The following is a 72089-nucleotide window of genomic DNA, read 5'->3' as shown; positions in this document are numbered from 1 at the left end:
TCTAATGAAGTTTTTACTGTCTTTCTTTATGTTCTTGGCCAGCTTCCCCTCGTACTTCATCTTTTCATCCCGTATTGCCCGTTTTGTTACCTTCTGTTGTCCTAAGAAAGTGTCCCAATCCTCTGGCTTCTGGCGACTCTTTGCTGTGTTATACACCTTTTCTTTTAGTTTTATTCCATCCCTAACTTCCCTTGTCAGCCACGGTTGCCTCCTACTCCCCTTAGACTCTTTCTTCCTTTTTGGAATGAAATTATCCTGCGTCTTCCGGATTATGTTCAGAAATTCCTGCCATTGCTGTTCCACCGTCATTCCTGCTAGGATCCCTTTCCAGTCGACCTTGGCCAACTCCTCTCTCATGCCTTCATAGTCCCCTTTGTTCAACTGCAACACTGACACTTCCGATTTAACCTTTTCCTTCTCAATTAAAAGATTGATACTAATCATATTATGATCACTATCTCCAAGCGTTTCCTTTACCTCGAGTTCTCTTATCAAATCTGGTTCATTGGACAGCACTAAATCCAGAATTGCCTTTTCTCTGGTAGGCTTCACTGCAAGCTGCTCTCAGAATCCACCTCGGAGGCACTCTTCAAACTCTCTTTCTTGGAGTCCAGAACCAACCTGATTTTCCCAGGCTACCTGCATATTGAAATCGCCCATCAGCACAGTGGCATTACCTTTCTTACACGCCCTACATCCAGGCTACTATTTGGGGGTCTGTAGATAACACCAATTCGTGTCTTCTTGCCTTTACAATTCCTCAACTCAATCCACAGGGACTCTCCCTCGTCTGGTCGAAACTCTTCTTCAAACTGATGTCCGGGAGGGGGCGGGGCAAAGAAAGGATGTAGTTGGAGACAGGAAGACAGTGGGAAAACTGTGAAGGGGAGGGGAAAGAGAGGGACAGAGGAGCCATCTAAAGTTAGACAAATCAATGTTCATACCGCTAGGGTGTAAGCTGCCAAAGTGAAATATGAGGTGCTGTTCTTCCAATTTGCGGATACAATAGATAAGGTTGGAGGAGGTGCAGGTGAACTTCTGCCTCACCTGGAAAGACTGTTTGGGTCTTCGATGGAGTCGAGGGGGAGGTAAAGGGAAAGGTGTTGCACCTCCTGCGGTTGCAGGGGAAAGTACCTGGGGAGGGGGTGGTTTGGGTGGGAAGGGACGAGTGGACCAGTGAGTTACGGAGGCAACGGTCTCTGCGGATTGCAGAAAGGGGAGGAGATGGGAAGATGTTGCCAGTAGTGGGGCCCGTTGGAGGTGACGGAAATGTTGGAGGATAATTTGTTGTATAAGCTGGCTGATGAGGGGGACTCTATCCTTGTTATGAACTGGGGGCGGGGGAACAACAGCAGAGATGCGGGATATCGAGGAGGCCCTATCCCAAACATTGTTTCCAGGTGCGGCAGAGGTTCACCTGCACCTCCTTCAACCTCATCTATTGTATCCGCTGTTCCAGGTGTCAGCTTCTCCACATCGGCGAGACCAAATTCAGGCTCGGCAATCGTTTCGCTCAACACCTTCGCTCAGTCCGCCTTAACCAACCTGATCTCCCGGTGGCTCAGCACTTCAACTCCCCCTCCCACTTCCAATCTGACCTTTCTGTCATGGGCCTCCTCCATTGTCATAGTGAGGCCCACCGTAAGTTGGAGGGACAGCACCTCATATTTCGTTTGGGCAGCTTTCATCCCAGCGGTATGAACATTGACTTCTCTAACTTTAGATAGCTCCTCTGTCCCTCTCTTTCCCCTCCCCTTCCCAGTTCTCCCACTGTCTTCCTGTCTCCAACTACATCCTTTCCTTGTCCCGCCCCTCCCCTGACAACCCTTGCATTCCATCTCTCTTCGTCCCTCCGCACCCTAGCCATTGTACTAGGTTCAAAATCGTCTTGTTGAGTCTCGCTGTCTGTAACTCGTTTTCACCTAGTCCACGGCTGACAATGGCCCATTTCGTTTATCATGTTTACTTTTTTACATATATTTCATTCATTTATATATCTCTACAACACCGTCTATGTCCCTCATTTCCCTTTCCCCTGACTCTCAGTCTGGAGCAGGGTCTCGACTCGAAAAGTCATCTATTACTTCTCTCCAGAGATACTGTCTGACCCGCTGAGTTACTCGAGATTTTTGTTATCTATCTTCCGCTTAAACCAGCATTGCAGTTCCTTCCTACGCAAACAGATCGTGGCTGTTTCAACAGAAGAGATTGAGAGATCTTAAATGTTATTTTTCACCTTTAGTTTAGTATATTATTGCACGTGTACTGAGGTACAGTCCAGAGATTTTGTTTTGCTTGCAATCCACTCAAAGGAAAGACTACATGAACACAATCAAACCGCCCACAGCGCATTGATAACGGTAAAGGATAAATGATACAATATCTAGTGCAAAGATATAACACTAGATATTGTATCATTTATCCTTTACCGTTATCAATGCGCTGTGGGCGGTTTGATTGTGTTCATGTAGAGTCTTTCCTTTGAGTGGATTGCAAGCAAAACAAAATCTATGGACTGTACCTCAGTACACGTGCAATAATATACTAAACTAAAGGTGAAAAATAACATAAATTCTGACCAAATTTGAGGTGGTTGCTTTCCGACATACCGCCCGATCAGAGGAAAGAGGCAGATATTTCCGCAACATTTAAGAGATGATTACTTGAATCGCTCAGATATAGATGCTTACGGAGGAATTGCCAGACATTGAGGTAAGTATAGATAACCTAATGGTCGCCATGACAATGGTGAGCCGAAAGGCCGGTTTCGGTGCAGTCCTTCACTAAGCTCTTTCATCTTCAATGTAAAATCTTATTATTGTCCCACTTACACTGACAAATGGTGCGCCAGTGTTAGCGTCTGTAAATACAAACTAAAAATAAAGAAATTACAGTTATTGAGAATCCCAACTTATATTGGAAGGTTTGTCTATTTTCCCACATTCCCGCTGATTTTTACTGACATTTTCTGCAGGGAGTTAGCGCCGAATAATGTTTCTCCTCCACAGGTTTCATAATCCATAGAACGTCAATTAAGTGTCTAATTTAAATTTACCCTCTTCCCGTCCGTCCGTTTCTCTCTTCTACCGATTCAACTGGGTCATCTCATATATCTCATTCTTCCCAATCCTCTACACTCTATCACCCAGCTCGTTCTTCTCCACCAACTAACCGACCTGCCCATCACCCTTACAACTCCCGCCCCACTGTTGCCACGCATCCCATCAGTACATTTGTTCACCTTCCCTCCCTAACATTGTATCTCTCTCCCCAGATTGAATCATCTGACGATGTGTTAGTCTTCACTCATCATATCCTAGCCGCAAGCATTCTTTTCGGCCTTCCCTCCCCCATCACACACCATCCGCCAATCTACCACCCATCCTCTGCCCCTACCTCTCCCTCGCCTTTGTATACTGGCTGTCTCCTCTCTACCCTTTCAATCCAAGTGATTTCGAAGCGTCGAATGACAATTCCTCCACGGACGCTGCCTGGCCCAGTGAGTTCCTCCGGCACGTCGGACGTTTTCATTATTTTTGCATCATTGGTAAAAGATTGGGATAAGGATCATCGCTACTTCGGAGTTCTTGCCGTTCGGTCTCGGGTACATTTTTTTTATATCCTTCAGTTATTCCTCCATTTACACTTGTCTCCACAACATCCACAGCCGGAATTCACAGAGATCTCTCTTTCGGACCAGTGAACACGGACGCTGCCTGACCCGTCAACAAATCCTTTTGTATTCATCCAACAATACCAACATTTTTTTCTCCTCCATTCGCATCATGTCCGCGGTTGTTTTGACAATTTTCCCCATACGATGTGCAACTGGCAGTTATTGTGCCACAGACCACGGAAACTATGCACTCGGCACAACTCGTTTATACCGACCAAGATCCCCCAGCTGAGCTACTCTCATTTATATGTCATACAGTCGTAGAATTATTGAGTCATACAGCGTGGAAACAGGCCCTTTGGCCCAACTTGCCCACACCGCCCAACATGTTCAAGCTACACTAGTCCCACCTGCCTGCGTTTGGTCCATACCCCTTCAAACCTGTCCTATCCATATACCTGTCTAACTGTTTCTGGAACTTAAAGATAATCCCAGACTCAACTATGGCAGCTTATTTGTGTGAAAAAGTTATCCCTCGTATCCCAATTAAATCTTTTCCCCTTTACCTTAAACCTATGTCCTCCAGTCCTTGACTCACCTACATTGGGCAAGAGACTCTATGGACCTACCTGATCCATTGCTCTCATGATTTGATACACCTCTATTAGATCACCCTCAACCTCCTGCGTTCCCAGGAATTGAGTCCCCATCTACTCAACCTCTCCCTGTAGCTCAGACCCCTTAGTCCAAGCAACATCCTCGTGAATGGGTATGAACCATATCTGTCTCAACAATTTAAATCCGTGTATCTCTTCCCATGTCTTTTGTTCGGTGCCATTGTACTTGCCTCTACAATTTCCCCCGGCAGCTCGTTCCATATACCCACATCGTCGATATGAAACAGTTCATGTGTAGGATCCTTTGCCCTCGAGTTCTTGACTCCCCCCGCCCCGCCACTGCCCTGGGGAAAATACACTGTGTATTCACTTTATCCATTTCACCTCATGATTCTGTACACCTCTATAAGGTCACCCCTCAGCTTCCTGCGCTCCAAGGAATGAAATCATAGCTTGCCGAATTTCTATCTGTGCTCCAGTTCTGGGGCAACATTTTCGTACAGTTTTTCTGGGCCGTTTGCAGGTTAATGACAGAGACCAAATGATCAATGAAAGAGCTTGTGATTATGATCATTTATCACCTTCACCGACGGAAGCAAACACGTGCAAAGCCTTTCCTCCCCAGTCCTTTCCTTCCTCTGCACTGAAGCATAATGTCCTCTTGGGCTTATTTTGCAGATGTTCGCAATCCCCACCCCTCCCACTCACACTGACAAAGATTAAACCTCCTACATGGATTTAATATCACCATTAGTGCTCTCACTCTGTCACAGTTTTGTGTTCTTTTTTTAATGACGCATTGTTGCTTTAAATGCATAGAAACTTAAAAACATAGAAAATTGGTGCAGGAGTATTCGGTCCTTCGAGCCAGCACCGCCATTCAATATGATCATGGCTGACATTCTTAAACCAGTACCCCGTTCTTGCTTTTTCCCCATATCCCTTCATTTAGTGCCAAGCGCGAAATCTAACTCTCTTGAAAACATCCAGTGAATTGCCTCCAACTGTCTTCTGTGGCAGGGAATGCCACAGACTCTCAACTCTGGGTGAAACCGTTTTACATCATCTCATTCCGAAATGGCCTACCACTTATTCAGAAACTGTGACCTCTGGTTCTGGACCAGACATCCAACATCGGGGGAAAAACCCCTGCCCAAATCCCTTAAGAATTTTATATGTTTTTTTATATGTATTTTATATGAATTTTATATGTTTCTATGAGATCCCCTCTCATCCTTCTAAATTCCAGTGAACACGTCTCTCACAATATCTCAGTCCCGGCATCATGGGATTTGAAATAATTTGTATATTTATCGCTTCCAAAACTTTACTTTCCCTTCATTTTTCTTCCCCCAGTTAACTTGATAGCAGTTGTGATTTTGTCTCGGGGAAAGTGTGGTCTCTCCCCCTGCACCACTCGTTACCTCGTGGCCATGGCGTTCGCGGATCTGCTCTCTGTCATCACGGAGGCCATATTCGGACGCATCAGTTATTATTATTTTCCTGGATCGTATTTGGAAGTGACCCCTGTCTGCAGTGTTATAGCCGTGTCGCTCTTTGCCGCAACAGACTGCTCCGTGTGGTTCACCGTCGTGTTCACCTTTGATAGATTCGTCGCCATCTGTTGCCAGAAACTGAAAACAAAGTACTGCACGGCGAAAACTGCGACTGCGATTCTTACAACGACCAGCATCGTGCTTTGTATAAAGAACGCGCCATTCTTCTTTACCTATGAACCTGCAGTGATCATCGATAACGTGCAGTGGGATTGCAAAACCAAACCAAGCTATTACACCGAGGCGGGATGGGTGGTGTTGGACTGCATTGATAAAGTATTTACTCCATTGGTCCCATTCGCATTTATTTTGCTGCTCAATGCTCTTACAGTCAGACACATACTGGTAGCGAGTCGGGTACGTAGGCGCCTGAGGGGTCAGAACAAAGGAGAGAATCAGAATGACCCAGAGATGGAGAGTAGACGGAAATCTGCGATATTGGTCTTCACCATTTCCGGCAGCTTCATTCTACTGTGGTTGGTGTACGTCTTGGATTTCATGTACTATAACATCGTCGGAATAAATCCCACACATTACACTGGTTCACTGTTTATATTTAAACATGTTGGATATTTGCTGTCAAGTTTAAGCTCCTGCACAAATACATTTATTTATGGGGTCACGCAATCCAAGTTCCGGGAGCAATTTAAGAGCGTTGTGAAATATCCCGCGATATTAGTTTTGACCTTAATCAATAAAACGCGTCGATGAATGTGTAGGAAGAAACTACAGATGCTGGTTTAAACCAAAGATAGACACAAAAAGCTGGGTAACTCAGCAGGACAGGCATCATCTCTGGAGAAAATGAATAGGTGACGTTTTGGAATCGAGACCCTTCTGAGCACAGTTCAGAGGAGGATCACGGATTTACATTGAATGTGTGTCATGTTTAGCCGTGGAAGGCGGGGAACTGAACTATTGTAACATTTGTAACGCTGTTCTCGTTTCGGAACGTTTAAGAATTCTGTACAAGCGGAACTACACAGACAAACATTCATAAAATAAAATTGGTTCACTCTCAGTCTCTTATAGTTTCAAATAAGGACTGCACACTCCCGCACACAAGCAGCGCCCAGTCGGCAGCAGCGAACGACGCCCCAGGAAGTGCGATTTTGCGGGAACAGTCCGAAGGAAGCCCAGTCGCACCGAGCTCGTTTGTTGTCTTGAATAAATGATGATTTATAGCGTTCAATACTCTGCATTTTGTGGGAAATGGCTGTTTATCGTGGTTGTTTTAAGCGTGGAGCCATGCAGCGCGGACACATGTCCATCGGCCCAACTCGCCTTAATGACCAAGGTGTGAAGTGTGAAAACGCACACCTCCAGATTCAGGGACAGTTTCTTCCCAGCTGTTATCGGGCAACTGAATCATCGTACCACAACCAGAGAGCAATGCTGAACTCCTATCTGCCTCTTTGGTGACCCTCGGACTATGCGTGATCGGACTTTGTTGGCTTTACCTCGTACTAAATGTTACTTCCTCATCATGCCTTGTAAAGGGTTCAATTTTAATCATGTGTTGCGTTTCTGCTGACTGGTTAACACACAACAAAAGCTTTTGACTGTACGTCGGTACACGTGATAATGAACTAAAACTAACGTAATTGCGCTAGGTAAGGTTATCCCATGTACCGCCACCCTCAGTGTGAAAACGTTTCCTCTCGGGTTTCAATTAAAGCTTCCCCCTCCCCCCTCAATCGCATGGCAATGGCACTTACTTATTGACTCCCCTGCCCATGGAAAATGATTATGCATTCAACCTATTTATTCCCCGAATGATTTTATACACCACTTTAACACCACCCCTCAGCCTTTTACGTTTGAAAGAGTAAAGTCATAACCAACCCACTTTGTTCAAGACCTCGAGTCCATGCAACCTTTTCTGTACTCATTCCAGGTTAACATGCAATAAATCCCGAAAATATAACTGGTTGATTGGTGCGTTACTGTTGCATCAGACCCAGCAAGCGTAGATGTGCAGACTCTTGGGTCTCTCATGCTCCTGTTCTCGACCGCACAGCACGTCTATGGTTGGAAACGTGGTTGCAGAATTATGCTCTAAAGATTTCACCAAAACTGGACACGCAGAGCGTTACAGTTTAATGGGATGTCCTCGGTACAATGTTGCAGTTCAGACTTCATTTTATGCCAGCACATCCATTTAACGTTCAGGCAGAGGGCGATGTCCATATGTGCACACGAGTGGATATCAGCATCCAGTCCAACTGTGTCCCAGCATGCCAAGTCCACATGCGATCTAGTGATATTCAGCCAAAACAAAACGGTCGCTTGTCACATTTGCAGAAATGATAGCTAATGGATCTAGTTGAACAACTGTCCCTTTTAATCACCATCCACTATTAACTCTTATATGCAGAACTCCGTTTGGAAATGGATTGATAAATTGACGGACCAGTACAAACCATGTTGCCGCTGGAGGAATACGAGGCGCCTTGACGTGATTGTTACTGATATCCAGATGAACCTGTTCAACATCGGAATCCAGGCTGGCCCAGATCCTGTCTATAATCGAAGGCATTTCATTACGTGGAATAGAAGAGAGCGCTCTGAAGTCCAATACAGTTGGGGTATTTCCACCGCAGAGTAGGTGGGGAGATGCAGAGAATCCAGAGATGGAATTGTGTTGCATATTACGAACGACAAGTATCAATTTTCAGCAAAGATAGACATAAAATACTGGAATAATTCAGCTAGACAGGGAGCTTCTCTGGATAGAAGGAATGGGGAACATTTCGGGTGGAGACCCTTCTTCAGACTGAGAGTCAGAGAAGAGAGTGACATCGAGATATGGAAGGGTAAGGTATGAAAACGGGACATCAAAGCGGGTGGGGGTCAAGGAAAATGTAGCTAGGGGAAGGTGACAGTGAAGCTTATAAAGATAAAATATTCAACCTCTCCTTGGCAAAGTCCGTGGTCCCTGCATGCTTCAAAAGATCCATCAGGTGCCAAAGAATGCCTCTCCAGCGTGTTTAAATGACTACCGACCGGTGGCCCTCACCTCGGTTGTCATGAAATGCTTCGAGAGGCTAATCAAGAAGCACATCTGTGCCCTCCTTCATCGCAACATGGACCCACTACAGTTCGCATACCGTCCGAACAGGTCCACGGATGATGCGGTCTCCCAGGCTCTGCACACCGCTCTCTCTCAGCTGGACAGCCAGGGGGGCTATGTGAGGATGCTGTTCATTGACTTTAGTTCAGCTTTCAACACAATAGTCCCCAGCAGACTGGTTGAGAAGCTGCTGGAACTGGGGCTTAGCACCCCTGTGTGACTGGGTCCTGGACTTTCTAACCGCCAGGCCCCAAGTTGTCAGGATGGGGGAACACACATCTAGCTCCCTCACCCTGAACATACGATCCCCCAGGGTTGCGTCCTTAGCCCCCTACTGTACTCCCTATACACACATGACTGTGGGGCCAGGTTCAGCTCAAACTCCATCATCAAGTTTGCTGATGACACTGTGGTGGTGGGCCGGATCTCCGACAACGATGAGAAGGCCCACCGGGAGGAGGTGGCTGATCTGGCACTCTGGTGTCAGGGCAATAGCCTCCTCTTGAATGTCACTAAAACTAAGGAGCTGATTTTGGACTTTAGAAGGGCTAAACATCCAAGGACGTACATGCCACTGGAGATAAATGGGTCTACTGTGGATAGGGTGAGCAGTTTTAAATACTTGGGAGTCCACATCACAGAGGATCTGACATGGGAAACGCACATTGCCGCACTGGTGGGTAAGGCAAAGCAGCGCCTTTACCACCTTAGACAGCTGAGGAAATTCAGAGTGTCTCTGAGGATCTTTCATTACTTCTACTCTGGGGCTGTAGAGAGCATCCTGTCCGGCAACATTACAGTCTGGTTTGGGAACAGCTCTTCCCAGGACAGGATGGCCCTGCAGAGAGTAGTGCGTACGGCAGAACACACCATGGGAACTACACTCGTCCCCCTGCAGGACCTATACATCAGGAGGTGCAGATCCAGAGCAAGCAAGATTATGAGTGATCCGTGCCACCCCAGCAACGGACTGTTCCAGATGCTACGGGCAGGCAAGCACCTCCGCTGTCACGCTGTGAAAATGGAGAGGATGAGACGGAGTTTCTTCCCACAGGCCATCAGGACAGTCAACTTTTATAACTCCAGGGACTAAATTTTGTCTTCTGTATATTAACTTTATTAACTTTATTTATATGCTGTAACTGTAATTCTTTTTTGTGCACAATCCGCAGGCATTGGCACTTTCATTTCACTGCACATCGTGTATGTGTATGTGACAAATAAACTTGACTTGACTTGACATAGCCCAACTTGACAATTCTGCACTAGACCCACTCTCCTGTATTTGGCCCAGAATATCCCAAGTATCATTGAAACAATAAAGTATATTTGAGTACTCCAAAACATATGCATATTCTATCTTTAAACCACGATTTCAACCAAGTCCCAAAAAGATGAGGCGACGAGCCGTTACATTATCCTGAGCTCCTTGCCACCAAATCAGTTTGTTCAGCCATTCCAGGACCATGGACATCCACAAGCATCGCCAAAGCCATCTACGCTTTTACCTACACCCACCCAAATAATTGCAGTTGAGCACTCTCGCCGACAATGTAATATTCTCTGCTATAATAACCAAATGACCTGGTCGACATACCCAAGTGGGAGCATTTGAGGAAACGACAGAGCTAACATTGAGATCAATTGCACCATCAAACTTGCAGCAATTGTGATAACAGTCAGTGACCTGCAAACATAAACCTGTTTCGCACTTTATGCAAATGTTCTGCTTCTTGAACATATCTTCTGCATTTGAAATACTTTTAAAAAATCTTTAATTACTTCAGATCTAAACAGAATCTGACGCCGTTTCCTTATCCTTCCCGATGTCTGACATTTTTCAGTTTCCACATATTTCCCTGGCTCCTCCCGAACAACCCAGGCGTAAAATAACTTTCTCTGGATGAGACGTCGGGAGGTCAGAATTTATCAGGATGCATCACAGCTTGGTTTGGAAACAGCACCATTCAAGACCACAAGGAATTGCAGTGAATTGTGGACGCAGCCCAGACCATCACACAAACCAACTTCCCTTCCAATGGAACAATTGCTCATGCGGCCTCGGCAAGGCCAGCAGCATGATCAAGGATGACTCGCACCCTGGCCACTCCCCCTTCTCCCCTCTCCCATCAGTCACAGGGCATAGAAGTGTGAAAACTACACCTTCAGATTCAGGGACAGAATCTTCCCACCTGTCAGAATTATCCTACCACAATCAGAAATTAGTCCTGAATTACTATCTACCTGATTGGTGACCCTCGGACTATCCTTGATCAGAGTTTGCTAGCTTTACCTTGCACAAAACTATTCCCTTATACATTGGAAGTGGCTCGATTGTAATCATGAATTGTCTTTCCGCTGACTAGAAAGAACGCAACAAAAGATTTTTCACTGTACCTCGGTACACGTGTCAATAAACACAACTGCAACTGAAACTTTCAAACCCTATTCCTGTGACATTTTGATATCACCAGAACCATTCAGTTTGTTTCCTTTGAAGAACAAATGCATTGGTAATAAGCTATGTTGTTTGCTTACGTAAACACAAGAAAAGCAAAGGAAACGTTCAAAGGATTTTTTTTTTGCAATGTTGCAGAGATAAAACAATGTTTCACGATGAAACTAATTGATTTGAGCATTCTAAAATTAAAAAAGTAATTGAAAAACAAAAACAAGATGCTTAAATAAAAACACATTTAAGGACATTCTGGCCAAGAATCTTGTTAAGCTGCAGGAAAGGTGGGGAAGATGGATGTCTCTGAATGGGTAAAGCTGGGTGATTTAGAAAATTCAGAAAGTTATAACAAAATTGGGCAGTTTATAATATGTTTAACCCGAGAGCCTACGTGATGAGAAGCATGATGAGAAACGAGGCTTACATTGTGAAGGTATCTTAAAAATTATGTCAGGAGAGATATTAAATAATTTAGGAAGCGTTTAGATTGCAAGAAAGCTGGCTGGAGTGAAGATGAACATGGAATGATATTGACATAGATACATAGAAAATAGGTGCAGGAGGAGGCCATTCGGTCCTTCATTGCGACCATGGCTGATCGTCCCCAATCAATAACCCGTGCCTGCCTTCTCCCCATATCCATTGATTCCACTAGCCCCCCAGAGCTCTATCTAACTCTCTCTTAAATCGATCCAGTGATTTGGCTTCCACTGCCCTCTGTGGCAGAGAATTCCACAAATTCACAACTCTCTGGGTGAAAAAGTTTTTTCTCACCTCAGTTTTAAATGACCTCCCCTTTATTCTAAGACTGTGGCCCCTGGTTCTGGACTCGCCCAACAGTGGGACCATTTTTCCTTCATCTAGCTTGTCCATCACGTGAACCTTCGCTGCACCGCCTCAATTACAAGGATGTCCTTCCTCAAATTAGGAGACCAAAACTGTATACAATACTCCAGATGTGGTCTTACCAGGGCCCTATACAACTGCAGAGGAACCTCTTTACTCCTATACTGAAATCCTCTTGTTATGAACGCCAACATGCCATTAGCTTTCTTCACTGCCTGCTGTACCTGCACGCCAACTTTCAGTGACTGATGTACAAGGACACCGAGGTCTCGCTGCACCTCCCCCTTACCTAACCTAACCCCATTGAGATAATAAACTGCCTCCTTGCTTCTGCCGCCAAAGTGGATAACCTCACATTTATCTATATTATACTGCATCTACCACGCATCTGCCCACTCACTCAACCTGTCCAGGTCACCCTGCAACCTCCTAACATCCTCTTCACAGTTTACACTGCCACCCAGCTTTGTGTCATCTGCAAACTTGCTAGTGTTGCTTCTAATTCCCTCTTCCAAATCATTAATATATATGGTAAACAGTTGCGGCCCCAACACCGACCCTTGCGGCACTTCACTCGTCACTGCCTGCCATTCTGAAAAGGACCCGTTTACTCCTACTCTTTGCTTCCTGTCTGCCAAACAATTTTCTATCCATGTCAACACCCTACCCCCAATACCATGTGCTCTAATTTTAGTCACCAATCTCTCGGGCGGGACCTTATCAAAGGCTTTCTGAAAGTCTAGATACACTACATCCACTGGCTCCCCTTCATCCATATTACTTGTCACGTCCTCAATAAATTCCAGAAGATTAGTCAAGCATGATTTCCCCTTTCATAAATCCATGCTGACTTGGACTTATCCTTTTACTGCTATGCAAATACACCGTTATTACCTCTTTAATAATTGACTCCAGCATCTTACCCACCACCGAAGTCAGGCTAACTGGTCTGTAATTCCCCGTTTTCTCTCTCGCTCCTTTCTTGAAAAATGGGATAACATTAGCTATCCTCCAATCCACAGGAACTGATCCTGAATCTATTGAACTTTGGAAAATGATCACCAATACGTCCACTATTTCTAGAGCCACCTCCCTGAGGACCCAGGGATGCGGACCATCAGGCCCAGGGGATTTATCATCCATCAGTCCCTTTAGTCTACCCAATACTATTTCTTGCCAAATGAAAATTTATTTCAGTTCCTCTACCCCCCCAGATCCTCTGTACTCCAGTACACCTGGGAGATTGTTTGTGTCTTCCTTTGTGATGACAGACCGGAAGTACCTGTTCAACTCTTCTGCCATTTCCTTGTAACCCATAATAATTTCACCCGTGTCTGCCTTCAAGGGACCCACATTTGACTTTGCTACTCTTTTTCTCTTAACATATCTACAGAAGCTTTTACTGTCTTTCTTTATATTCTTGGCCAGCTTCCCCTCATACTTCATCTTTTCAGCCCGTATTGCCTGTTTTGTTACCTTCTGTTGTCCTATGAAAGTTTCCCAATCCTCTGGCTTCCGGCTACTCTTTGCTACATCTTTTCTTTTTATTTTATTCCATCCCTAACTTCCCTTGTCAGCCATGGTTGCCTCCTACTCTCCTTAGAATCTTTCTCCCTTTTTGGAATGAAATGATCCTGCATCTTCCGGATTATGCCCAGAAATTCCTGCCATTGCTGTTCCACCGTCAATCCTGCTAGGATCCCTTTCCAGTCTACCTTGGCCAGCTCCTCTCTCATGCCTTCATAGTCCCCTTTGTTCAACTGCAACACTGCCACTTCTGATTTCTCCTTCTCAAATTGCAGATTAAAACTAATCATATTATGATCACTACCTCCAAGTGGTTCCTTTACCTCGAGTTCTCTTATCAAATCTGGTGCATTGGACAATACCGTAGGACAGAACTGTAGATGTTGCTTTAAACCAAAGATAGACACTAAAAGCTGGAGTAACTCAGCTGATCAGACAGCATCTCCGGAGAAAAGGAATAGATGACATTTGGGGTTGAGACCCAGTCTGAAGAAGGTTCTCTAGCCGAAACATTACCTAATCCTTTAGAGATGCTCTCTGACCCAATCAATTTCCTTCACACATGGAGTTAAGCTATGAACAATACCATCTGCTCTGAATATACTGGGAAAGTATGTGTGTGAGATAAAGACAAGGCACAAAAATGAGGGAACAGGGAAATGCAAAAGGAAAAAATGTGTGGCACATTGGGCAGAACAAGCCCTTTATTCCAGCAGGGTTGAAAATAGTGATCAAAAAACAAGAAAAACGGAACAGAAGACAACCATGATGACCTTATTTCGACTGACATTTCAACTAATCCTCTTCCCACCCTGCCTCCTGTAAAGACTCTATTCCCTCCTCTCAATTCCACCGTCTACGCCACATCTGCGCCTAAGGACTTCCGAGATGTCCTCATTCTTTAGGCAACGGGATTTCCCCTCTCCCATCATAGATTATGCCCTCACTCGTGTCTCCTTGGCACCCCGCAGCTCTGCCCTTGATCCCCTCCCCCTAGTCACAACAGAGACAGAGTTCTCCTAGTCCTCAACTTTCACCCCATCAGCCATCGCACACAGCACAGAATCCTCCAACATTCTCGCCACCTCCAACGGGATCCCAACACTAGCCACATTTTCCAATCTGCACCCCTTTCCGTAGGACCCGTTCCCTCCACAAGTCCATGCTTAATTCATCCCTTCCCACCCAAACCACCCCCTTACAAATGTAAGTTCCCCTGCAACGTACTTTCCCCTGCAACCGCAGGTGATGCAGCACTTGTCCCAGTGCCTCTTCCAGCAACTCTGTCCATGGACCCCAACAGTCCTTTCAGGTGAGGCAGAGGTTCAATTGCATCTCCTCTAACCTCATCTAATGTATCAGTTGTTTCAGGTGTGGATTCCTATATATCGGCAAGACCAAGCACGGACTCGCCAATCATTTTACTGAACACTTCCATTCTGTCTGCCTAGACCTATGTGATCACCTGGTTGCTAAACACTTTAGCTCCCCCTTCCATTCCCATACTGACCAATCTGTCCTGGGCCTCCTCCACTATCAGCGTGAGCCTCAATGCAAATTCGTAAATTCGAATGCACCTCATATTTCGCTTGGGCAGCTTGCAAACTAGCGATATGAACATTGATTTTTCTAACTTCAAGGAACTCTTACTTTCCCTCTCCCTCCGTCCCTCCCCATCCATCCTAGTTCAACTTGGGTGGTGACGGTGGAGTTGCTGCCTTACAGTGAATGCAGCGCCGGAGACCGGGGTTCGATCCCAACTACGGGCGCTGTCTGTACAGAGTTTGTACGTTCTCCCCGTGACCTGCATGGGTTTTCTCCAAGATCTTCAGTTACCTCCCACACTCCAAAGACGTACAGGTTTGTAGGTTAATTGGCTTGGTAAATGTAAAAATTGTCCCTAGTGGGTGCAGGATAGTGTTAATGTGTGGGGATCAATGGTCGGCACGGACCCGGTTGGGCGAAGTGCCTGTTTCCGCGCTGTATCCCTAAACTAACCAGTTTCACCATCATCCTGATTAAATCTTACTAATTGTATGCCTCGTTGTCACCTTCCCCTGAGCTAATAATGAACTATGTTTTCCTTGTACATTTTCCCCTTTGATCTGTTGTATTCACACCTTACCCTTCCATAACTCTCTGCTTCTCTCTCCCCAACTCTCAGTCTCAAGAAGGGTCTCAAGCCCAAACGTCATCTTTTCTTCTCTCTAGTGATGTCCCACTGATTTATCTATCCATCTAAACTTTTCCTATCCATGTAGCCGTCCAAACGTCTTTTCAATGTTATTACAGTACCTGCCTCAACTGCCTCACTGGCAGCTCATTCCATACACCAACCACCCTCTGTAGGATATACTTATATAATTGCCCCTCGGATTCCTATTAAATACTCTCCCCTCTCACCTTAACCCTGCGGCATAATCCGGAAGGTGCAGGATCATTTCATTCCAAAAAGGAAGAAAGATTCTCAGGAGAGTAGGAGGCAACCATGGCTGACAAGGGAAGTTAGGGACTAGGCTTGTATACACTGGAATTTAGAAGGATGAGAGGGGATCTTATTGAAACATAAGATTATTAAGGGATTGGACACATTAGAGGCAGGATACATGTTCCCAATGTTGGGGGAGTCCAGAACCAGGGGCCCCAGTTTTTAGAATAAGGGGTAGGCCATTTAGGACGGAGATGAGGGAAAACCTTTTCAGTCAGAGAGATGTAAATCCCAGGGATCAATCTGGTGAACCTACGCTGCACTGCCTCAATTACAAGGATGTCCTTCCTCAAATTAGGAGACCAAAACTGTACACAATAATCCAGATGTGGTCTTACCAGGTGTAGATCAGTGCATGTTCCTTTAACATAGTGACCTCACCACTACTAACCACTCCCCATGGTCTCTTGTATAACTGTAACTTCCCCACCTCCAGCTCGCTCTCTAGTGCCAGTGATGACCACGGACAGCTAGGGCATAATGTGTGTAGTGTTATTAATAAACTTATTTAGTAAAAGACTCTGCGTACGAGTGACATCCTTTTACATGGTGTCAGATCGGTAGACTTGCGTCTCCTGTTTACCGGTTTTTATTTTATTATTTGTTTCTCCCAATTGTGTCCCCTCCTTCCACTTTGCTATGGCTTCCTCGTGTCGTCGTCCGGACACGCTCGTTTTCGATGGGGACATAGTGCACCGCTGGACGGTCTTCCAGCGGGACTACGAACACTATATCGCGATTGCCCATCCTGATGCAACTGCTGCAGTACGAGCTCACCTGCTCCTCAACCTGGCTGGTCCGGAGGCAATGGAACGATATGCTTCGTTCGATTTCGCCCCTCCGGAGGACCGCGACGACCCGGTATGTCTCATGGCTAAGTTCACTGCCCTGTGTGATATACCCACCAATAACATTATCGAGCGTTTTAACTTTTTCACGCGTCGTCAGGCTCCTGGGGAGCACGTTGACACCTTCATTGCTTCTTTGAGGCATATGGCTCGGAGGTGCCGCCTTGAAAAGATCACACCCGACGAGATGATCAGGGACGTCCTGGTCAACGGTCTCCTAAACTGCAAGCTACGTGACGAGCTCCTGATGAAGCCTGACCTGTCGCTAAAGGACGCCGTGCATGCTGCACGCATGGCTTCTGCTGTTGCCTCAGTATCTCGGCCGGCGTCCCATGACATAAATTTCACCGGACGCCGGCGGCTAAATGCCCCGCCGGTCAGGGTCGACCCCTCCGCGCCCACTACGGTCACCCCTCGCCGATGCCCAAACTGCAACTTCTCGTCACACCAGTTTAACGTTTGCCCAGCGCAGGGCAAAACCTGTAATTCCTGCGGGAAAATGAACCACTTTTCTGCAGCCTGTCGTTCTCGTGGGAGACCTGTCCCTGCTCCTAGAAGGAGTCTAAACAACCTTGCGAACAGTGATAGCGCAACCGGTTCCCAGCACCAACACGAGGAACTCCCCGATCCAGATACAGTGTTTTCGCTTTTGGGTGCACCTGCGTTGATAACGGATCCTTCCGTGCATGTTACTGTCAATGGACACTCCTTCCCTGCCAAGGTCGATACTGGTGCTTTTGCAAATGTTATGTCTGTTGGCCTCTTCGAGCAGATAAGCTCGGGGGAGAGGGTTACTCCTGACGACTCCCGCCTTCATGCCTATGGGGGAGGTGTTCTGGTTGCCGTGGGGAAGGCAACGGTTATCTGTACTGTTCTGAAGACCTCTCGGCCCCTCACGTTCCTCCTGCTAGCATCTGACAACGTCACCCTGCTGGGCGCCCGTGCATGCCAGGACTTTGGCTTGGTTTCATTCCACCGCGACATCCACCTGGTGGAGGCCCCCATGGACCCCCTGATCGAGTATCCCGACCGATTTGATGACGTCCTGGGGAAGCTGCCCTGTGCCTACAAGATCGTTGTTGACCCGGGGGTCAACCCGGTGGTTAGACCGGCCCACCGTGTGTCTTTTGCCATGAAGGGCCGCGTGGAGTCCACACTACGTGGCATGGTGGACATGGGCATCCTCAAGGAGGTGAGTGCCCCCACCCAGTGGGTCTCCACCATGGTGGTCGCTGCCAAGAAGGATGCGAGCGAGATCAGGATCTGCATCAACCCGAAAGACCTGAACCTGGCTATCAAACGCCCGCACTACCCCATGCGGACGGTGGAGGACGTCGCGGCACAGGTCGGTCCAGCCACAGTTTTCTCGGTCCTAGATGCCAAGAGCTCCTTTTGGCAGATCCCTTTGGATGCACGTTCCTCCTTCCTGACCACCTTCAGCACACCTTTTGGCAGGTTCCGTTTCCTCCGCATGCCTTTTGGGATCAACTCAGCAAGCGAGGTTTTCCAGCGTACAATGGAACAGCTGTTTGCCGGGTTGCCGTGCGCCATCATTGTGGATGACATCCTGGTGTACGGGAGGGACGTCGCCGAGCACGACCGACACCTCCGCCAAGTCCTGGACAGGGCTCGTGAGATCAATCTCAAACTCAATCAACGGAAGTGTCGATTCCGCGTTGAGGAAGTCACCTACGTTGGCCATGTTTTCACGGCGGGGGGCCTGAAGCCAGACCCCGAGAAGACGGCGGCGATCACCGATATGCCCGCTCCCACTGACGTGCCCGGCCTGCAGCGCTTTCTGGGCATGGTCAACTACTTAGGCAAGTTCATACCCGACCTCAGCGAACTGAGTGCCCCCCTGAGGGAGCTGACCAAGAAGGAATATGCCTGGGCCTGGCTCCCGCACCACCAGTCGGCCTTCGTGGCCCTGAAGTCCAGACTCGCACGGACCCCCACTTTGCAGTTTTTCGACCTGAACAGGCCAATCGTCCTCACCTGCGATGCATCTCGATTCGGCCTTGGTGCTGCCTGCCTGCAGCTCTATGACGACCGGCAGCTGCCCGTCTCCTATGCCTCTCGCACAATGACCCCTGCTGAACAGCGATACGCGCAGATTGAAAAAGAGCTCCTTGCCGTGGTGTTCGCGTGCTCCAAATTCAAAGACTACGTTCTGGGCAACACCTTCACCATCGAAACTGACCACCAACCGCTGGTCTCTATTCTGAACAAGCCCATCCACGCAGCCTCGTCCCGTTTGCAGCGGATGATGCTGCAGCTTCAGCGCTTTACCTTCGATATCGTGTACCGCAAGGGCAAGGAGATGTTCGTGGCAGACACTTTGTCCCGTGCCCCACTACCTTCCATTTCCCGCCATCCGTACGAATCGGCTGACCTGATGGTGTTGAACGTCAACATCGTTCCATCTTGGCAGATGCAGTCCCTGGTCACACACACTGCCGCTGATCCTGCCCTGCAACAGCTTGAGAGCGTCATCCGCCGTGGCTGGCCTGACCGACGGTCTTCCCTGCCGGCTGGTGCCGTGCCCTACTTCCTGGTTCGGGATGAACTGGTGCTGCACGCGGGCGTGGTGGTGAAGGGTCACAAGGTCGTGGTGCCGGCCGCGCTGCGAGATCACTACTTCAAGACTGCCCACAACGGACACCCCGGGGTGGAGGCCACTTTATCCCAGGCCCAAGCACAATTTTACTGGCCTGGCATGGTTCGGGACATCCAGGACAGGGTCTCCGCCTGCGCTGCCTGCAACCGCCTACTACCTCATCAGCAGCGCCAGCCTCTCCTGCAGCAGCCGGCTCCCGAGTTGCCGTGGATGGCTGTTGCCGCCGACATTTTCGAGTGGCGTGGCAAACACTACCTGGTCCTGGTGGACTCCTACTCCAGCTGGTTCGAGGTGGACCTGCTGCCGTCCCTCACGTCTGCTGCCGTCATCGGGAAGCTTCGCCGCCACTTCTCTACCTTTGGTTCCCCGGCATCCCTCCAGTCCGACAACGGGAGCCAGTTTACCAGCGCGGAGTTTGCCGCTTTCGCCACCCTGTGGAACTTTCGCCACATCACCAGCAGCCCCGAGTACCCGCAAAGCAATGGACTTGCAGAGCGCGCTGATGGAACGTTGTCGGTTTACCAGTTCTGACTTGTACCTTGCCCTCCTCAACCTCCGCAACATCACCCGGGACCCCGCGCTCGGCTCCCCGGCCCAGCGCCTCATGTCCCGCACCACTAGACCCCCCATCCCCGTCTCCCAGCAATCCCTGAAACCAACGGCTCGCAGCCCTGCAGCTGTCAAGGAGCGCATCATCGAAAAGCAAGTGATTCAGAAACGCTCCTTTGACAAATCGTCCCGTCCCCTTCCCCCTCTGTTCGCTGGCCAGGTTGTCCGGATGGAGTCCGCCTCGGGTCACAACCGGCTGGCCGTGGTCGTCGGCAATGCTGACTCTCCACGGTCGTACCTGGTTAATTACGAGGGCACCGTGTACCGTCGTACCCGACAGCACCTGATGCTGGTCAACGAGCCTGCACCGCCTCCAGCGGACCCGTATTCACCTCCCGTCCAGTCACCGGTGCCTGATGTGCCTCCTGCTCCCGTCCATCCTCGCGTGCCCCAACCTGCGCCGTCTCGACTGTCTGTGCCCGGCTCGCCCCAGCCCCCTTCCCCTCCTTCGCCTGCGCGTTTGCGGGTATCGCCGCCCGGTTCTCCTCCTTCCCCTGGTTCCCCTGCCTCGGTACCCGCACCCGTCCCTGCTCTTCCTTCGGCCGAAGGGGATGGGGGGTTGCGCACCCGCTCTGGGCGAGTGGTCAGGCCGCCTGTCCGGTACGGTGGGTACGAGTAGTCTGTGTGGTGCTGCATTCTATCTGCTCCCTGCTTATAGTTTAAGTCTAGCGTATGAGCCGTGGTCGCTTTTGTTTCCAAGAGGAAGGATGTAGATCAGTGCATGTTCCTTTAACATAGTGACCTCACCACTACTAACCACTCCCCATGGTCTCTTGTATAACTGTAGCTTCCCCACCTCCAGCTCGCTCTCTAGTGCCAGTGATGACCACGGACAGCTAGGGCATAATGTGTGTAGTGTTATTAATAAACTTATTTAGTAAAAGACTCTGCGTACGAGTGACATCCTTTTACACCAGGGCCCTACACAACTGCAGAAGAACCTTTTTACTCCTATATTGAAATCCTCTCGTTATGAAAGCCAACATACCATTAGCTTTCTTCACTGCCTGCTGTACCTGCACGCCAACTTTCAGTGACTGGTGTACAAGGACACCCAGGTCTCCCTGCACTTCCCCCTTATCTAACCTGACACCATTGAGATAATAATCTGCCTCCTTGTTTTTGCATCCAAAGTGAATAACCTCACATTTATCTATATTATACTGCATCTGCCATGCACTGCCCACTCACTCAACCTGTCCAGGTCACCCTGCATCCTCCTAACATCCTCTTCGCAGTTCTCACTGTCACCCAGCTTTGTGTCATTCGTAAACTTGCTAGTGTTACTTTTAATTCCTTCATCCAAACCATTAATATATATGGTAAACAGTTGCGACCCCAACACCGAGCCTTGCGGCACTCCACTCGCCAATCCCTGCCATTCTGAAAAGGACCCTTTTACTCCTACTCTTTGCTTCCTGTCTGCCAACCAATTCTCTATCTATGTCAACACCCTAACCTCAATACCATGTGCACTAATTTTGCTCAACAATTTACCATGCAGGACCTTATCAAAGGCTTTCTGAAAGTCTAGATACACTACATCCACTGGCTCCCCTTCATCCATTTTACTTGTCACATCCTCAAAAAATTCCAGAAGATTAGTCAAGCACGATTTCCCTTTCATAAATCCATGCTGAGTTGGACTTATCCTTTCACTGCTATCCAAATGCACCATTGTAACCTCTAATAATTGAATCCAGCATCCTCCCCATCACCGATGTCAGGCTAACTGGTCCATAATTCCCCGTTTTCTCTCTCGCTCCTTTCTTGAAAAGTGGGATAACATTAGCTATCCTCCAATCCACAGGAACTGATCCTGAATCTATTGAACATTGGAAAATGATCACCAATGCGTCCACTATTTCTAGAGCCACCTCCGAGGACCCTGGGATGCAGACCATCAGGCCCAGGGGATTTGTCATCCTTCAGTCCCATTAGCCTACCCAATACTATTTCTCGCCTAATGAAAATTTCTTTCAAGTCAAGTCAAGTTTATTTGTCACATACACATACAAGATGTGCAGTGAAATGAAAAGTCACCCACAGTCCAGCAATAGAGCCATAAAAATAAACAATATCACACACAATCACAACCAACACAAAACAAAAAAACAAAAAAAAGGAACATCCATCCCAGTGAGTCTCCTCCAGTCACCTCCTCACTGTGATGGAAGGCCAGAATGTCTTTTCTCTTCCCCTGCCGTCTTCTCCCGCGGTCAGGCTGTTGAAGTTGCCACGTTCCAGGCCACGCCGGGTCTGGAGGGTGAAGGGTCCGCAGCGGGCCGACCCAAGCCCCGCGACTCGGGGCAGGCGAAGATGCTGCCGCTGCACGTCGGGGCGGTCGGGGCTCCCGAAATTGAAGCCCCCGCCGGGCTGTGGAAAATCCCGCGACCTATATCAGGCCACGCCGGATGGTGAAAGGCCCGCGGTGGGCCGACCCAAGCCCCGCGATTCGGGGCGGGTGAAGATGCTGCCGGAGCTCAGTTCCTCTACTCACCTAGATCCTCTGTCCTCCAATACATCCGGGAGATTGTTTGTGTCTTCATTAGTGAAGACAGTTCCGAAGTACCTGTCAACTCTTCTGCCATTTTCTTGTTACCCATAATAAGTTCACCCGTGTCTGCCTTCAAGGGACCCACATTTGACTTTGCTACTCTTTTTCTCTTAACATATCTAAAAAAGCTTTTACTGTCCTTCTTTATATTCTTGGCCAGCTTCCCCTCATACTTCATCTTTTCAGCCAGTATTGTCTGTTTTGATACCTTCTGTTGTCTTATGAAAGTTTCACAATCCTCTGGCTTCCGGCTACTCTTTGCTGTGTTATACATCTTTTCTTTTAGTTTTATTCCATCCCTAACTTCCATTGTCAGCCACGGTTGCCTCCTGCTCCCCTGAGAATCTTTCTTCCTTTTTGGAATGAAATTATTCTGCGTCTTCCGGATAATGCCCAGAAATTCCTGCCATTGTTGTTCCACCATCAATCCTGTTAGGATCCCTTTCCAGTCTACCTTGGCCAGCTCCTCTCTCATGCCTTCATAGTCCCCTTTGTTCAACTGCAAAACTGACACTTCCGATTTAACCTTCTCCTTCTCAATTAAAAGATTGAACCTAATCATATTATGATCACTGCTTCCAAGCAGTTCCTTTACCTTGAGTTCTCTTTATCAAATCAGGTTCATTGGACAACACTAAATCCAGAATTGCCTTTTCTCTGGTAGGCTCCATTACAAGCTGCTCTAATAATCCATCTCGGAGGTCCTCTACAAACTCTCTTTCTTGGGGTCCAGAAAGAACCTGGTTTTCCCAGCCAACCTGCATATTGAAATCCCCCATCACCACAGTGGAATTACCTTTGTTACATGCCAGTTTTAACTCCTGCTGCAACTTACACCCTACATCTGGGCTACTATTTGGGGGTCTGTAGATAACACCAATTAGTGTCTTCTTGCCTTTAGAATTCCTTAGCTCTATCCACAGTGACTCCACCTCATCAGTCCCCACGTCTTCCCTCGCAGGCGACTGAATTTTGTCCCTCACCAGCAGAGCTATCCCACCGCCTCTGCCCACCTGCCTGTCCTTTCTAATAGGATATATAACCCTGAATATTAAGTTCCCAGGCTCGATCCTCCTGCAGCCACGTCTCTGTAATCCCCACAATGTCATATCTACCAACCTCTAACTGAGCCTCAAACACATCTACTTTACTTCTTAGACTTCACACATTCATATACAATGCTTTTAATTTCTTACTCATCTCACCCTTCACATCGGTCCATATTACACTTGGCCATACTCTCCTATCCCTTTGTGAGCTTTCTTTCCAGTTAATTCTGGGGTCATTAACAATCCCTTTACTCTTTCCCTTTAACTCCATCCTTGATTATCCCATTTGACACCCCCCTTATTTAGTTTAAAACTACCTGTGTAGCAGTGGCAAACCTGCCTTCCAGAATGCAGGTCCCCCACCTGTTAATGTGCAATCCGTCCCTTTTGTACAATTCCCCCTTACCCCAAAACAGATCCCAGTGATCTAAGAATCTAAATCCCTGTCCCCGTGCACCAGTTCCTCAGCCACACATTCAGGTCCTGTATCTCCTTGTTCCTGCTCTCAACAGCACGAGGAACTGGAAGCAAACCAGAGATAACCACCCTGGAGGTCCTGCTTTTCAGCATTTTACCAAGCTCTCTAAAGTCACGCTGCAGAATATTCATCCCCTTCTTTCCGACATTGTTTGTGCCAACATGCACTACCACTTCCGGCTGTTCACCTTCGCCCTTGAGGATTTTCTGCACTCTGTCCGTGAAATCCTGGATCCTGGCACCAGGGAGGCAGCACATCATCCTTGAACCCCGTCTTTTGCCGCAGAAACCCCTGTCCGTACCTCTCACAATGGAGTCTCCTATTACCACGGCGTTGCCTGACATCAGCCTCTTTGGTTTTGGCTCAACAGCACTTTTTGTTTCGCAAACTAGTCTGCCGCTCAGTGTGGCAACGTCTTCTTCCCCGACAGCTTCCAAGTGGGTGAACCTGTTCTCAAGAGGCACAACACGCAGGGACCTTTGCACTACAAGTTTCCTTCCTTTTCTCACCATCACCCACCTTCTCTCTTCCAGTAACTTCGGTGTAATAATCTCACTGTAGGACCTGTCCAGGGACGACACAGTTTCTCGGACAAACCGGAGGTCATCCACTTGCTTCTCCAGTTCCCCAACACAGTCCTTCAGGAGCTGTACCTGGATACACTTCTCACACTTGTTGCAGCTAGAGGCACCAGCACTGTCCCTGACCTCCCACATCCTGCAAGCATCACACTGAATCAGCTTGCTTGGCATTTCCTTCTTGTGTCTCACCCTCTGCAGTGTTAGGAGTGGCGTCTTCCCTCAGCCTCACAGCCAAAGACTCGCACTTTTCTCACAGGGCACTTCCCTCGACAGGACCGCACCCCTTGAACAAGCCTTGCTTATATCAGATGCTAAATTGACTAATTGTCCAATTTACCAATCTTCCAATCTAATTGTTCAGCCAATCCCCACACTCACTCCTAACCTTCCCTTCTCTGATGAGCTTGAAGGTATATGGGAAAGGTTATAGAAGGTTATAGACTAGTTCGTCTGAAATCAGTGGTGGGGAAGATGCTGGAGTCAATTATGGATTTACGAAGGGGAAATCATGCTTGATTAATCTTCTGGAATTCTTTGAGGATGTAACTAGGAAAATTGACAGGGGAGAGCCAGTGGATGTGGTGTACCTTGACTTTCAGAAAGCCTTTGACAAGGTTCCACATAGGAGATTAGTGGGCAAAATTAGAGCACATGGTATTGGAGGTAGGGTACTGACATGGATAGAAAATTGGTTGACAGACAGAAAGCAAAGAGTGGGGATAAATGGGTCCCTTTCAGAATGGCAGGCAGTAACTAGTGGGGTACCGCAAGGCTCGGTGCTGGGACCGCAGCTATTTACAATATACATTAATGACTTGGACGAAGGGATTAAAAGTACCATTAGCAAATTTGCAGATGATACAAAGCTGGGTGGTAGTGTGAACTGTGAGGAAGATGCTATGAGGTTGCAGGGTGACTTGGACAGGTTGTGTGAGTGGGCGGATGCATGGCAGATGCAGTTTAATGTGGATAAGTGTGAAGTTATCCACTTTGGTGGTAAGAATAGGAAGGCAGAGTATTATCTGAATGGTGTCAAGTTAGGAACAGGGGACGTACAATGAGATCTGGGTGTCTTAGTGCATCAGTCACTGAAAGGAAGCATGCAGGTACAGCAGGCAGTGAAGAAAGCCAATGGTTGTTGGCCTTCATAACAAGAGGAGTTGAGTATAGGAGCAAAAAGGTCATTCTGCAGTTGTACAGGGCCCTAGTGAGACCACACCTGGAGTACTGTGTGCAGTTTTGATCTCCAAATTTGAGGAAGGATATTCTTACTATTGAGGGCGTGCAGAATAAGGGGTAGGCCATTTTGAACTGAGATGAGGAAAAACTTTTTCAGTCAGAGAGTTGTAAATCTGTGGAATTCTCTGCCTCAGAAGGCAGTGGAGGCCAATTCTCTGAATGCATTCAAGAGAGAGCTAGATGGAGCTCTTAAGGATAGCGGAGTCAGATGGTATAGGCAGGAACGGGGTACTGATTGAGAATGATCACCCATGATCACGTTGAATGGCGGTGCTGGCTCGAAGGGCCGAATGGCCTCCTCCTGCACCTATTGTCTATTGTCTATGTGCTTTGCCCGACCTGCACTCAAAGACTGCTAACCTGCTGTTTGCCCTCTTTTTATACCTGCATTCAAGACTCACCAAGTCCAGCCAATGGTTGTTCTCGCTGCTAACCTGCCGTTTGCACCCTTTTTATACCTGCTCTACCTGTGACTCACCAAGTCCAGCCAACGGTCGGCCTCGCTGCTGCTTTGTCCGACCTGCACTCAAATACTCAGCACCAAATGACACCAGGAATGAACAAGGCAGCATTTCTATCTACTCCAAACTTGCTTGAACCTTTTTGATTGCAGGTCCCCTTCAGAGCACGGCATTGGTGTATTTGTCCCATGCTTTACTTTAGTCTGTTTAACTGAGCGATTATCCACATACAGAAAATATAGCCTAATCTGAAAAGTGGCAGATTGAGGTCTAGCACCTCTATCTGGGAATTGTGGCACTTCTGTTTCCTGTCGTTCTATTTTTCTGAGTGTGCGACAGATCCGCTCAGTCTCAATTGCTTTTGCATTTGTGAAGATTGTGAGTACAGCAATTCGTTTCATTGCTGCTGTTTTCCGGGGCATTTTGTATCTTCTACTTTATGCACTGGCTGCATTTCAACACATGGCACAATCCCCAATTCTTTTGTAATACTTTTGGTTTTTCAGTGGTTATGCTGTAAGTAATTTTAAATTCTTTGCAAGGGCTGGGATGAACAATTGAATTCTTTCCTTGAGACTTTTGTGTGCTTGAGCTGTTATGCTGTAAGTAATTTTAAATTCTTTGCAAGGGCTGGGATGAACAATTGCATTCTTTCCCTAAGACTTTTGAGTTGCTTTCACTCTTTGGAAAATAGGCTGGCGTTCAGTGTAGACCAGGGGTGTCAAACTCATTTACACCCCGGGCCACATCAGCATTACTGTAAGACTGTATAAATGTAACTAATCCTTAACATATTGTTAAATATTTGATTATTATTTATTGAAATGTACAAATATTGTACATGCATTAACATAAATGTAAAAATATATGTAAGCACATTGACAAATTGGGCCCGTTCCTCGTAGGGTTTCCATTGCGACCTGGGGAAATCGCGTTTATTCTTTAAAATAAATTGTCTCTTAAAAAAAATAAAATGAATCTCAATGGGGGTGGAGAGGGGAGGGGTGGGTGAGGAAGGGAAAGGAGAGGGGTGGATGAGGAGGGGAAAGGGGAGAGGTAGTCTCTGACACCGTCCTGCCAGCGGTCATCTTCTTTCTCCTTCACTGTGGTGCCGTGCTACTCCAGGGGAGGGGGAGCGCAATTAAAGGCGGTACAGGAAAGGGGAGATGGTGTGACCGAGGAGCCTTGGACCCAAAGCCTCTCCTGTATTGGTGTAGCACCCTCAACCCCCTACTCAATCCCCCTTATCCCCCCTCCCTACCCCCCACTCTCCCATCTTCCCTGACCCCCACTGTCCCCCTTCTCCCCCACACCCACTCTCTCATCCCCCCACCACCCCCTCTTCCCCCAACACTGCTGTCCCCTTCCCCCCCAAACGATCAACCTCTCTTATATCCATAGCTTGTCCCATTCCTGGCCTGACAACCAATCACTATATCACGTTATGAAATTACTCTTAAATTTACCCAGACCACAGACTCATGCGATATAGACTCTTACCTCAATATCATCCTTATCCTTGCCCTTTTCCTTGTCGGTTCGTCTGTGAATCTCAGTTGAACACGAAATCAACCCCAAACGAGGGACTTCAGTGTCTCTCTCTCTGAATGCTAACAATTACACACATTTTATACCCTTAATACATGTGCCAGTACATTTCCGTTGCTACCTTATATGGCAAGTTTTACAATGTCCTATAAATCTTTATGTGTCTTTCGGGACCTCCGTGTCCGTTGTGTCCATCGTGACCTCTTCTTTCTTGGGAACAAAGGGCAGTCCATATGGCAAGATGTTCTTCTTAACACTTCAAAGCTTTGAGGCCAGTTGCTGATATCAGAGGATACGATCAGCCATAAACCGCGCTTCCATGCTGACAACAGGATGCCCCAAGAATAATCCGAGCTGGAGCTTTTACACCCCTGCAATAAAACCCACATGGCTACATTCGTAATGTTCGCCCTCACAAACCCACTCATTCCTGGGATCATTCTCCCTTCTCCCATCAGGCGAGAGGTACAGAAATTTGAAAACGCACACGTTGAGTCATAGAATCATAGAGTCTTACAGCATGGACACAGTCCGTTAGGCCCATCTTCTCCACACTGTACAATATGTCTCGCCTGCTTGAATTTAGCCCATATCCCTCTAAACCTGGCCTATCCATGCATCTGTATAAATGTTTCTTAAACAGTGCAATAGTCCCTGCCTCAACTACCTCCTCCAGCTGCTCATTCCATAAATCTACCACACTTTGTGTGAAAAAGTTACAGCCCAGGTTCCTATTAAATCTTTCCCCCTTCACCTATGTCCTCTGGTTCTCAATTCCCCTATTCTGGGCAAGAGACTCTATGCATCGGGTGATCCATCCCTCTCATGATTTTATACACGCTCTATAAGATCACCCCTAATCCTCCTGCCCCCCAGGAATATTGGCCTAGCCAGCTCCACCACTCCCTATAGCTCAGGCGCTCGAGTTCTGGCAACATCCTCATAAATCTTCTCGGCACGCTTTCAAGCTTGACAACATCGTTCCTACAATATACTGGCCAAAACTGAACACAATACTCATAATGCGGCTTCACTAATGTCTTATACAACTACAACATGACCTCCAGATTTAAGGACATTTTCTTCCCATTTGTTATCACGTAACTGAACTTTCATCTCACTGGCTAGAGTGCGGTCCTGATATTCCATCTACATCATTGGAGACCCTAGAACTATCATTAATCAAACATTATTCCCTCCTCTCCTGCTACTTTCCTCCCTCCAGCTTCGCAATTCTCAACTCTTCAACCATCTCACACCTTCTGCTTTTATCTCTGGCCTTTGCTCCAACCATTTGCCTATCAACCCGCCCCCCCCCTCCCCACCCCCCCTTGCCAGTGTCCACCCATTACCTGCCACGCTTTGTCCTGCCTCTCGCCTCTTCTAGCTTTCTTCTCTCCCCCCCACCACCCCCCCATACAATGTCTGAAGAAGGGTCTCAACCTGAACCATCACCTATCCATGCGACCCAGAGTTTGACCTGGTGAATTACTCCAGGACTTTTTGGCCTATTGCTTTGTGTTTCCATGTACAACCCTGAGAGGAATAATTGACTTAATGGCTAGTGACCTACTGTTGAATCCAAAGACCTGCACAATCCCAGATGAAAGAGGAGCTGTTGAACTTTACAAGACCGAAGTTAACGGTTGGAACTGAAATGGGGAAGTAAAGTGAGGGCGACAGAAATTTCAATTTCAAATTTCCAGCATCTGCATTTAGTTGCATTATGATCAGTTAAAAAAAACTGGCAGTTTCTCCCTGAGACGCTGCCTGGAATAGCCGGCTGTGAATGTTCCAGGAAAGAGGAAGTTCTGTGGAGCTGTGACTGGAGGCTTTCCAAACACTATTGCTGGACACAGTTCATTGTTCAAATGCAATCATCCACTCTGAGCAAGACAGAGCCTTCCTGTCTACATCTGCCCTCACTCATTACCTGATCTGCAGTCATTTCTGGATGATGGGCAAAATCATTTTGATTTTAGTATGGCATTTAGTCCTTTTCTTGAAAGGATTTATCCAAGTCGGGGCAGTGGAAGAGGACAATAGACAATAGACAATAGGTGCAGGAGGAGGCCATTCGGCCCTTCGAGCCAGCACCGCCATTCAATGTGATCATGGCTGATCATTCTCAATCAGTACCCCGTACCTGCCTTCTCCCCATACCCCCTGACTCCGCTATCCTTAAGAGCTCTATCTAGCTCTCTCTTGAATGCATTCAGAGAATTGGCCTCCACTGCCTTCTGAAGCAGAGAATTCCACAGATTCACAACTCTCTGACTGAAAACGTTTTTCAGTTCTAAATGGCCTACCCCTTATTCTTAAACTGTGGCCCCTTGTTCTGGACTCCCCCAACATTGGGAACATGTTTCCTGCCTCTAACGTGTCCAACCCCTTAATAATCTTATACGTTTCGATAAGATCTCCTCTCATCCTTCTAAATTCCAGTGTATACAAGCCTAGTCGCTCCAGTCTTTCAACATATGATAGTCCCGCCATTCCAGGAATTAACCTAGTAAACCTACGCTGCACGCCCTCAATAGCAAGAATATCCTTCCTCAAATTTGGAGACCAAAACTGCACACAGTACTCCAGGTGCGGTCTCACTAGGGCCCTGTACAACTGCAGAAGGACCTCTTTGCTCCTATACTCAACTCCTCTTGTTATGAAGGCCAACATTCCATTGGCTTTCTTCACTGCCTGCTGTACCTGCATGCTTCCTTTCAGTGACTGATGCACTAGGACACCCAGATCTTGTTGTACGTCCCCTTTTCCTAACTTGACACCATTCAGATAATAATCTGCCTTCCTATTCTGACCACCAAAGTGGATAACCTCAGACTTATCCACATTAAACTGCATCTGCCATGCATCCGCCCACTCACACAACCTGTCCAAGTCACCCTGCAACCTCATAGCATCTTCCTCACTGTTCACACTACCACCCAGCTTTGTATCATCTGCAAATTTGCTAATGGTACTTTTAATCCCTTAATCCAAGTCATTAATGTATATTGTAAATAGCTGCGGTCCCAGCACCGAGCCTTGCAGTACCCCACAAGTTACTGCCTGCCATTCTGAAAGGGACCCAGTTATCCCCACTCTTTGCTTTCTGTCTGTCAACCAATTTTTTATCCATCCCAGTACCCTACCTCCAATACTATGTGCTCTAATTTTGCCCACTAATCTCCTATGTGGAACCTTGTCAAAGGCTTTCTGAAAGTCAAGGTACACCACATCCACCGGCTCTCCCCTGTCAATTTTCCTAGTTACATCCTCAAAGAATTCCAGAAGATTTCATCTTGACAATTGAAGATGAAGACATCTTGAAGATTTCCCCTTTGTAAATCCATGCCGACTCGGAACAATCCTGTTACTACTATCCAAATGCTCTGCAATTTCGTCTTTTATAATTGACTCCAGCATCTTCCCCACCACTGATGTCAGACTAACTGGTCTATAATTTCCCATTTTCTCTCTCCCTCCTTTCTTAAAAAGTGGGACAACATTAGCTGCCCTCCAATCCACAGGAACTGATTCTGAATCTATAGAACATTGGAAAATGATCAACAATGCGTCCACAATTTCTAGCCCCACCTCCTTAAGTACTCTGGGATGCAGACCATCAGGCCCTGGGGATTTATCAGCCTTCAGTCCCATCAGTCTACCCAACACCATTTCCTGCCTAATGTGGTTTTCCTTCAGTTCCTCCATCACCCTAGGATCTCTGGGCACTAGAACATCTGGGAGATTGCTTGTATCTTCCTGAGTGAAGACAGATCCAAAGTTCCGGTTCAACTCGTCTGCCATTTCCTTATTCCCCATAATAAATTCCCCCGCTTCTGTCTTCAAGGGACCCACATTTGCCTTGACTATTTTTTTCCTCTTTCCATGCCTAAAAAAGCTTTTACTATCCTCCTTTATATTATTGGCTAGTTTACCCTCATACCTCATCTTTTCTCCCCGTATTGCCTTCTTAGTCATCTTCTGTTGCTCTTTAAAAGAGTCCCAATCCTCTGGCTTCCCACTCTTCTTTGCTTTGTTGTACTTCTGCTCCTTTATTTTTATGCTGTCCTTGACTTCCCTTGTCAGCCACGGGTGCCTCTTACTCCCCTTGGAATCTTTCCTCCTCTTTGGGATAAATTGATCCTGCAACTTCTGCATTATTCCCAGGAATACCTGCCATTGCTGTTCCACCATCTTCCCTGCTAGGGCCTCCTTCCAGTCAATTCTGGCCAGCTCCTGCCTCATGCCTCTGTAATCCCCTTTGCTATACTGTAATACTGACACTTACAATTTTCCCTTCTCCCTCTCAATCTGTAGAGTAAAACTTATCATATTGTGATCACTGCATCCTAATAGCTCTTTTATCTCGAGTCCCCTTATCAGATCAGGTTCATTACACAACACTAAATCCAGAATTGCCTTCTCCCTAGTTGGCTCCAGTACAAGCTGTTCTAAGAATCTATCTCGGAGACACTCCACAAACTCTCTTTCCTGGGGTCCATTACCAACCTGATTTTCCCAGTCTACCTGCATGTTGAAATCTCCCATAACCACCATAGCATTACATTTGCGACATGCCAATTTTAGCTCCTCATTCAACTTGCACCCTCTGTCGAGGCTACTGTTTGGGGGCCTGTAGATAACTCCCATTAGGGTCTTTTTACCCTTACTATTCCTCATTTCTATCTATACTGATTCTACATCTCCTGATTCTATGTAACCCCTTGCAAGGGAGTGAATATCATTCCTCACCAACTGGACTGGATAGCGGGTGTGGTTCAAAAACCAAAAGTGTGAAAATAAGGCCAGCAATAGTCATATAGAAACAGGTTAAATAAGGCCAGCAATAGCCACGCAGAAACAGGTTAAATAAGGCAAGCAATAGCCACGCAGAAACAGGTTAAATAAGGCAAACCAGAGCGGGTTTGTTCAACACAAATTGCACTCAACCAATGCGATAGATTTTGTTTTGTTGAAGAATAGTTGATGAGGGCAATGCAGTTAACCTGTTGCACTTGGACTTCCAGAAGGCTTTTTCTGTAAGATGTATGTATGATCAGCCATGATCACGTTGAATGGCGGTGCTGGCTCGAAGGGCCGAATGGCCTCCTCCTGCACCTATTGTCTATTGTCTATTGTCTATTGTCATCAGCAAAGCTGAAGCACATGGAATAAAAAGGCCTCCATGAACAGTGAACAGTTTAGTTTAGTTTACTTTAGTTTAGTTTAGTTCAGTTTAGTTCAGAGATGCAGTGTGGAAACAGGCCCTTCAGCCCACCGTTCGCGCTGTCCAGCAATCACCCATACACTAGTTCAACCCTTTACACTCGGGACGATTTACGAAAGCCAATTAACCTGCAACCTGCATGTCTTTGGAATATGGGAGGAGAAAACCCATGCAGTTACGGGGAGAACGTACAAACTCTGCACAGGCAGCACCCGTAGTCAGGATTGAACCCGGGGTCTCTGGCCTGTAAGGCAGCAACTTTACCGCTGCGCTACTCCATCTAATAACCTAATTAGTTTTTAAGAGTGGCATGAGGGAACACTTTTTCAAGCAGCAAGTGTTTGGAATCTGTACAGCCTGCAGATGTGGTAGAAGTAGGTTCCATTGTGGGCTCAGAATCAGAGAATCAGAATCAGAATAGGCTTTATTGTCATCCAAAAAAAACAAGTCTTTTGGATGAAATTCCATTATCCACAGTCATATCATATCATATCATATATATACAGCCGGAAACAGGCCTTTTCGGCCCACCAAGTCCGTGCCGCCCAGCGATCCCCGTACATTAACACCATCCTACACCCACTAGGGACAATTTTTACATTTACCCAGCCAATTAACCTACATACCTGTACGTCTTTGGAGTGTGGGAGGAAACCGAAGATCTCGGAGAAAACCCACGCAGGTCACGGGGAGAACGTACAAACTCCTTACAGTGCAGCACCCGTAGTCAGGATCGAACCTGAGTCTCCGGCGCTGCATTCGCTGTAAAGCAGCAACTCTACCGCTGCGCTACCGTGCCGCCCAACACGGGGAAAAAGTACAAACTCCATACATACATCCATACAGTCCAACAATAAGAGCAATAAAAATAAGCAATAACACACACAATCACAAACCAATACAAAAAAAGACAACAAAAAACCCCATCCATCACAGTGAGTCTCCTCCAATCACCTCCTCACTGTGATGGAAGGCCAGAATGGCTTTTCTCTTCCCCTGCCGTCTTCTCCCGCGGTCAGGCTGTTGAAGTTGCCATGTGGGCTCAAGAAGCAATTGGATAAATATGCGACAGGACAATAATTGTAACGCTAGGGAGAATAGGCAGAGGTAGAACTCCTAAGTTGGAGAGAGGGAGAGACACCTCCTCTGTGCGTGCCCATTCTATGTTATGAGGGCAACTGGCCATACAGCTTCCATCATGAGAGTCCTCTCACAATCCACCAACTGTGTGCGTAGGCGGAGAGAAACGAGGAGGGTTACAGCAAATGGGGAGGATGGGATTGCAGGGGTACTGTTTGCAGGTAGTTCGAAACATCCAGTGTGGGTTCATCTTAATAGACAAACGCCTAAACCAGTTTCCAGTCAACACAACCTGGGCAACATAACTCACACTGAAGCAGGCCAAACATTGCTTCCAAGTGTGTGGGCAAAGCACACTTTGTTCAAATGTCTAGTTTTGTTTAGTTTAGATATAGAGGTGGCGATGCACAGTGGCGCCGGAGTAGAGTTGTTTACTTGCAGCAAATGCATTGCCGGAGACCCGGGTTCGATCCCAACTACGGGTGCTGTGTGTATGGAGTTTGTACTTTTTCCCCGTGACCTGCCTGGGTTTTCTCTTGAGATCTTTGGTTTCCTCCCACACACAAGACGTACAGGTTTGTAGGTTAATTGGCTTGGTAAATATAAATATAATATAAAATATATAAATATAAAAATTGTGCCCAGTGGGTGTAGGATAGTGTAAATATGCGGGGATCGCTGGTCAGCGCAGACCTGGTGGGCCAAAGGGCCTGTTTCCGCGCTGTATCTTCAAACTAAGAATGCGGAAATAGGCTCTTCCCAGGAATGAGTGGGTTAACTTATGATGAGTGTTTGGCGGCACTGGGCCTTTACTCACTTTTTTAAAAATCAAAAATATTTATTCAAATATTAAAATAATGTACACAATACAATAAAACCAAAACAGAATCCACCACCAGAATATTATACAAACAAATATACCTATTGAAACTATTATACAATTATATTACAATCTCCATCCAGGATACATCCAATCCGCCGCGGTGCCCAGCGGTCCCGGAAATCCGCCAGGGTGCCCGTGGACAGCGCGTAGTCCCTGTCCAACACCACCCGGGCACGGACGTAACCCCGGAAAAGGGGTAGGCAGCTGGCTCGGGCAGAGCCCTCTTCTGCCTGGCGCCGTGAGTCGCGGATGACTAGCTTGGCCAGGCCCAGGAGCAACCCAACAAGGACATCTTCGGCCCTATCCTCTCCCCTTCGCACAGGGTGTCCAAGGATGAGGATGGTGGGTGAAACGTGCAGCCAAAAAGCAAGGAGCAGCCCCTTTAGATATTGGAACAGGGGGTGCACCCTCACACACTCCATGTAAATGTGGTACACAGACTCTTCCAACCCGCAAAAGTGGCAGGTGGCTGGCGAGTCTGAACCGCGGGGCCTTTACTCACTGGAGTTTAGATTAGAAGAATGAGAGGGGACCTCATTGAAACGTACCGAATAGTGAAAGGCTTGGATAGAGTAGATGTGGAGAGGATGTTTCCACTAGTGGGAAAGTATGGGACTAGAGGTTATAACCTCAGAATTAAAGAACATTCCTTTAGGAAGGAGATGAGAAGGAATTTCTTTAGTCAGAAAGTGGTGAATCTGGGGAAATCTTTGCCACAGAGGCTGTGGAGGCTGTCAATGGATATTTAAAGGCAGAGATAGATAGATCCCTGATTAGTACAGGTGTCAGGGAATATGGGGAGAAGGCAGGAGAATGGGGTTAGGAGGGAGTGATAGATCAGCCATGATTCAATGGCGGAGTAGACTTGATGGGCTGAATATCCTACTTCTGGTCTTATTAGTTATGACCTTATGACCTTATGACCTTCAGCCAACAAGTCTGCGGCGACCAGCGATCATCCATACACCTTTTTCATCCTACACACTGAGGAGATTTTCTACAGGTCAATTAACCTACGTCTTTGGAGTGCGGGAGGAAAATAGAGCACCCAGAGAAAACCCACGTGGTCACAGGGAGAACATACAAGATGGTGTCCAGAGTCAGGATCGAACCTGGGTATCTAGTGCTGTAAGGCAGCAACTGTACCACTGTGTCACTGCGTCGCTCTGCATATTTCTGTGCTTGGAGCTGCAACATTCAGTTTTTATTTTGAGAAATGGTGCAGCACAATAAATGGCGACACACGAGACTGTAGATGCTGGAATCTGGGGCACAAACAATCTGCTCGAGGAACTCGTTGGGTCGAGCATCATCTATTGTTTCGTTTAGTTTAGATTTGTTTAGTGATGCAGCGTGGAAACAAGCTCTTCGGCCCACCGAGTCCATGCCGACCAACTAACTGCACACTAAAGCTATCCTGCATACACTGGGGACAATTTACAATTTTTTTCCAAGCCAATTAGCTTACAAACCTGTACGTCTTTGTAGTGCAGGAGGAGACCAGCGCTCCCGGAGAAAACCAACGCAGATCACAGGGAGAACACACAATTTCCATACAGACAGCACCATTAGTTAGGATCGAACCCGGGTCTCTGGCGCTGTAAGACTGCAACTCTACTGCTGCGCCACCATGCCACCCTGGAGGGGATGGGGAAGGGAATAGGAATTGTCAATATTTCAGGTTAAAACCGTACATTGGGACTGAGAGTGGGGAGGGAAAATAGCCAGTATAAAGAAGAGAGGGAGAGTGATGTGACAGGGGCCAAGTGGGTGATGGGTGGCCTGAGGACTAGGGATGTGCCATTCCCACTTCCATCTGTCTAACCTCAGTTTACAGCACTGTCTGGGTGTTGCCCAACGCAAACTAGAGGAACAACACCAATGATCTGAACAATGGTGGGCTAATCTGACTTGTTTTCTTCCAGATTCTGCCATGGATGCCCTTCGTCAATATTTCTGGCTGTGGATAGTGCTTGCTGTCGTCTTTATACACTCTGCCGTTGGCCTTGCACTCTACCTGATGTACAGGAGAATATTTAAAGCGAGTATGTTTGCTTTCTAATAATGTTTTCACCACAAATCATGCCTGCACCTCACCCTTCCCCTTCCAATAATTGGTTGTCTTTTACACCTACATTGAACTCTGAGTTCAGCACAAATCTATCCCGAAGGCCGGGATCAGAACGGAACAGTACAATGCTGAACTATCTAAAGACTGAGTAAGTAAAATGAAGCTAAAAATTACAGGATGTAAAACATTAGAAAATACAGTAATATTACCATCACTAAGATGATCTCCCTTGACTAACAATGCTTTAACCTGTGCATGTCACCACAAAGGTAGAGCCACTGCCTCACAGGGACAGAGACCCAGGTTCGATCCTGACTACAACGCTATCAGTACTTTGTCCATAGTATGTAGGATGATGCTATTGTCGGCAAGAATAGGTGGGCCAAAAAGCCTGTTTCCATGCTGAATATTTAAAGTATAAAGTTATCGTAAACCTATGCCATCTAGTGTCAGACATGCCCATCAACCTTATCTTTGCCCTTCATGATTTTATAAACCTCTTTAAGGACATTCCTTTGCTCCAGAGAGAATAATCTCAACCTATCCAATGGTTCAATGGTTCTTCATGATCACCGGTGGGGCAGCACTGGAGTTGCTGCCTTACAACGCCGGGGACCCGGGATTGATTTTACCTATGGGTGCTGTCTGTACGGAGTTTGTACGTTCTCCCTGTGACCGCGTGGGTTTTCTCCAGGAGCTCTGGTTTGCTCCCGCACTCTAAAGACGTACAGGTTTCTATGTTAATTGGCCTTGGTAAAAATGGTAAAATTGTCCCTGGTGTGTAGGATAGTGTTGCTGTACAGGGTGATTGCTGGTCGACGCCGACTCAGTGGGCAATAGGGCCTGTTTCCACGCTGTATCTCTAAACTGAACTAAATGTACTGAGCTATGGCGAAAGTCTTTTTTGCATACAGTTCAGTAAATTATTACTATACATAACCACAATCCCAGTTTAAGTACAGTGTACAGAAAGCCCAGAGACCATGTACAAGTCGCCAGGATTTGGCACCATTTCACAGCCCCAGCTGCAGCTGATGGCCCTAAAGGACCATTGCGGCCGTCGCCTCCGTCCGGATCGTCCTGCGAACCATGGTCCCTCTCCTCACCCGGTCACCTTCAGCCCTTGTGCTCCAGGTATGTCTCCCACAGCCTCCTTGAGGGCGCGGAACGTAAGACCCCGGTTCCTCTTACCAGCTCTTTGTTCTTGTGTCCACCTTCGCCAACTCCCTCCACTCTCAGGTTCTCCAGTCCTCAGGGACAAGCAGGGTCGGGTTCAGCAGCTTCCCTCTTAAGGTTCAGTGGTGGGAGAGCCAGGCCTGCTGCTGCAGCTAACCACGGCCTGGTGATCGTTCTGCCACGTGGCAAGTATCTCCTGAAGCTCAATCCGGCCAGTCATGCCAACATCCTTGTGAACCTTTTCTGCACCCTTTCCAGTTTAATGACATTCTTCCCCAGAACTGCAAACAATAATGATTGCACTGTAATAAAATAATATAATAATAATAATAAGCATTTATTTTATATAGCGCTTTACCAAGTGCTCAAAGCGCTTTACAAAAACAGTCATAACATAAAAACAAACAGACAAACTATCCTGACGGAGAAGCGGCGAACAAACAGCGCCAGCGTCCTCTCACGTCAGGGTCCGGCAGTAGACAACAAAAAGCACAGGACACACAGATACAATTTTAACACAAACAGCCATCACAGTGATTGCTCCAGGCACACCCTCACTGTGATGAGCTCTTGCACTCAGTGCCCGGACTGATGAAGACATGAGTGTTAATGTCTTCCGCACAATAAACTTTGTACCATCATCTTGGGGGCGGCATAGTAGCGTAGTCTTACAACGTCAGAGACCTGGGTTCAATCCTAACTATGCTGTCTGTACAGAGTTTGTACATTTGCTCTGTGACCACTTGGGTTTTCTCCCTCACTCCAAAGATGTACAAGTTTGTAGGTTAATTGGGTGGAAGAAATGGAGAAGTGATGGTCAGGACACTTCTTCAGACTGATGGAGGAGGGTGGAGAAAGCTGGAAAAGAGAGGGAGGATGGGCCAAAGCATGGCAAGTGATAGGTGGATACGGGTGAGGGGGGTCATTGACAGATGGCTGGAGTTGGGTCAAAGACTGGGTGTGAGAAGGATACAGTTGGGTGTCAGATGAAGAAAGACAAGGACGACTGAAATGTAAAACTGGAGGTAGTATTGTGGGTGGAAGGGGACAGGGGAAGGGGGAGAGGAAGGCTGAAAGGGAAATAGGGGATTTGGGGATAGGAAATAACGTAGGAGGAGGGGAAAATAAATGGTGACCAGGGTGGTGAGAGACATTGGTGGATATGTGTGTGCACCTTGGTGGAGGCTGGGGACAGGTATGGGGGAGCAAGAAGAATAACTTGAAAGTGAGTAAGGCACTCCCTGATTTAGGAAGTGGTGGCACTGCGCAGCAGCTGCAGCTCGCCTGCAGTCCGTTTGTCTTTTGTGTTTTTGTTGTTTTTTGTCTTAATTGTAGTGTTTAGATGTGATGTAGTGTTTTTTGTGGTTGCCTGCTATGTGCGGGGGGAACAGTAAAAATTCTCTCTTCCGCACGGAGTCGCGACCTTTTTTCTGGGTGGTGTCTCCGTTTCCGCTGCGGCCTACCATCGGCCAAACACCTGGAGCTGGCGGCCTCCAGCTGGGACCACCTGGGCTCTGGTTCGCAGAGCCCGCAGACTGGACTTACCATCTGCGGAGCTGGCTGCCTTCGGAGGCTGTGGTGGCGCTGCGAGTGCGGCTGCGACTCGCCTTTGAAGGCTTCGGCCGCGGGCTGCAGGCCGTGTGGACATCAGAAGCTCGCAAGCCCCTGGGTGAGGGCCGACATCGGGAGCTCCGGCAACGTCTTCGCCCGCCCCAAATCGCGGGGCTTGGGTCGGACCGCTGCGGACATTTCACCGTCCGGTGCGGCCTGGAATAGGCCACGGGATTATCTCCAACCAGCAGGGGGGCTTCAATGTCAGGAGCCCCGACCGCCCCAACGTGGCAAGTTCAACAGCCTGACCGCGGGAGAAGACGGCAGGGAAGAGAAAAGACATTCTGGCCTTCCATCACAGTGGGGAGGTGACTGGAGGAGACTCACTGTGATGGATGTTTTTTTTTGTTTTGTGTTGGTTTTGTGATTGTGTATGTTATTGCTTTATTTTTATTGCTTCTTATTGTTGGACTGTGGGTAACGGAATTTTGTCCAAAAGACATGTTTTTTGGATGACAATAAAGGCAATTCTGATTCTGGTTATGTGCCCCCTTAATTAGTCAGATTTTAGGTAAGTCGGAATCACCATCTCCATCTCCTGCCCTGAAATAAATCACTGAGAGTATTAACTGTCTTGGCTGCATCTGGGGCACTTTCAGGGCTGCAGCCACTGCCCGCTTGCTTCCGATGTGAACTTAAATTTACAAACGGCCTTGTTTGCACTGGGGACTGAGAAAGGAATTGTTTATGTAACTGTGAATTTATGTAAGTCATCTGTTACGTAACCTGGGGTGTGTCTGTATTTCCTTCTTTTCATTTATTTTTCCGCTACCCCACGCCTGCTTCACTCATATGCCCCCTTCCGGCTTTATATTTAATTCCTCTTCATTCCTGTGGGGCAGCACAGTGTCACAGACGTAGAGCTGCTGCCTCATGCCAGAAATCCTGCTTCAATCCTGGCAATGGGTGCTGTCTGTGTGGAGTTTGCACTGTATGTTTTCCCTGTGACCACGTGAGTTTTCTCATGTGCTCTGGTTTTCCTCCCACATTCCAAAGATGTGAAGTTTTGCAGGTTAATTGGCTTCTGTAAATTGTTACCATGTAAATTGTCCCCAATGAGAAGGATAGAACTCGTGTATGGTTGATCGTTGGTCGGTGAGGTCTCGGTGGGCCAAATGGCTTATTTCACGCTGCAAAGAGGATGTTAGGAGGTTGCAGGGTGACTTGGACAGGTTGAGTGAGTGGGCAGATGCATGGCAGATGCAGTATAATGTAGTTAAATGTGAGGTTATCCACTTTGGCGGCAAAAACAAGGGGGCAGATTATTTTCTCAATGGTGTCAGATTAGGTAAAGGGGAAGTGCAATGAGACCTGGGTGTCCTTGTACACCAGTCACTGAAAGTAGGCATGCAGGTACAGCAGGCAGTGAATAAAGCGAATGACATGTTGGCCTTCATAACGAGAGGATTTGAGTATCGGAGCAAAGAGGTCCTTCTGCAGTTGTATAGGGCACTGGGAAGACCACATCTGAAGTATTGTGTGCAGTTTTGGTCTCCGAATTTGAGGAAGGAAATCCTTGCAATTGAGGCAGTGCTGCATAGGTTCACGAGGTTAATCCCTGGGATGGCGGGAATGTCATATGAGGAAAGATTGGAAAGACTGAGGCTGGAGTTTAGAAGGATGAGAGGGGATCTTACAGAGACGTGTAAAATTATAAAAGGACTGTTCAAGCTAGATGCAGGAAAAATGTTCCCAATGTTGGGCGAGTCCAGAACCAGGGGCAACAGTCTATGAATAAAGGGAAGGCCATTTAAAACTGAGGTGACAAGAAACTTTTTCACCCAGAGAATTGTGAATTTGTGGAATTCTCTGCCACAGAAGGCAGTGGAGGCCAATTCACTGGATGAATTTAAAAGAGAGCTAGATAGAGCTCTAGGGGCTAGTGGAATCAAGGGATATGGGGAGAAGGCAGGCACAGGTTACTGATTGTGGATGGTCAGCCATGATCACAATGAATGGCGGTGCTGGCATGAAGGGCCAAATGGCCTCCTCCTGCACCTATTTTCTAGATCAGCCATAATCAGAATGAATGGCGATGTGGCTCGAAAGGCCAAATGGCCTCCTCCTGCACTTATTTTCTATGTTTCTATGGCACCATCTCCTGACCAACATCTTCGGGCAGCATCTCCTGACTCCATCTCCCAACACCATCACCTGACCACCATCTCCTGACCACCATCTCCTGACACCATCTCCCAACACCATCACCTGACCACCATCTCCTGACCACCATCTCCTGACACCATCTCCCGACACCATCTCCCAACCACCATCTCCCGAGCACCATCTCCTGACCACCATCACCTGAGCACCATCTCCCGAGCACCATCACCTGACCACCATCTCCTGACCACCATCTCCTGACCACCATCACCTGACCACCATCTCCTGACCACCATCTCCTGACCACCATCACCTGACCACCATCTCCTGACCACCATCACCTGACCACCATCTCCCAACCACCATCTCCCGACCACCATCTCCCAACACCATCTCCCAACCACCATCTCCCAACACCATCTCCTGACCACCATCTCCTGACCACCATCTCCTAACCACCATCTCCCAACACCATCTCCCAACACCATCTCCCAACCACCATCTCCCGACCACCATCTCCCGACCACCATCTCCTGACCACCATCTCCTGACCACCATCTCCCAACACCATCTCCCAACCACCATCTCCCAACACCATCTCCCAACACCATCTCCCAACCACCATCTCCCAACATCATCTCCTGACCACCATCCCCCAACACCACCTCCCAACACCATCTCCCAACCACCATCTCCCGACCACTATCTCCCAACACCATCTCCTGACCACCATCTCCTAACCACCATCTCCTGACCACCATCTCCTGACCACCATTTCCCAACCAGCTTCGAAATCCCTTGGGACCATTATATTCCCACCTTCATCTTACCACCACCTTTTCTGTAAACCATCTCCTTGCCATCCTGTCCATACCAGCACCAAGTCCACATCAACTCACTACCATGATCTCCCGCCCATCATTGCACCACCATCATCAACTGAATTTTATCTCCTCTACATCATCTTAATGGCATCATCTCCCGACCATCATTTCATTATTATTACCTACCCATCGTCATCTCACAACAATCCCCATACCATTATCTCCACATCGCTATCTACACACCAACATCTCCACGCCATCATCCCTACACAAATATCCCCACCATCCAGTATCATATTCATACTGTAATCTCCCGACCATCTTGGCCACTCTATCATCGCCAAACCATCCTCTCCCCACTGTCTACGCCTAAGCGTCACTTCATTATCATCATATCACCACTGTTCCTACCTTCATACTGATACGATCATCTCCCCACCATCATCTTCATATCATCATCTCCCCACCATTATCTTCATATCATCCTCTGCACCAGCATCCATAATCCTCATACCAGTAACAACCCCACACTTATCTCCCCACCAACAACTCCACGTCATATCCCCAGCGTCACCTCCCCCCGCCTTACCTCCCCTGGCCTCACCTCCCCCTGGCCTCAACTCCGCCCGCTTACCTTCCCCAGCCCCACCTCCCTGCACCACACCTCTCCATCAATCACACTATCTCTCCAGCACCTTTTGATCACCTTCTCTTCTCAGCTTTATTTTCTCATCTCAATCTGCCCACCACCCTCTCCCCACCACCACCTCCCTGCCAGCAAATCCCCCCCACTATCGCCTTCCTGCCATCATCATCTTGCAGTCATCTCCAAATCATAATCTCCATATCTTGGTAATCATATTGCCAGCTTCATCTCGACACCACCTCCTCCACCCCAACCCTTCTGTACCACCACCTCCATGTTATCACATCACTCCCTACCATCATGCCTACTCAAGTATCACTGCACAACCATTTATGCACTGTCCACGTCGTACATTCATCTTGCTATCACATGACCATCATATTCCCGCTATCGATCATAATCTCCCCACCATCAACTTCCTACTATCAACTCCATATTATACAGTATATTCCAAATCATGTCACGGTCTCCTTCTCTCAATCACAACACCAGTCGATGTTGATTGGACTCGAGGGCCTGAGCTATAGGAGAGGTTGAGCAAGCTCTATTCCTTGGAGATAGACACAAAAAGCTGGAGTAACTCAGACTAGTAGTCTGAAGAAGGGTCTCGACCCGAAATGTCACCCATTCATTCTCTCCAGAGATGCTACCTGCCCCGCTGAGTTATACCACCTTTTTATCTCTACCTTTGGTTTAAACCAGCATCTGCAGTTCCTTCCTACTCTATTCCTTGGAGGATAAGAGGTGATCTTGTAGAGATGTACAAAATCATGAGAGGAATAGATCGGGTAGACTCACAGAGTCTTCCCATCATCTCCCCATCATCAGCTTCCCAACACCATTTATAAACCAACACCTCAGCATCATCGACCTCTACCATCATGATGGTGGGAAGGTGATGGTGGGGAGGCAATGGTGAGGATTTGGTGGTTGGGAAATGGTGCCGAGATCATCCCCACTATCATCTCTGCAACATCTCCCTACCACCAAATACTCACTATCACCTCCCCATCATCATCTCCCCATCATCATCTCCACATCATCATCGCCCCAACATCATCTCCAAATCATCATCTCCCTACCATCAACTCCCCACCATCATCTCCCTACCATCAACTCCCCACCATCATCTCCCTACCATCAACTCCCCACCATCATCTCCCTACCATCATCTCCTTACCATCAACTCCCCACCATCATCTCCACATCATCATCTCCCCAACATCATCTCTGTATTATCATCCCCAAAGTGAGTAATGTCTCCCCATTATCTTCGCACCATCATCTTTATAATATCATCTCTCCAACATCATCTCCCACCATCATTTCCATACCATCCTCACCTGACCACAAAATCCCCACCACCTTCTCGCCACCATTTTCCAACAACGATCATTTTTTTGTCCTACTACCATCCTATATCATTAACTGCCCCGCCACCATCTCCCCACCATCATGTCACAAGCACCAGCTATAAACCATCATCTTGCTACCACCATCTCACCACGATCATCATTAAACCATTATTGCACCACCATCATCTTAAGTCATAATTTCTGTAACATCATCTCTCCACAACCTTCTCCTTGCAATGATATTGGCACCTTCATCTCAGCACTATCACCTCCCTTCCATCACCTCCGTACCTCCATCTCCACATTATCATATCCATGTAATCATCTCCCCATTATCATGCCAATTCCATCATTGCCACATTACCATCTCCCCACTGGCTTCACCCTACTCTCATCTGCTGTTTCTGCAGTGGTAAAGAAAACATGTTCTCTGCTTGCTGGGGTAAAGAAGGCATATTGTCCACTTGCTTTCATAGTTCGGGGCGTTAAATGTAAGAGTCAGGAAGTCATGATGTAGCTTTATAGGTTAGGCTGTATTTGGATTATTGTTTGCATTTCTGGTCGCCCCATTACAGGAAGGATGTGGAAGCTATGGAAAGGGTAGAGGGGAGGTTTACCAGAATGGAAACATGGATTAGGGGGTTTCAGGGGGTATTTCTCTGGAAAGCCGGAGGTAATGAAGAGGCTTGATATCAGTATATAAAGGTATGAGAGGCATAGATATGGGAGAGAGTCAGAACCTTTTTCTCAGGATGGAAAAATTAAAGAGAGGGCATAGCTTTAATGCAAGAGGGGCAAAGTTTAAAGGAGGTGTGTGGAGCAGGTTTGCCAGGTCACAATGAATGTCCGAAGGCCAATGAATGCAATGGAAGTATAGGTAGAAGATGTCACCCTCTCCAGTCGAGGAACACTGGGTGAAGCATTAAATTATGATCTTCATTTCTGTAATAAAGTCAAGTCGATCAAAAGGATTTAATTTTGATCCTACTGAATCCTCTGGTTGCGGTGTGGCCCACTGTACTTTGGCAAGAGAATGCTTAGACTTGGCGACCATTTCACTGAACACTTGAGCTCGGTGTGTCAAGGCCTACCGGATCTCTTGGTTGCTAATCACTTTAACCTGGTTAAATAAGTTCACAGATGACATAAAGTTTGGTGGCATTGTTGTTATTGAGGGGGTTAATCAAAGTCTTTAGAACAATGTATAATGTATCAGTCGGTAAAATAGGCAAAAAAATGGCAGATGGAAATTAATTCTGATCTGTGGGTACTAATGAATTTTGGGAGGATTAGTTAGGCTCGTATATACACCCTGAATGGTAGGACCATAGGGAATATTGAGGAATAAAGGAACCTTGGTCGACAAGGCCAAAAATACTGAATGAAGTAAGTTGTTGAATAAGGCATACTACAGCAAACATACACACTGTACATTGGCAAGACCAAGCGTAGACTCGGCGACCATTTTGCTGAATGCTTGTGCTCGGTCTACCAAGGCCTACTGGATCTCCCGGTTGGTAAACATTTGAACGCTTCTTCCCACTCCCATATTGACCTTCCTGTCCTGGGTCTCCTTCGTCAGAGTGAGGCCACACACAAATTGGAGGAACAGCACCTCATATTTGGCTTGGGTAACTTACAACCCAGCGGTATGAACATTGAATTCTCTCATTTTAGGTAACTTCTACAAATTGTCCCCTCTCCCCTCTCCCCTCCCCTTGCTCTCCCAATCCTCCCACCCCTCTTCCTCCACTAAAAGTCGTTTAACCGGTTCCACATTTTGCAACGATGTTCATAAGTTCATAAATGACAGGAGCAGAATTAGGCCATTCGGCCCATCAAGTGTATGCCATCATCCAATCATGGCTGATCAATCTCTCTCTCCTAACCCCATTCTCCTGCCTTCGCCCCTTAACCCCTGACATTGTACGAATCAAGAATCTATCTATCTCTGCCTTAAAAATATCCATTGTTGACCTCCACAGCCTGCTGTGGCAATGAATTCCATAGATTCACCACGCTCTGACAAAAAATAAATTCCTCCTCATCTCCTTCCAATGAATCCCTCCAAGGATCACACCATCCCGAGCCAACAATCAACCTATTAATTACTTCCTGCTTGAAGTTATCTGTTGCTGGCCCTGATTTGGCCTGGTCTTTTCTTGCTTCCAGTACCCCACCCCCCACAATCAGTCTGAAGAAGGGTCCCAATCCGAAAGTCACCTATCTATTTTCTCAAGAAATGTTGTCTAACCCGCTGAGTTACTTCAGCATATTGTGTCTATCTACCAAATAAAAAGATTGTATTGTAAATGACAGAAAATAACAAAATTGTAATGCTATTGCGCCCACAGAGGTCAGAGAGCCAGAGATAATAGTGTCTTTGCTTTCATTGCAGATCAACATGATGGTGAGAACATCAATAAAGACGTTGTCACTCTCAGGTAACTGCAATAATCAGTCACTTCTGCCTTTAAGCTCGTGCACATCTTCTAACTTATAGATTCAATAAGAAATTAGATTAAAATTGTGCTCATAGTTTTAAAATGCACCAGAAACATTAAGGTGGCGCAGCGGTAGAGGTACTGCCTTACATCGCCAGACACCCACGTCCGATCCTGACCACGGGTGCTGTCTGTATGGAGTTTGTACGTTCTCCCCTTGACTTTCGTGGGTTTTCTCCAAGGTCTTCAGTTTCCTCCCACCCTTCAAAGACATATAGGTTTGTGGATTAATTGTGTTGGGATACATGTACAAATTGTCGCTAGTGTGTGGATGTAGTTTAATTTAGTTTAGAGATGCAGCCTACCGAATCCACGCCGACCAAAGATAGTTCTATCCTACACACTAGGGACAATTTACAAAAGCCGATTAACCTACAAACCTACACATCTTTGATGTATGGGAGGAAATCGGAGCACCTGGACAAAACCCACGAGAACGTGCAAACTCCGTACAGACAGCACCCATCGTCAGAATCGAACCCGGGACTCCAGCGCTGCAAGGTAGCAACTCTACCTCTGCACCACTGTACAGCCCACAATCGTGCTACTTAAATTCTTGAGGGACCTGGCAGGTTGGATACAGGGAAGACGTTTCCCTGACCGAGGACTTTACGACCGAGAGCACAGTTTGGGAATAAGCGATTGTCTACACCACATGGCTGTGAAGTTTCAGTTGTTGAATTCATAGAAAACACTTCCAGACATAAGTGAATTAATTTGGCCATACTTGAAGTATTGTCCCTTCGGGCTGCCACACTTAGGTGGTGCAGCGGTAGAGTTGCTGCCTTACAGCGAATGCATCGCCGGGGTTCGATCTCGACTACGGGTACTGTATGTACGGAGTTTATACGTTCTCCCCGGAACCTGCATGTGTTTTCTCCGAGATTTTCGGTTTCCTCCCACACTCCAAAGACGTATTTGTAGGTTAATTGGCTTGGTGAATGAAAAAACTGTTCCTAGTGAGTATAGGATAATGTAAATGTACGGGGATCACTGGTCGGCGCTGATCCGGTGGACCGAAAGGGCCTGTTTCCGCGCCGTATCTCTAAATAGATAGTGCAGGATGTTGCCTGGAATGAAAGGCTGCAGTGATGAGTAGAGTTTGAATAGGCTAGGTTTGCTGTTAGGGGGGGGGGGGGGGGGGGGTTGACCTCATAGAAGTCCATACGGTTGTGAAGGGCTTAGATAGCAGCGATAATGGGAGTCTAGAATGAGAGGACAGGTTTGAGGTAAAAGGGGAAAAGTGTAAAAATCTGAAGGCAACATTTTTAACACACCAATGTTGATGATAACACACCAGGACTGACCTGCCAGAGGTAAAGTAGGAGGGCAAATTACAACATTTAAAGGACATTTGGACAGGTACATAGAAAGGAGATTAATAAAGGGACAGACTATCGACTACTACAAACCACTGACTCCCACAGTTACCTTGACTACACTTCCTCCCGCTCTACTTTTTGCAAGGACACCAATTTCTCAGCCTTTGCTGCAATGGCACCCACGATGTGGCTTTTCACTTAAGGACATCCAAGATGTTATTTTTCTCCAGTAAATGTGTTGTGAATGTGTCCCTCCCCTGTGCCTCCTCTGTGTCTCACTGTTCTGCTCTTGCTTGCAGAGTTCCCCTGGCCCTTATCTTTCACCCTCCCAGCCATCACCTCCACACATCATCATCTGGCATTTTCACCACTTTAACGATTCAATGATTCAATGCTACTTTATTGTCACATGTACACAGTTACAGTGAAATCTTTGTTTTGTGTCCCACCGGGTAAATTCATACAGCAGACCTCACCTAGACAGTACATAAGAGTCGCCATGTTTCAGGCGCCGACAAAGTGACCAAAGTTCACCGAACAGTCTTATCTTCTGCCTGCCGCTGCACGTGGCAACGTGTCAGGTCCCCCCATTGTCCTCAGCGGCCCCCGCCTGCCGGGTTTCCCTTCGTTCTTGGCGGTTCCCCCTCAGGTAGCTCCCAGCGGCACTGGTCCCCCTCCCCGCTCTCGACGGTCCACCTCGCTCTCGACGGTTGCATGCAGGGGCCCTCCTCACTCTCTTCAAAGTGATCCGACCACCAGTCACATCTTCCCATCCCCAGCCCTTTCTACTTTCTGCAGACCATTCGCTCTACAACTCCTTGCTTCCCTCAACCCTTCCCATACAAATCCCCCCCCCCCCCCCCTCCACCAGATACTCTCCCCTGCAACCAGAGGAGATGTAGCACCTGAACCTAACTCCCCCCCATCACTTCCAGAGACCCAGTAACCCTTCCAAATGATACAAAGTTTCACATACACTTCTTCAAATCTTGTCTACTGCATTCAATGTTCCTGATGTGGCCACTTTAATATTGGCAACACCAAGCATAGACCCTGCCCGAGGAACTAGACAAACGTGTGGCTAAATCCAAAGAGATTTTATATGTAGATTAAGGGATAGAGGGAAACGGGAGAGGAAATAGTGCCCCTCAGAAACCAAAACAATCATCTCTGTGTGGAGCCGCAGAAGATGGGCAATGTCCTCAATGAGTATTTCTCCTCAGTTTTTACAGTGGAGAAAAATATGAAGCTGGGGAACTTGGACCAATTATTGGTGATGTCTTGAGAACAGTCCATATTATGGTCAAGAAGTCGCTGGATGACCTAAGGCCAATACATGTGATGGTCAAAAGATCCCCCGGGCCTGATATCATACATTGTACCCAAACACATTGCGTCAAGCTAGAGAAGAAATTGCAGGCACCCTAGCTGAGATATATGAATTGACATTAGATACAGGTGAGGCATCGAATGACTGGAGGGTGGCTAATGTTATGCCTCTATTTAAGGTTGCATGGAAAAGCCTAAATAGAACAGTAAGCCTAACATCTGTGGTAGGTGAGTTAGTGGAGAGGATGGTGAGGGATAAAATGTATATGCATTTGGATAGAAACATAGAAACATAGAAAATAGGTCCAGGAGTAGGCCATTCAGCCCCTCGAGCCAGCACTGCCATTCAATATGATCATGGCTGATCATCCAAAATCAGTACCCCATTCTCGCTTTCTCCCCACATCCCTCAATTCCATTAGCCCTAAGAGGCTATCTAATTCTCTCTTGAATACAATAGACAATAGACAATAGGTGCAGGAGTAGGCCATTCAGCCCTTCGAGCCAGCACCGCCATTCAATGCGATCATGGCTGATCACTCTCAATCAGTACCCCGTTCCTGCCTTCTCCCCATACCCCCTCACTCCGCTATCCTTAAAAGCTCTATCCAGCTCTCTCTTGAAAGCATCCAACGAACTGGCCTCCACTGCCTTCTGAGGCAGAGAATTCCACACCTTCACCACTCTCTGACTGAAAAAGTTCTTCCTCATCTCCGTTCTAAATGGCCTACCCCTTATTCTTAAACTGTGGCCCCTTGTTCTGGACTCCCCCAACATTGGGAACATGTTTCCTGCCTCTAATGTGTCCAATCCCCTAATTATCTTATATGTTTCAATAAGATCCTCCCTCATCCTCCTAAATTCCAGTGTATACAAGCCTAATTGCTCCAGCCTTTCAACATACGACAGTCCCGCCATTCCGGGAATTAACCTAATGAACCTACACTGCACGCCCTCAATAGCAAGAATATCCTTCCTCAAATTTGGAGACCAAAACTGCAAACAGTACTCCAGGTGCGGTCTCACCAGGGCCCGGTACACTTGGGAACGACATCAAATGATGGGTCAAACGTGGACTCATTTTTTCGTAATAGTGATTTGCATGGACATTTACTTTTCTGGCATTTTTTTTTAACAGTCTTGCAGAATTTTACATGTAGTTTAAATAGTTTAAGTTGTGTTTTGTCTGAGGCTATGTGCCTGTGATGCTGCTGCGAGTTGGGTTTCATTGCACCTGTACCTGTATAGATGGGAGTTGATTAGGAATAGTGGGCATGGTTTTATGCGCGAATGATCGTGTCTTATGAATATGACATTTTTGAATCAACCAAAAAGTCAAACCAGGGCAGGCCTTTCACAATGAATGGTAGGGCCATGAGTGATCTAGATGTACAGGTGAATGTATTGTCACAGGGAGATATCGTGGTAAAAAGGCATTTGGTACATGGACCTTCATCTGCCAGAGTACTGAGTATAGAAGTTAGATTAAATTACAGTTACGCAAGATGTTGTACAAGACACATTTGGAGTACTGTTCTCACTTTTGGTCACCACAGAAAATCATGTCATTAAGCTGGAATGAGTGCAGAGATGATTTGGGGGGGTGACGGGAATTACATTAGAAGAGAGGAGGAACAAGACAGGTGGAACAGACAAGAGAGGAGGAACAAGCATGGCAGGTACAGTAATCTGTGAGGTCGTTTTAATAGGCAGGTGGCTGGACAATGGCGAAAATAAAATAAAGTTCCTCTGGTTTTCTCCACACTCCAAAGATGTACAGGTTTGTAGGTTGTGTAGGAAAATAACTGCAGATGCTGGTACAAATCAAAGGTATCACAAAATGTTGGAGTAACTCACCAGGTCAGGCAGCATCCAGACCTGGAGTAACTCAGCAGGTCAGGCAGCATCCAGACCTGGAGTAACTCAGCAGGTGCTGCCTGACCTGCTGAGTTATTCCAGCATTTTGTGATACCAGGTTTGTAGGTTAATAGGCTTTGGTAAAAATTGTAAATTGTCCCTACTGTGTAGGAAAGTGTTAGAGTGCGGGGATCTCTGGTCGACACGGACTTGGGGAGCCGAAGGGCCTGTTTCTATGCTGTATCTCTGAACTAAACCTCACATACACCTCCTCCAACCTCATCTACTGCATCCAGTGTTCCCGATGTGGTCTCCTGTACATCGACGAGACCACTCGTAGACTCAGTGAACTTCTTGCCAAACACTTTCCTCGGTCCTCCAAGGCCTGCCAGATATCTTGGTTGCTAACACTTTAACTCCCCTTCCCATTCCCATGCTGATTATTCTGGTCTGGGCCACCTCCATTGCTAGAGTGAGTCAACACGCAAACGAGAGGAACAGCACCTCATATTCCACTTGGGTAGCATGCAACCCCAACCGTATGAACATTGATTTCTTCTCAGTTATGTAACCTCTAACCAATCCTCCCCCCCCCCCCCACCCCAACATCTTTCTTCACCACACACCCCTATTTCTCCCCAACCCCTTCTTTATGTTCCACTTAGCCTGGCTTTCACCTATTTCTTCCCTTTCCCTCTTCAATCTTTTTGTCTCACACCCTTTTTTTTCCATCTCTGGCCTTTGCCCAACCATCTGCTTATCAAAAACCTCCTCGCCTGTCTTCACCTATTACCTAAGATAGATACAAAATGCTAGGATAACTCAATGAGCCAGGCAGCATCTCTGGAGAGAATGGATCGGTGACGTTTCAGGTCGGGACCCTTCTTCAGACTGATTGTGGTAGAGGAAGTGGAAAAAAAACTGGAAGTGAAAAGAGTCAGGACGCACCACGGCCGGCAACAGATGACTTAAGTTCCCTGATAAGCTGACTGTTGGGCAAAGGTGAGAGATACAAACAGGTGTGAGCCCAAGAGGGATACATAGTTGTGGATTGTGGAGCTCGTTGAAGGACCTACTGAAAGGGGTGGGGGAGAAACTGGTGCAACGTCAGCAAGGATTCAGTGGAAAGAAGTGTGTGGGGGGGGGGAGGGTGGGGGGAATGTGGGGGGGGCGAGAAATGGGAGGGGGAAGGAGGCACAGTGGTGCAGCTGTAGAGTTGTTGCTTTGCAGCACCAGAGATCTTGGTTCGATCCTGACTACGAGCGCTGGGTTTTCTCCAGAAGCTCCGGTTTCCTCCCACACTCCACAAAGACACACAGGATTATAGGTTAATTGGCTTGATAAAATTGTAATTGTCCCTAGTGTGTTTAGGATATTGTTAATGTGCGGGGATTGCTGATCAAAGGCTTCCAGTCACAAATGCAAACTTTCACCATCATCCTTTCTATTATTTTACTAATACAATTTTGGTTCTCTCTCTTCTTGAATCCCATGGACTCTCACCCAGTCTCACACGTGGGAACTTCCTGAACTCCATGTAGATAACATGATAATCAGCTCCATGAACCACATGAACCACGGTGCCTTCATTGTATATTAATGATTTGGATGAGGGGATTGAAAGCTTTGTGGCCAAGTTTGCGGATGATACAAAAATAGGTAGAGAGGCAGGTAATGTAGAGAAACCAGAGCCTCTGCAGAAGAACTTGGACAGATTGGGAGAGTGGGCAGAGAAGTGGCAGGTGAAATATAGTGTAGCAAAGTGTGGAGTCATGCAATTTGGTAGTAGGAATAAAGGTGTAGACTACTTTCTCTATGGGGAGAGAATCCAGAAATCGGAGGTGCAAAGGGACTTGGGAGTGTGGGTGCAGGATTCCCAAATTATAATTTACAAGTTGCATTGGTAGTAAAGAAGTAGTAAAAAACGCAATGCCAGTATTTATTTCAAGAGGGTTAAAATATAAAAACAGGGATGTAATGCTGAGGCTCTTTTAAGGCGCTGGTCAGGCCGCATTTCAAGTATTGTGAGCAATTTTGGGTACCATATCTGAGGAAGGGTGTGTTGGCTCTGGAGAGGGTCCAGAGGAGGTTTACAAGAATGATCCCTGGAATGAGTGGGTTCACATCTGATGAGCCTTTGATGACACTGGGCCTGTACTTGCTGGAGTTTGGAAGAATGAGAAGGGACCTCATTGAAACATACAGAATAGTGAAAGGCTTGGATAGAGTGGATGTGGAGAGGATGTTTCCACTAGTGGGAGAGTCTAGGACTAGAGGTCATAACCTCAGAATTAAAGGACGTTCCTTTAGGAAGGAGATGAAGAATTTCTTTAGACAGAGAGTAGTGAATTTGTGGAATTCTTTGACGCAGAAGGCTGTGGAGGCCGTCAATGGATATTTTCAAGGCAGAGATAGATAGATTAGTACGGGTGTCAGCATTTATGGGGAGAAGGCTGGAGAATGTGGTTAGGAAGGAGAGATCGATCAGCTATGATTGAATGGCAGAGTAGACTTGATGGGCTGAATGGCCTAATTCTGCTCCTATCACTTGTGATCTTATATTTATATTTGCAAAATAACATTTGCACTTAGTCCCAGCCACTGAATGACGGAAACAGGCCCTTTGGCCCAATTTATCCACGCTGACCGAGTTGACCCATCTACCCTAGTCCCACCTGTCCATGTTTTGTCCATATTTCTCTAAACCTTTCCTAACTATGTACCTGTCCAAACGCCTCTTAATTGTTGTTATAGTACCCGCCACAACTATCTTCACTGGTTGCTCTTTCCATATACCCATCACCCTCTGTTGCTCATCAGGCTCCTATCAGAAGCTTCGCCTCTCACGTTAAACCCATATTCTCTGGGTAAAAGAGTGCGTTTACCCTATGTATTCCCCTCATGATTTTGTACACTGCTATAAGATCACCCCTCAGCTTCCTTCATCTCCAAGGAATAAAGTCCTAACCTGCTCAACCACTTCCCTCAAGTCCTGGCAACATCCTTGTAAATCTTTTCTGCACTCTTTTTAACTTAACAACATCCTGCCTCTGGCAAGGTAACCAAAACTGAACACAATACTCCAAATGTGGCCTGACCAACATCTTGTACATTTGCAAAATAACATCGCAACTTCTATACAATACCCACTGACCCCCCTTTCTACCTGTGATGCCACTTTCAAGGAATCATGTACCTGCACTCATAGATCAGAAGGAAGGAGTGTTTGACAACACTCCCCAAAGCCCTGCCATTCACTGTGAAGGTTAGGCCACATTGGGAGTATTGTGTGCAATTCTTTGCATTACAAGAAGGGTGTGGAGGCTTTGGAGAGGGTGCAGAATAGGTTCACCAGGATTTTGTCTGGATTGGAGAAAATTAACTATGAGGAGAGGTTGCACAAACGTGTAGGAAGGAACTGCGAATGGTGATTTACACAGAAGATAGGCACAAAATGCTGAAGTAAATCAGCAGGTCAGGCAGCTCCTCTGAAGAAAAGGAAAAGGAGGTGTTTTAATTCGAGACCCTTCTTCAGATTGAGAGTGAGAGGAGGGGATTGTTTTCTCTGAAGCAGCAAAGGCTGAAAGACAACCTGACAGAAGAATATAAACATGAGAAGCGGAGATTGGGTAGCTACACAGATTTCCAGGATTTAAGGTGAGACGGGAAATCTTTAAAGGAGATTTTGTGAGGTAGGTTTTTTTTAACACAGAGAGTGTTGGAAGCAGATACGATAGCAACATTTAAAAAGGCATTTAGACAAAGACAGGATCAGGCAGACATGTAGACACCTGCAGACAGATAGGAATAGTTTAATTTGACATCATGTTCAGCACAGACATCGTGGTCAAAAGTCCCTAGTCCTGTACTGCACTCTTTTATGTTCTATATTATCTTGTGAAAATATGGAAATTCATGTCACCAAGTGTTAGCTCATTATATTTTCTTTCAGAGGCTTTAATTGCTTTCTAAAGCCATAACAATTCTTTTGCTCAAGGTTCCAGCAGGTTACCCCTCTGGTTACCACAACCAGAGAGCAGTGCTGAACTACTATCTACCTCTTTGGTGGCCCTTGGACTATCCTTGATCGGACTTTGCTGGCTTTACCTTGCACTAAAAGTTATTCCCTTATCATGTATCTATACACTGTAAATGGATCGATTGTAAACATGTATTGTCTTTCCGGTGGCTGGTTAGCACGCAACAAAAGCTTTTCACTGTACCTCGGTACACGGGACAATAAACTAAACTGAACTGAGCATTTCAGTCTCAACTACGCCCATCGCACTAGTTGCAGACATCCTCCTCATATAATGAAGGGGGCTCCTGTTTTAGTTAAAAACCCAAAGCAACAATTTATACAGAGCGTTTAAAATAGTAAAAACGTTTGTCCAAAACGTTTTATATCTTTGAATTCAGAAAGTTGGGAGAAATTTATCTAAAGTCTTAAATAATGAACAAACAAAGATGTTTGATGGTGCTGTAATGCAGCATTCTGTAGTTCAACAACTTCCAGGTAATCAGTGGCTGTTCACAACAATGGAGAACTGGCCAGTGGGAGATCAAAGTCCTGCCTTCACTAAGTAACTGAGGAAGCTACTTAAAACTGACTGCAAGTGTTCCAACGGCTCAGTGGAACTATGGAAGGGATTGAGCCTTGAAGCTAAGGTAGGCAGCCTCAGAACGATGAGAGGGTCCCACAGAACCGAGAGAACGAGGGACCCTCGGCCCCGCAGAAACAGAGGTTTCATCATTCAGGCAAAGGGTAATCAGCTTTAGCTGCTTAGTACAAAGTATCGCCCATGGACACACTGCAGCCAATCCTACTGCTGCCCACTTAGCTTGAGTTAAGTAGAGGAATTATTGCACTATTATTGTTTATTTGTTTCAATATCTATCTATTTATTTAGCTTTTTATTTATTTAGACGTATATGTGTGTGTGAATACATATGTATGTGTGTGTGTGTGTGTGTGTATGCACACACTCATATATGCATATGTGTATGTGACTTAATACATATGAACTTTTTTGTTTACTGTGGTGTTTAGAGTATTATATATGTATAATATATATATATATATATATATATATCACACACACATGTACACACATATATAGATATATGTGTAGATGTACACACACATATACACACACAATATATATATACACACACATATATATATACCCACACACACACACATATATATACACACACAAACACACACATATATATATACACACACACGCATATATCTATATACACACACACACACACACACATATATATATATATATATATATATATATATATATATATATATAGAAACATAGAAAATGGGTGCAGGAGGAGGCATCTAGCTTGTCCAGTCCTTTTATAATTTTATATGTTTCTATAAGATCCCCTCTCATCCATCTAAACTCCAGTGAATGCAAGCCTAGTCTTTTCAATCTTTTCTCATATGTCAGTCCCACCATCCCAGGGATCAATCTCTTGAATCTACGCTGCACTGCCTCAATTACAAGGATGTCCTTCCTCAAATTAGGAGACCAAAACTGTACACAATACTCCAGGGGTCTTACCAGGGCCCTATACAACTGCAGAAGAACCTCTTTACTCCCATACTGAAATCCTCTTGTTATGAACGCCAACATTGCATTAGCTTTCTTCACTGCCTGCTGTACCTGCATGCCGACTTTCAGTGACTGGTATACAAGGACACCCAGGTCTCGCTGCACCTCCCCCTTGCCTTACCTAACTCCATTGAGATAATAATCTGCCTCCTTGTTTCTGCCGCCAAAGTGAATAACCTCACATTTATCTATATTATACTGCATCTGCCACGCATCTGCCCACTCACTCAACCTATCCAGGTCATCCTGCAACCTCCAAACATCCTCTTCACAGTTTACACTGCCACCCAGCTTTGTGTCATCCGCAAACTTGCTAGTGTTACTTCTAATTCCCTCTTCCAAATCATTAATATATATGGTAAAGTGTTGCGGCCCCAACACCGAGCCTTGCGGCACTCCACTCGCCACTGCCTGCCATTCCCAAAAGGACCCGTTTACTCCTACTCTTTGCTTCCTGTCTGCCAACCAATTTTCTATCCATGTCAACACCCTACCCCCAATAACATGTGCTCTAATTTTGGTCACCAATCTCCCATGTGGGACCTTATTAAAGGCTTTCTGGAAGTCTAGATACATTACATCCACTGGCTCCCCTTCATCCATTTTACTTGTCACGTCCTCAAAAAATTCCAGAAGATTAGTCAAGCATGATTTCCCTTTCATAAATCCATGCTGACTTGGACTTATCCTTTTACTGCTATCCAAATGCACCATTATTACCTCTTTAATAATTGACTCCAGCATCTTTCCCACCACCGAAGTCAGGATAACTGGTCTGTAATTCCCAGTTTTCTCTCTCTCGCTCCTTTCTTGAAAAGTGGGATAACATTAGCTATTCTCCAATCCACAGGAACTGCTCCTGAATCTATTGAACATTGGAAAATGATCACCAATGCATCCACTATTTCTAGAGCCACCTCCCTGAGGACCCTGGGATGCAGACCATCAGGCCCAGGGGATTTATCATCCTTCAGTCCCATTAGTCTATATATATATATATATATACACACACACATATGTTTACATATCTGTTGTGTGCTGCAAGTAAGAATATCATTTTTCCGCTTCGGGACATATGACAATAAAACAGTCTTGAATTACAAAGGAAATGACTGCTAATCTTGGATACTTAGCCTGGGCCTATCAATGTGGAGCTGATGTTATGATTAACAGCTGATTTGAAGATTATTTCAAATTCACAGTTTGACCAGCTTGCTGTGACACTTCTCTCCCTTGTCTGGATGGTGTCAGGACAGTGGTCTCCCTCAGAGAGCGGGTGAGCTTGGCCCTGCCTCTGGAGAGGCCACGGTGAGGCCAAGAATTGGCAGCCGGCCTGACACCTACTCTTTCTCCTTATATTGCATGTGTTTCAGAAATCCGGCACTGCCCAAAGCCTCAGGTGTCCACACGACAGACAACACCTACCAGCTGAATGACGAGCATGATTACGGTGAGTCGCTGCTGCTCGCCCAGGTGCCAGCACTGTTGGTGTTGGGGTGGTGGGGCCCAGAGACAGCCAACACCAGGCCAGCTCTGAAAGATGGTCCAGAGTGGGCAGGGAGCAGTGTGTGGAGCGGGCGTCACGGGCTGCAGGACTCAGGAGCTGCAGGGCGGGCAGGTGGTGGTGGCGATTCATGGTATCTTCCAATGCCAACTGCGACCGCGCCACAACAGTTCAAGGGCCCGTCCAACTTAGGCGATTTTAAGGCAACTGCCGGTGACTAGGCTGTCGCCGAACATTCGCCGGGGTGTCGTGGGCATGATCGTGAGGAGTCTTCAATGAATCGTAGCGGATCTCGGCGCGTCGCGGAAAAAATCTCCAGATAGAAATGTCTCGGCGACAGCTGGCTTGTCGAGAGGTATTGTAGCTTATTACGGGCGCTGTTGCATGCTGAACCCAGGTTTGCTAGGTTGTCGCAGATTCATTTAGAAGCACCTAATATTAAAGTAAGAAAAGGCATTTGAAGATACCAGGAGAGAGTTTTGTTTAACCAATTTATTTACCGTCAGGACATTTGACAGGTAGATTTGAGGCGACAGTTTGACGGTCAGGTAAGTGTGGGAATTTCGCAATGTTTCTGAAGATGGTGTAATCTCTTAGCCAGGTGCTAGTTTCACTAAAAAAGTTACTTGTATCGACCTAACTCAGCATTGTCGTGGTCATTGTCGTAGGGTGAAAGAAAATTTCAGCAATCTGCTACGACTTTGACAGTCTCTGGCAGTCGCCTTAAAAATCACGTAACTGGGACAGGCCCTTCACTCACCCAGGAGCAGCCTTTCCCAGTCAGCACCAGCAATGATGGTGTGGCACCTCAGACCTGCCCTGCGTCCACGGACCGAGCCATCCCACCAACCTTGCTCTCTCTCTCCCCCCCAGGTTGAAGGTGCTCCTTGCACTGGAAGCTGTAAGGCAGTGGGCAGCGGGGTGGGGTTGTGGGGGTGGGAGTCACTGACTGTGAGGTTTTGTGTCCCCTCCCTCCCTCTCTCCCCACTGCAGGGGAGTCCAGGAGTGCCCCTGACAAACTGCAGGACAGAGGCAGAGCTGGGACAAGCTAGAGTCACAATGAGAGTCCCTATGACCATCAGCCATCCGATGACACTAATCCACATCGATCGCGGTCTGAAGTGTGTTTATTTCAAAGCACTGTGGAAAGAGCAGATGAACAGAGCCTTGATCGGTGCATGGCACAACAATGTTGTGGGAACTGCGGAAACGTGGTGTGAGAGGGACCAACGCTCAATGCTCCAGGGCTTTCAATGTTTCAGACATGTTGGGATAGGGAGGGAAAAGAGGTGGGATGAGTTGCTCTGCTAGTCAGGGAGAAGGTTACAGTGGTACTCAAAGGGGACTTACTGGAGGCAGCGTCCGCTGAGGCAAAATGGGTAGAGCTCAAAAATGTGAAACTGCAATTATCTCATGAGATAGTACTATTGGACCCTGACAGGCAGTGGGAGATGGAGGAACAGATATGCTGGCAGATTACCGAAACATTTAACTGTATAGGCACAGTTGCACAGAGGTAGAGTTGCAGCCTTACAGCACCAGAGACACGGGTTCGATCCTGATTACGGGTGCTGTCCATACAGAATTTGTAGGATCTCCAGGTGCTCTGGTTTCCTATCACATTCCAAAGACATGCAGGTTTGTAGGTGAATTGGCTTCTGTAAATTCTACTCGTGTGTCGGATGGAACTATTGTACAGGTGATCGTTGGTCAGTGTGGACTCGGTGGGCCGAAGGGCCTGTTTCCACACCATATTTCTACACTACACTAAAGATGCCAAAGCATCAGGACAGTCATAGTGGGGATTTTAACTTCCCCAATAATGACTGAGCCTTCCTCAGTGCAATCGCTTGGACCAGACAGAATTTGTCAGGTGTAGCCATGGGGGTTTTCTGAAAGTCTGTTGATTGCCCAACCTGTGAACGTACTGGACCTTGTTTTGGGAAATGAGCCTTGCCAGATGACTGGTGTTTCAGTGGAAGAGCATTTCGGGGATGATAATCATAACTCCATAGGTTTTATGATTGTTTCAAATAGGGATATGTCTGGTCCTTGGGAAGGGACAAAATTGGGCAAATTACAACGTTATTAGGTAGGAGCTTGGGAAGATACAGTTTGGAGTAGTTGTTATTGGGTAAATCCCAAACTTTAAAATCGGAGGGATAAATTTTAAAGGAGAAGTGCGGGACGTGTTTTTTTACACCTCGGACAATGGACTCCGAGAATGAATTGCGAGGGGTGGTGTGGAGGCAAATACCTTAGTGGCATTAAAGAGGCTTTTGGATATGCAGGGAATTAAGGGATTGTATGCAGGTGGATAGGATGTTTAGCACAGACTTTATGGGCCAATGGGGTTGTTCTTTTGCTGCACTGTCCAATGTCCTAATTAACCTACCAATCCGTGGGTCTCTAGGCAGTGGGAGGAAACTGGAACACCCCAAGGAAATCTACACCGTCGCAAGGACAATGTGCAAACTCTTCACAGACAGCTCCACAAGTGGGCAGCACAGTGGCACAGCGCTACAGTTGCTACCTGACAGTGCCAGAGACCCAGTTGCATCCTGACTACAGGTGCTGTCCATATGGAATTTGTACCTCCTCCTTGTGATGTCTTGGACTTTCTCCGGGTGCTCCAGTTTCCTCCCGCTCTCCAAAGACGAGCAGGTTTGTCGATTAATTGGCTTCTTCTATAAGTTGACCCTAGTATGTGTATAGGACAGAACTAATGTATGGGTGATCATTGGTCGGTGCAGACTCGGTGGGCTGAAGGGCCTGTTTCCATACTGTATCTCTAATCTAAACTAAACTAATATCAGGATTGAGCTCCAGTCATTGGTGCTGAGAGGCAGTGGCACTTTAAGATGTGATCCTGTGTTGGCTCAAATTGTTACTGGTATCCCTCCTCAAGCCACATTAGTGCTGCCTCAGGTCATCATGTGTCGTTGAGAAGACATATCCCTTGAGGCTGCCGCAAGCAATATGTACCTGGCCTTTCCCCAGATTCTGCTGCCATATATGCCTTATAGTAAGAAGCCGACCCCTTTTCTGCTGATACTCTTGCCACGGGAGTAGCTCTTACTGCAGCTATCGCATCTGATCCTGCAAGTCGTGGCAGGATCTGATTGAATCCGATTGACAAGGACCCAAAGAAGACCAAGTCACTCCATATTGACCGGCCTACTGCTAATCAAGTAGCACACCAACTCCTACTCATGGCAAAACTGACTCACTCGTGACAAAGCAGAAACCCCAGCAGTGATATGAAGGTAACTCTGATAACCCACAACTGTGTCAGCCTTTCACAATGAAAGAACTAGATGCTTCTATCTGCACAGCCAAAATAGGTAAAGCTGCAGGTCTGGATAACATCATGACGGAACAGATCAAGCACCTTGGACCAACTGCAAAACAGTGGTTGCTGGCTATGTTGAACACTTGCATGGAGAGATGTCACATCCCAAAGATCTGTTGTCGCACACGTGTCATAGCATTGCTGACGCCAGGTAAAGATCCTTCAGCAACAAAGAGCTACAGGCCAATATCGCTTCTTTGCCACACCTACAAGCTGTTTGAGCGACTCATCTTGACTCACCTCAACCAGGTGATAGAGCCATCCCTAATAAAGGAGCAGGCAGGGTGCACAGGTCAGCTTCTCAATCTCACCCAACACATAAAGGATTGCTTTCAGGAAGGTGTTATCACAGGCGCTGTTTTTGTAGACCTTTCAGCCGCTTATGATACAGTAAACCATCGTCGACTGTAACACAAAGTGCTTAATTTGACACACAACTTGCATCCAACCAACCTGGTGAGGACTCTGGTCGAAAACAGACGCTTCTTTGGTGAGCTGTCAGGACAGAAAAGACGCTGGCGCGGGCAGAAAAACGGCCTCCCTCAAGGAAGTGTCCTGTACCCCACCTTGTTCAATATCTATGTTAACGACCAGCCTATCCATCCCAACACCAGGAGTTTCATTTATGCAGATGACCTGTGTATTACAGCCCCAAGTGCTGACTTCCTTGAGGCAGAAGCTACTCTGTGTGAGGCTTTAGTCAACCTGTCCTCGTACTACAAAGAGAATCACCTGAGAGCTAATCCAATCTGCGCCTTCCACTTGAAGAACAAGTAAGCAAATCGAAGGTTGAAGATCATGTGAAATGGAGTCAGATTGGAGCACTGTGACAGTCCAGTCTATCTCGGTATGACTCTTGATCGATCTCTGACCTACAAGCTTAAAGAAAAAGTCAGTTCCAGAAATGCTCTTCTTCGCAAGCTGAGTATCTCAAAATGGGGAGCAAATTCTAAAACCAGCTCTGGCTCTCTGCTTCTCCACTGCCGAGTATGCCTGCGCAGTATGGGAGTGCTCAGCTCATGCAAGGAAGATTGATCCTGTGCTAAACACAACCTGTCGCTGCATCAGTGCATGCATGAAACCTACCAAGACTGACAACATCTACCTACTCTCTGGCATTGCACTCCTGGAATCAGAAGAGCTGTAGCCAGTCAAAAAGAATGCCTCAATCAGAGGATGAAAGACAACCCTACATGACCACCCTTTGCTACCTCAGCGTTTGCAATCACGCAGAAGTTTCCTCTCTTCTGTCCATCCCCTGGATTGCAGTGCATTGTCCAGAAGGCTCAAACTCTGGGAAGAGAAACTAGAGAAATCTCCGGAAGTCATTCACATGGCAATCGATCCCTCTGAGAAACTCCCACCAGGTGCCGACCAACCGTGAATAACCTGGCGCAGTCTCAACAGACTGCGGACAGGCATGTGCAGGAGCAAATCGAACATGCTGAAGTGGGGATATACTGAAGATGCGGCAGACTGCGAATGCGGACGGGGCCTCCAGACTATGGAACATCTCCTGAGCGGTGACATGCTGCATGACTTGGATGAAGGGATTAAAAGTACCATTAGCAAATTTGCAGATGATACAAAGCTGGGTGGCAGTGTGAACTGTGAGGAAGATGCTATGAGGTTGCAGGGTGACTTGGACAGGTTGTGTGAGTGGGCAGATGCATGGCAGATGCAGTTTAATGTGGATAAGTGTGAGGTTATCCACTTTGGTGGTCAGAATAGGAAGGCAGATTATTATCTGAATGGTGTCAAGTTAGGAAAAGGGGACGTACAACAAGATCTGGGTGTCCTAGTGCATCAGTCACTGAAAGGAAGCATGCAGGTACAGCAGGCAGTGAAGAAAGCCAATGGAATGTTGGCCTTCATAACAAGAGGAGTTGAGTATAGGAGCAAAGAGGTCCTTCTGCAGTTGTACAGGGCCCTAGTGAGACCGCACCTGGAGTACTGTGTGCAGTTTTGGTCTCCAAATTTGAGGAAGGATATTCTTGCTATTGAGGGCGTGCAGCGTAGGTTTACTAGGTTAATTCCTGGAATGGCGGGACTATCATATGTTGAAAGACTGGAGCGACTAGGCTTGTATACACTGGAATTTAGAAGGATGAGAGGAGATCTTATCGAAACGTATAAGATTATTAAGGGGTTGGACACGTTAGAGGCAGGAAACATGTTCCCAATGTTGGGGGAGTCCAGAACAAGGGGCCACAGTTTAAGAATAAGGGGTAGGCCATTTAGAACTGAAAAACGTTTTCAGTCAGAGAGTTGTGAATCTGTGGAATTCTCTGCCTCAGCAGGCAGTGGAGGCCAATTCTCTGAATGCATTCAAGAGAGAGCTAGATAGAGCTCTTAAGGATAGCGGAGTCAGGGGGTATGGGGAGAAGGCAGGTACGGGTACTGATTGAGAATGATCAGCCATGATCACATTGAATGGCGGTGCTGGCTCGAAGGGCCGAATGGCCTCCTCCTGCACCTATTGTCTATTGTCCTCTTCCACTGCCCCGACTTGGATAAATCCTTTCAAGAAAAGGACTAAATGCCATACTAAAATCAAAATGATTTTGCCCATCATCCAGAAATGACTGCAGATCAGGTAATGAGTGAGAGCAGATATAGACAGGAAGGCTCTGTCTTGCTCAGAGTGGATGATTGCATTTGAACAATGAACTGTGTCCAGCAATAGTGTTTGGAAAGCCTCCAGTCACAGCTCCACAGAACTTCCTCTTTCCTGGAACATTCACAGCCGGCTATTCCAGGCAGCGTCTCAGGGAGAAACTGCCAGTTTTTTTTAATCATCATATCATATCATATACATACAGCCGGAAACAGGCCTTTTCGGCCCTCCAAGTCCGTGCCGCCCAGCGATCCCCGTACATTAACACTATCCTACACCCACTAGGGACAATTTTTACATTTACCCAGCCAATTAACCTACATACCTGTACGTCTTTGGAGTGTGGGAGGAAACCGAAGATCTCGGAGTAAACCCACGCAGGTCACGGGGAGAACGTACAAACTCCTTACAGTGCAGCACCCGTAGTCAGGATCGAACCTGAGTCTCCGGCGCTGCATTCGCTGTAAAGCAGCAACTCTACCGCTGCGCTACCGTGCCGCCCATAACTGATCATAATGCAACTAAATGCAGATGCTGGAAATTTGAAATTGAAATTTCTGTCGCCCTCACTTTACTTCCCCATTTCAGTTCCAACCGTTAACTTCGGTCTTGTAAAGTTCAACAGCTCCTCTTTCATCTGGGATTGTGCAGGTCTTTGGATTCAACAGTAGGTCACTAGCCATTAAGTTAATTATTCCTCTCAGGGTTGTACATGGAAACACAAAGCAATAGGCCAAAAAGTCCTGGAGTAATTCACCAGGTCAAACTCTGGGTCGCATGGATAGGTGATGGTTCAGGTTGAGACCCTTCTTCAGACATTGTTTGGGGGGGTGGCGGGAGAGAAGAAAGCTAGAAGAGGCGAGAGGCAAGACAAAGCCTGGCAGGTAATGGGTGGACACTGGCAAGGGGGGGTGGGGAGGGGGGGGGGCAGGTTGATAGGCAAATGGTTGGAGCAAAGGCCAGAGATAAAAGCAGAAGGTGTGAGATGGTTGAAGAGTTGAGAATTGCGAAGCTGGAGGGAGGAAAGTAGCAGGAGAGGAGGGAATAATGTTTGATTAATGATAGTTCTAGGGTCTCCAATGATGTAGATGGAATATCAGGACCGCACTCTAGCCAGTGAGATGAAAGTTCAGTTACGTGATAACAAATGGGAAGAAAATGTCCTTAAATCTGGAGGTCATGTTGTAGTTGTATAAGACATTAGTGAAGCCGCATTATGAGTATTGTGTTCAGTTTTGGCCAGTATATTGTAGGAACGATGTTGTCAAGCTTGAAAGCGTGCCGAGAAGATTTATGAGGATGTTGCCAGAACTCGAGCGCCTGAGCTATAGGGAGTGGTGGAGCTGGCTAGGCCAGTATTACTGGGGGGCAGGAGGATGAGGGGTGATCTTATAGAGCGTGTATAAAATCATGAGAGGGATGGATCACCCGATGCATAGAGTCTCTTGCCCAGAATAGGGGAATTGAGAACCAGAGGACATAGGTGAAGGGGGAAAGATTTAATAGGAACCTGGGCGGTAACTTTTTCACACAAAGTGTGGTAGATTTATGGAATGAGCAGCTGGAGGAGGTAGTTGAGGCAGGGACTATTGCACTGTTTAAGAAACATTTATACAGATGCATGGATAGGCCAGGTTTAGAGGGATATGGGCTAAATTCAAGCAGGCGAGACATATTGTACAGTGTGGAGAAGATGGGCCTAACGGACTGTGTCCATGCTGTAAGACTCTATGATTCTATGACTCAACGTGTGCGTTTTCAAATTTCTGTACCTCTCGCCTGATGGGAGAAGGGAGAATGATCCCAGGAATGAGTGGGTTTGTAAGGGCGAACATTACGAATGTAGCCATGTGGGTTTTATTGCAGGGGTGTAAAAGCTCCAGCTCGGATTATTCTTGGGGCATCCTGTTGTCAGCATGGAAGCGCGGTTTATGGCTGATCGTATCCTCTGATATCAGCAACTGGCCTCAAAGCTTTGAAGTGTTAAGAAGAACATCTTGCCATATGGACTGCCCTTTGTTCCCAAGAAAGAAGAGGTCACGATGGACACAACGGACACGGAGGTCCCGAAAGACACATAAAGATTTATAGGACATTGTAAAACTTGCCATATAAGGTAGCAACGGAAATGTACTGGCACATGTATTAAGGGTATAAAATGTGTGTAATTGTTAGGATTCAGAGAGAGAGGCTACACTGGCTGCCTGAACGTTTCCAAGAACGTTCCGGTATCTTGGCTCTCTCCCACCTGTGTGAGTAGAATAAAGAGGTTAAACGAATTCGGTTGTCTGACTATCCTGTTCATAGGGCACGAACTACAACATTTGGCGAAGTCGGCAGGATCTCTTTGACACCGTCAACCACGAACGACTAAGCGGCATCGGTGGCTGAAACACGTCCACAGGGGACAGAGTGCACTTCTCGACCATTGTTCGAGACCCCGGACGTTGACGTCTTTCAGACACTGAAGTCCCTCGTTTGGGGTTGATTTCGTGTTCAACTGAGATTCACAGACGAACCGACAAGGAAAAGGGCAAGGATAAGGATGATATTGAGGTAAGAGTCTATATCGCATGAGTCTGTGGTCTGGGTAAATTTAAGAGTAATTTCATAACGTGATATAGTGATTGGTTGTCAGGCCAGGAATGGGACAGGCTATGGATATAAGAGAGGTTGATCGTTTGGTAATTGGATGTCAGACATGTGACAATGAGATCTGGGTGTCCTAGTGCATCAGTCACTGAAAGAAAGCATGCAGACAGTGAAGAAAGCCAATGGAATGTTGACCTTCATAACAAGAGGTGTTGAGTATAGGAGCAAAGAGGTCCTTCTGCAGTTGTACAGGGCCCTAGTGAGACCACACCTGGAGTACTGTGTGCAGTTTGGTCTCCAAATTTGAGGAAGGATATTCTTGCTATTGAGGGCGTGCAGCGTAGGTTTACTAGGTTAATTCCCGGAATGGCGGGACTGTCATATGTTGAAAGACTGGAGCGACTAGGCTTGTATACACTGGAATTTAGAAGGATGAGAGGGAATCTTATCGAAACATATAAGATTATTAAGGGGTTGGACACGTTAGAGGCAGGAAACATGTTCCAATGTTGGGGGAGTCCAGAACCAGGGGCCACAGTTTAAGAATAAGGGGTAGGCCATTTAGTATGGAGATGAGGGAAAACGTTTTCAGTCAGAGAGTTGTGAATGTGTGGAATTCTCTGCTTCAGAAGGCAGTGGAGGCCAATTCTCTAAATGCATTCAAGAGAGAGCTAGATAGAGCTCTTAAGGATAGCGGAGTCAGGGGGTATGGGGAGAAGGCAGGAACGGGGTACTGATTGAGAATGATCAGCCATGATCACATTGAATGGCGGTGCTGGCTCGAAGGGCCGAATGGCCTAATCCTGCACCTATTGTCTATTGTCTATGACACATGCACTGTAAAGAATCTTGCAGAGGCCAACGACGTGGCACTAAAATTTGCTCGCTATTGGCAAATAGTTGTGTGATGACACGAATAAATAAAATCACGTGTCTGGTGTGAAGCGATTTGATTCAGCATTGACCCCCGGTCACCACACCCCCCCGTTTCTCCATCACCTCTCATGCTGTTTAGAGAAGCAAACTTCAAAGCTGTAGGAACAGTTGACAGTTTCTAGGAGCCTAGCTACTTTCCCAGTGGATCCTGCCTTCACAGGGTGCATTGGGCAGCTACACATCACCCTCATCTGGGTGTCCCTCAACCTCATGGCCTCTGACACAGAGGGCAATGTGCTCCACCAAGTGACCATTGGCACAGGGGTGCAGCGACAAAGTTGCTGCCACACAGCGCCAGAGATCTGGGCTCGATCCTGACTACAGGTACTGTCTGTTTGGAGTTTGTATTTTCTCCCCGTGACCACATAGGTTTTCACCGGGTGCTTCAGTTTCCTCCCACATTCAATACACACAGGTTTGTAAGTTAATTGGCTTGTGTAATGTGTCCCTCGTGTGTCGGATAGTGCTCACGTATGGGTGATCGCTGGTCGGTGTGGACAAAGCGCCTGGTGGGCTAAACTGCCTGTTTCCATCAGTCTCTCTAAAACTAAACCTAAAATTTAATACAAAGTGTTAAAAATAAAATTTAACATGCCAATACTGAGTCATAATGTTGCGGTTCAAATCGCCACTGAAAAAGGGCTGCACGAATGGGATGTTAAATCAAAGCTTTATCAACACTTTTGTTCCCACACTGGTGTATCAGTGACTGATATAAAATCTCTGAGGGGCAGCACAGTGGAGCAGCGGTAGGTTCTCCTCCTTACAGTACCAAAGACCCAAATTCAATCCTGACTTTTCACCAGGAGCTCCGGTTTCCTCCCACACTCCAAAGACCTACAGGTTGGTAGGCTGATTGGCTTGGTGAAATTGTAAATTGTTCCTAGAATGTAAGATTGTGCTAGTTTCGTTTAGTTTAGTTTAATTTAGATATAATAATAATAATAATAATATATTTATTTTATATAGCGCCTTAACACATGCACAAAGCGCTTTACAAATACAATTAACATAGAAACAAACAGACAAACAGACAAACTATCCTGACGGAAAAGCGGCGAATAATCAACGCCAGCGTCCTCTCACGTCAAGGTCCGGCAGTAGACATTAAAGAACACAAGACACACAGATACAATTTTTTACACAAAACAGCCATCACAGTGATTGCTCTAGGCATACCCTCACTGTGATGGAAGGCAAAGTCTTATCTCCTCCTCGTTCTTCTCCCGTGGCGCCACGAGGCGATCGAGGCTCCCAACCCCTTGAAGCCCCCACCGGGCGATGGAAAGTCCCAGGGCCGAGCCGAGCAGGCCGATGAAAGTTCTGAGCCCCCACCGGGCGATGGAAAATGCCGCGGCCGAGCCACGCAGGGCGATGAGAGTCCTGAGCCCCCACCGGGCGATGTAAAGTGCCGATACAGTGCAGATACAGGCCCTTCGGCCCACGGAGTCCACGCCGACCAGCGATCTCTGCACATTAACACCGTCCTGCACACACTAAGGACAATTTACATTTACATCAAGCCAATTAACCAACAAAACCTGTACATCTTTGGAGTGTGAGAGGAAACTGAAGATCTCCGGGAAAACCCACGTGGTCACAGGGACAATGTACAAACTCCGTACAGACAGCACCTATAGTCAGGATCAAACCCGTGTCTCTGGCACTGTCAGGCAGCAACTCTACTGCTGCGCCACCGTGCCATCTGTGCTAGTGTACGGGGATCGCGAGTCGGCATGGATGCGGTGGGCCGAAGGGCCTGTTTTTGCGCTGTATCGCTAAACTAAAGTCTGACAACGTTCATTATCCCACAGAGAACCCAGTGAGCAAGTCGGACTGCCAAGACAGCACATCCCATGACTATGAGTTACCACCTGATGTGGAGCCGTCTCTCGCTCAGGATTACATCAACATTGTGCCAGATGACTATGATGATGTGGTTGTCTCAGAGTGTCATAATGAAGATTATGATGATATTGAGGCTCTCTGAAAGAGTCATGCAGTGCACCAAAGTCACTTCTCTGTTTTATTTCCTTCCCTTTTGATCGATAACAGTGAACATGGTCACATTTTGCCTCCGGCTGTTTCATATATGTACATAAAACTTAGAACAGTGCAGCCCTGGAATGAGCACTTTGACCCACAATATTTGTGCCAAACATGTTGCCAAGTTTAACCAATCTCACCTGCCTGTATATGATCCCCATCCCTCACTTCCCTGTATTTCCATGTGCCTATCGACAAGCTCCTGAAACACCACCGTATCGTATCGACCTCCACCAGCACCCCTGACAATGCGTTCTCGGCCCCCACTACTCTCTGTGTAAAAAAACTGCCCCACACATCTCCATTAAACTTTTGCCCTTTCACCTTATGGCTATGGTCTCTCATGTTGGACATTTCCACCCTGGGAAGAGGCTTCTGACTGTCCATCTTATATACGGCTCTCATAATTTTATATACTTCTATCAAGTCTCCCCTCAACCTCCGACGTTCTGTAGAAAACAATCCAAGTCAATCAACCTCCCCCTATAGCTGTATCAGAAAATAACTGCAGATGCTGGTACAAATCAAAGGTATTTATTCACAAAATGCTGGAGTAACTCAGCAGGTCAGGCAGCATCTCGGGAGAGAAGGAATGGGTGACGTTTCAGGTCGAGACCCTTCTTCAGACTGATGTCAGGGGGGCGGGACAAAGGAAGGATATAGGTGGAGACAGGAAGATAGAGGGAGATCTGGAAAGAAGGAGGGGAAGAGAGGGACAGAGGAACTATCTAAAGTTGGAGAAGTCGATGTTCATACCACTGGGCTGCAAGCTGCCCAGGCGAAATATGAGGTGCTGTTCCTCCAATTTCCGGTGGGCCTCACTATGGCACTGGAGGAGGCCCATGACAGAAAGGTCAGACTGGGAATGGGAGGGGGAGTTGAAGTGCTCGGCCACCGGGAGATCAGTTTGGTCAATGCGGACCAAGCGCAGGTGTTGAGCGAAGCGATCGCCGAGCCTGCGTTTGGTTTCGCCGATGTAAATAAGTTGACATCTAGAGCAGCGGATGCAATAGATGAGGTTGGAGGAGGTGCAGGTGAACCTTTGTCTCACCTGGAAAGACTGTTTGGGTCCTTGGATGGAGTTGAGGGGGGAGGTAAAGGGACAGGTGTTGCATCTTGTGCAGTTGCAGGGGAAAGTGCCCGGGGATGGGGTGGTTTGGGTAGGAAGGGACGAGTGGACCAGGGAGTTACGGAGGGAATGATTTCTGCGGAACGCAGAGAGGGGAGGGGATGGGAAGATATGGCCAGTGGTG

General features: G+C 47.0%; 1 protein-coding gene across 1 annotated transcript; it reads left to right on the top strand.

Annotated features, from left to right (window-relative positions):
* Positions 1–26988: 26988 nt before the first annotated feature.
* LOC144606396 (uncharacterized) lies at positions 26989–71536 on the top strand. The gene is made up of 5 exons (XM_078422436.1): positions 26989–27133; positions 37284–37403; positions 47543–47588; positions 59163–59239; positions 70605–71536. Exons 2-5 carry the CDS (start codon positions 37292–37294, stop codon positions 70778–70780), a joined length of 411 nt encoding a protein of 136 aa, XP_078278562.1. The 5' UTR covers positions 26989–27133; positions 37284–37291; the 3' UTR covers positions 70781–71536.
* The last annotated feature ends 553 nt before the right edge of the window (positions 71537–72089 follow it).

Source organism: Rhinoraja longicauda, chromosome 26, assembly GCF_053455715.1.
Source record: "Rhinoraja longicauda isolate Sanriku21f chromosome 26, sRhiLon1.1, whole genome shotgun sequence".
Classification (NCBI taxonomy): domain Eukaryota; kingdom Metazoa; phylum Chordata; class Chondrichthyes; order Rajiformes; family Arhynchobatidae; genus Rhinoraja; species Rhinoraja longicauda.
The sequence above is the reverse complement of the archived record's forward strand: the minus strand, read 5'-3'. Positions and strand labels throughout refer to the sequence as shown.

Excerpts from the sequence above, each read along its gene's own strand:
- LOC144606396 (XM_078422436.1), top strand. The coding sequence starts at position 37,292 with ATGGATGCCCTTCGTCAATATTTCTGGCTGTGGATAGTGCTTGCTGTC. Across the intron at positions 47,589-59,162 it reads AAAGACGTTGTCACTCTCAG|AAATCCGGCACTGCCCAAAG; the intron begins GTAACTGCAATA and ends CATGTGTTTCAG. Across the intron at positions 59,240-70,604 it reads GAATGACGAGCATGATTACG|AGAACCCAGTGAGCAAGTCG; the intron begins GTGAGTCGCTGC and ends ATTATCCCACAG.